The sequence below is a fragment of the Erinaceus europaeus genome, chromosome 2, assembly GCF_950295315.1.
Source record: "Erinaceus europaeus chromosome 2, mEriEur2.1, whole genome shotgun sequence".
NCBI classification, from domain to species: Eukaryota; Metazoa; Chordata; class Mammalia; order Eulipotyphla; family Erinaceidae; genus Erinaceus; species Erinaceus europaeus.
This window is the reverse complement of record NC_080163.1, coordinates 187,534,580-187,602,890: the sequence shown is the minus strand read 5'-3', so window position 1 is coordinate 187,602,890 and position 68,311 is coordinate 187,534,580. Positions and strand designations below refer to the sequence as shown.

General features: G+C 46.2%; 1 protein-coding gene across 6 annotated transcripts; it reads right to left on the bottom strand.

Moving 5' to 3' along the window:
- Positions 1-7,587: 7,587 nt before the first annotated feature.
- ACP7 (acid phosphatase 7, tartrate resistant (putative)) lies at positions 7,588-34,292 on the bottom strand. Of its 6 annotated transcripts, none has more exons than XM_060185890.1 (13): positions 33,944-34,292; positions 32,656-33,129; positions 22,236-22,436; positions 20,715-20,897; positions 19,048-19,171; positions 17,929-17,991; positions 17,722-17,836; positions 17,527-17,634; positions 17,350-17,407; positions 16,690-16,757; positions 16,485-16,556; positions 10,041-10,178; positions 7,588-8,279 (listed from the first exon to the last, which is right to left on the bottom strand). In XM_060185890.1, exons 2-13 carry the CDS (start codon positions 32,774-32,776, stop codon positions 8,214-8,216), a joined length of 1,317 nt encoding a protein of 438 aa, XP_060041873.1. In that variant the 5' UTR covers positions 32,777-33,129; positions 33,944-34,292; the 3' UTR covers positions 7,588-8,213. The 6 variants fall into 6 exon arrangements, with proteins under 6 accessions (XP_060041873.1, XP_060041874.1, XP_007524084.2 ...); XM_060185891.1 differs by having other exon boundaries at positions 32,656-32,952; XM_007524022.2 differs by having other exon boundaries at positions 32,656-32,944.
- Between the last annotated feature and the right edge of the window lie 34,019 nt (positions 34,293-68,311).

Here is a 68,311-nt window from a genome sequence, read left to right as displayed (position 1 = left end):
ACTTTAAAAAATTGCAGTTGTTGGGCCTGCAAAATAGCTCACCTGGGTAGCGCACCTGTTTTGCCATGTGCACAACCCAGGTTCAAGCATGGTCTCCACTACATTGGAGGAAACTTCTGTGCTGCAGTGTCTTTCACTCCCTGGTCTCTTTCTGGCTTTTTCTTTCTGCCTGAAAATGCCATTCCAGAGTGGTGACACCCAAGAATCACAAACATACAGAAACACACACACACACACACACCACTATACCCATAGCACACACCAAACATATACACAAAAACCTCACATTATACACACATCACATACCACCCCATACTACACACCACATAGCAAATAGCACACACCAAACTGCACACAGCACATACCATACAGCACACCGTATCAGACCAGATACACACCACACAACACATTTACATGATTGAGTGTGTTGCTAAGTAAAATGAAAATAATATTACCAAATTAATGGTGACCAGAAAGAAAGGAAAGAGGGTAGGGGAGGAGGGTGAAATGAAATGGATCAGTTATATCATGGATGACATCAAACTTTAAAAAAAAAGACTTTTTATTTATATTACTTATAAATCTTTATAAATTCACTTATAAAGATTATATAATGAGAGAGAATGAGAACCAGATCATCACTCTGGCACATGCCCTGCTGGGGATTGAACTCAGGACCTCATGTTTGAGAGTCTAACATGTTATCCACTGTGCCATCTCGGACCACTGAAATAGAACTTTTAGGGGTAAATTAAATGTAGGAAATACTGGCATCAATTTATGATGATGGAGACCTGAAAGTTAGATAATGTCATGACACACCAATACAAATATTTAAGAAATTTATCACTACAAAATAAAAATAAAATAACCACAGTTTGCTGAGGATTAAAAAAAGAGCTATGATCTGGAGGGAGGTCTTAAAAGGGGTAAAGAGGCAGAAAGAAGGGGCTGCTGCCCAGAGTGCGGGGACCCATATACAGTCATTGTTTAACAGTGTTTTGACTGGGGCCTGGCAGTGGTGCACGTTATAATGAGGAAAGACCTGGAATCAAGTTTCTGGTCCCCCCCTTCCACAGGGAGAGGGGAGAGCTTAACCTGAAGCAGTGCTGCAGGCGTCTCTTTCTCTTTTCCTTTCCTTTCTTTTTTCTTTTTCCTAGAGCACTGGTAAAAGAAAAAAAGAAAGAAAGAAGAAAGAAAGAAAGAAAGAAAGAAAGAAAGAAAGAAAGAAAGAAAGAGAAAGTATTATGGGGCTCAGGCGGTGGCACACCTGATTAAGTGCACACATTACAGTACACAAGGACCTGGGTTCAAGTTCCTGGTCCCCACCTGCAAGAGGAAAGCTTTTCAAGTGGTGCAGCAGGGTACAGTTATCTCTCTCCCTCTCCCTCTCTATCTCCACCTCCCCTCTCAATGTCTCTGTCTATATCCAATAATAAATAAAGAAAATATATTAAAATTAGTAATTTATAGAAAAAAAAAAAAGAGTGGTGGCAGGATTGGACCCGCGATTCTAATGTCTCAAGTATATTTTTTCTTTTTGCATGACCATTATGCTATCTCCCCCTCCTCTCTATGTCTCGATCTTCCCTGCTTAGGGCATCCTGTTTTATTGAGCAATCCTACTCACTCCACACCATCCAGGGTTTCAAGGATAATTCTCCAAAACACAAGTGCAGTCCTGCCTCTGGGTCTTTGCACCTGCTGGTCAGTTCTATATGGATCACTTTTCTGGGCCTTGGCTTTGTCTTTTTTTTTTTTTTTGTCTTTTTCTCTAGAGCACTATTCAGCTCTGGCTTAAGGTGGTGCAGGGAACTGAATCTGGGACCCTGGAGTCTCAAATATGATTTTTTTTTTTTCATAACCATTATACTTTCTCCCAGTCCTCTTTGACTTACCTTTTGGCGCAAATGTCAGCATTTTAGAGAGACTCTGGACACCGTAAATTACTTACACCCACTTGAAGTCCAGCATTTTTTTTTTTTTTTTTTTTGCCTCCAGGGTGATCACTGGGGCATGGTGCTCGCCCTATGAATCCACTGCTCCTGGTGGCTATTTTTCCCATTTTATTAGGACAGAGAGTAATTGAGAGGGGAGAGGGAGGTAAGAGAGGGAGAAAGACAGACACCTGCAGACCTGCTTCACTGCTCATGAAGCGGACCCACTGCAGGTGAGGAGCCGGGGCTTGAACCTGGGTCCTATGTACTATGTGCTCTCAACCAGGTGCACCACCTCCCAGCTCCTGCATATTTTCTTTTCAGAGAGGGGTTTAGGGTGGGGGAGAGGGAGAACCAGAACCAGAATATCACTCCAGCACATGCAGTGCTTTGGACTGAGCCTAGGCCTCACACGTGTAAATCTTGCACTCTACCCTCCACCCCAGCCACCCACATGTTTTCTTCATTGTGCTGCTCACCAGGTGGAATTTATCTGCAATGGGAGTTTGCTTTGCTTTCCATGGTTTCCATGGGTTTTCTGCCTTCCCGACACAGTCTAAGCTCCTTGAGGGCAGAACTGTCATTTTTGATTCTCATGGTTTCTCTAAGGCATGGATGATTAATGTAAACTTATCAAACTAAATGCTTAGGTGCAATCAGCAGAAACCATTTCTGGCCAATATGAGCACTGAAGGGCTTCAGTGTATACATGTGAGTTATGAAGGGGGAATCTGGCAGCTAGAAACTCCCCCTTTTCATCCCCAGGGGCCCACTAACCTATGGCTACACTCCCAACAACCTGTCAGCCTTAGTTTTGCCTGAATCCCAGAAGCTTCAGGGCATCTTATCTGGCAACCTGTCCCTTCCTGTGCAGGCCAGTGATCACAGGTGATGCAGCCTACCTTATCTGCCTGCCTCCCACACACGCAATAAGAGCCCCTAGGGCTGGGCCTTTATCTGATCCCCCTGAATTGTCCTTATTCCTTGCTGCTCGTAACCTGCTTCCTTGGTGCCGCCGGTTGTTGTGCTAAGCATTTAAAAAAAAAAAAAACATGATTTGTTTTATTTTAATGAGAGACAGACAGAGAGAAAGGCATACAGAAAGAGGCCAGAGCCCTCCTCAGCTCTGGCTTATGGTGGTGCAGGGGATTGAACCTAGGACCTCAGAGTCTCAAGCATGAAAGTCTTTTGCAGAACCATTATGCATTTTATTTAAATTTTTTATTATCTTTATTTTATAGAAATAGCAGAAATTGAGAGGAAGGGGGAGACAGAGAGGGAGAGAGACAGACACACCTGTAGTATTGCTTCACCACTCTTGAAGCTTTCTTCCTGCAGGTGGGGACTGGGACTAGAACCCCAGTCCTTGCACATTGTAACATACGTGCTCAGCCAGGTGCACCACCACCTGGCCTCTATTTTATTACTATTATTATTATTATTTCTTGCCAGTAGGGTTATTGTTGGGGCTTGAAGACATCACTGTTCCTGGTGGCCATCCCCCCCTTATTTCTATTTTTGTTTGATAGGACAGAAAGAAAGAGGGAAAGGGGAGATAGAGAGGGAGACAGAGAGATAGATACCTGCAGACCTGCTTCACCACGGAGGAAGCCCCCCAACAGGTGGGGAGCAAGGGCTTGAACCCAGGTCCTTGCATGTGGTAATATAAGCACTCAACTGGGTATGCCACTGCCCAAGCCCTTGCATTTTTATTTTTTAAATTTCTATATTATTATTATTAGCCTCCAGGATTATTGCTGGGGCTTGGTGCCTGCACCATGAATTCATTGCTCCTCCAGGCCACTTTTCCCATTTTTGTTGCCCTTGTCGTCACTATTGTTATTGTTGTCACTGCTCTTGTTGTTGCTGGATAGGACAGAGAGAAGTCAAGAGAGGAGGGGAAGAGAACAGGGGGGATAGAAAGATAGACACCTGTGGTCCAGGAGGTGGCGCAGTGGATAAAGCTTTGGACTCTCAAGCATGAGGTCCTGAGTTCAATCCCTGGCAGCACATGTACCAGAGTGATGTCTGGTTCTTTCTCTCTCGCCCTATGTTTCTCATTAATAAATAAAATTAAAAAAAAAAAAGAAAGATAGACACCTGCAGACTTGCTTCACCACTCATGAGGCGACACCCCCCCCTGCAGGTGGGGAGCTGGCACTTGAACGGTATCCTTACAATAGTCCTTGCGCTTTGCTGTCATGTGCACTTAACCCACTGTGCTACTGCCTGGCTTCCTATTATTATTATTATTATTATTGTTATTGTTATTATTATTATTATTAACCAGAGCACTGATCAGCTGTGGCTTATAGTGGTATGGGGCATTGAACCTGGGACTTCATAGCCTCAAGCATCAGAGAGTCTTGTATAACCAATATGCTATCTACCCCTGCATTTTAATTTATTTTTTAAAAACAAGACAGAAAGGCAGACTGAGAGTGAAAGAGGCTACTGCACACCAAAACTTCCTTCAATGCGGTGATGACCAGGCTTGAATCTGGGTCAAGCACATGGCAAAGCAACACATTATCCGAGTAAGCTGTTTTGCTTGCCTGGTGCTAAGTATTTTGCCTGAATGTCTCCTGCCTCCCTTTGGCCAATGTCTATTGAGCAAGAGCTATATTATGGATTCTGGGCTAGTAGGGCTGCAGGGCAATGGAGCCAGCAGATGCGTCCCAGGAGCTTGCTTGGCTGGTGATGGAGGAGATACAGGAGGAATGGTGAATCACGTTATCTGGATGGGTGGCAGGTCACGGAGTTGAAAGTGCTCTGGGGGAGAACAGAGCAGGGGAGGTGGTGGGGGGGCCATGGGAGCAGGGAGACAGATGCAGCTTGAAACAAGGTGGTTAGGGAAGGCCTCAGTGAAAAGGTCAAAAGTGAGTAGGAAGAGCAAGAAGTGGGGGTGGGGGGACGGGCCCTGTGAGAGCACAGGATGCCCATCCAAACAGGGTGTCCACACATGATTGTGGGGAGCAGTCTGGGGAAATCAGGCTGGAGATGGGCTAGAGTGGATAGGACCAGGGTCAGAGTCCTGGAAATGGAAGTAAGGGGCAACATCTAGATAGATACTTAAAAAAAAATTTATTTAAATTTATTTATTATTTGATGAATAGAGACACAAAGCACTCGAGGGTGAAGGGGGAGATAGAAAAGGAGGGGGGGGAAGACCCCTGCAGCCCTGCTTCACCACTACTGTAGCTTTCCCTGCACGTGGGGACACAGCCTTGAATCTTAGTCCTTGAAAATAGTAACAGTGCTGCAGGTGTCTCTCTGGATTCTCTCTCTCTCTCTCTCTCTCTCTCTCTCTCCCTCCCTCCCTCCCTCTTCTCTCCTAACCCCCTCTTTTCTTTTTGCCTCCAGGGTTATCACCAGGGCTTGGTGCCAGCACTACAAATCCACTGCTCCTGGTGGCCATTTTTCCCCCCATTTTATTGGATAGGACAGAGAGAAATTGAGAAAGGAGGGGAAGATAAAGAGGGAGAGAGAAAGATAATACACCTGCAGACCTGTTTCACCATTCACGAAGCACCCCCCTTGCAGGTGGGGAGTGGGGGCTCAAACCTAGATCCTTGCTCAGATCCTTGTGCTTAGTACTATGTACACTTTAACCTGGTGTGTCACCGCTCGCCCCCCTCCCTGCCTCTATCCAGTAAATAAAGAATAGTAATAATAATCCCCACAACACCTTGGCTTTCAGCCTCCTTTAATCCCAAGGTCAACCCACACAACATTATCACTCTGGTTACAGATGAAGATACAAGACGTTCAGAGTGCACCATTGACTCCACAGCCCACAGGAAGCACCCAGAGCTGCGTTCCACCCCAGAGGCTGCTTGGCTCCAGTCCAGGCTTTTGTTCTCTGAGGACACCACTTCCAGCACGGGATCACAACGTCCCCCACAGGCTGTCTGCCTAGGTCAACATGTGAGTATTAGCTCTCAGGGGCTTTTCTCTCTTCTCGCCTTTCTTTCTTTTTCTTTTATTTTTTAAAAAGATTTCATTTATTTATGAGAAAGAACCAGACATCACTCTGGCACATGCGCTGCCGGGGATCAAACTCAGGACCTCATTCTTGACAGTCCAAAGCTTTACCACTGTGCCACCTCCTGGACCACTCTTCTCTCCTTTCTCTACCTATGTGGGCCTCCCATCAAGATCTGAGTAGGGGCTTCTCTATCTGTCTCTCTCTGCCTAGTCACCATGTGAGTAAGCTGTTTCTAGGGCTCTCTCCTTTTCTCTCTCTCCATCAGGCTCTCAGCCCTAGGTGAACGCCCCATCAACAAGTGAGTAAGAGAGCTCTGAAGGGCTTCTCTCTCTGTGTGTCTTTATCCTCTCTCTGTGTTTCTCCCCTCTCTCTTGGCCTAAATGATCTTATTTTTCCTGAATAAAGTTAAAATTTCCTGAAAATCATGCTCTTTCCTTGATTCTTTGTTGAGATCATGTTGTAATGAACTTTTAAATCTTGGGGAAACGAGTGCCCATTCATCTCCCCTCTCCCCATCCCCCAATACAGTTCTGCCAAAAAAAAAAAAAAAAAAGAATTTTCAGGCCTGAGGCTCTGAGGTACTAGGTTCAAACCCCAGTGCTACCAGAAGCCAGAGTTGAGCAATGCTCTGGGTAGCGGGTGAGGGGAGACTGCTGAGTCAGATCTCTGATGCAAGTCATGCTATCCCCCAAAGCTAAAGATATACAGGAATTACAGTGTACCTCTAAAACTTATCTGGTCACCAGAAAGGTTGGGGGAAAAAAAACAACCTCTCCCACAGAACGCGCCCAGGTCTTTGGTGACTCCCCCGGTTGGTGACTTCAGGGTTCTGTGCGCCCGCCCCATCACGGCATTCCCCCAGGGCTCCTCAGCCAGGTTTCATAACTGGGACTCTGTGCCTCCCATAAAGCATGTCTCTGGGGCTGATTCATCGCTATCCCTGGCAGTATGGCAGCCCTCAGTGAGGTCACAAGTGTTTATTAGGCATCTACCCCATGCTGGCGATGCTGGGGCCAGCCCTAGGCCCCACCTTCTGGGGGCTTGACATGCAGTCAATGCACCAGACCCACACCCAGACAGTGAGGTCCCGGAATGGGTGGGGCTCCCCATCTTGAGGAGGAATCTGGGAGGACGTGCTGGAGCCTGGAATGATCAAGATGGCCTTGGTGTCTGGCCTCTCGGACCACTCCAGCCTGGGGGAGGGGATACAGACAGTGCCCACAGTTTGAGCATGTCAAATAAATCAACGTGAAAACTGCAGAAACTGAGAACTGGGACCTATAGGGTGGGATGGGGCATGACGTGGCTTCTGCCTCCAACTCGCGGAGTCAGCTCACAGCTGACATCTGCTTCCAGCCCCTTGGGGCCTCTATCTCACTCACTATGAAGGGAAAAAGCCCTGCCTTGCTCCCCTTTGTCTCCCTGCCTTCACCCACACCGCCCCCCCTGCCCTGTCTACTCGGGCCCCACTGGCCTCCCCACTGACGCCGCACTACCCTAGTGCCTTTGCCTGGAAGACCTTGCCCGTGTGGTTCTGCCTTCAGATGCCTTCAGGTTAGAGGTCACTCACTTAGTGTGCTTCACCTGCCTTTCTTCTTGTTCCCTGCTTGGTGTCTCCCAGTCCTCCTCCCCCTCCAGCAATGGTCACCATTTACCCTGTCACAGATTTCATTCTTTTATTTATTGGGTGTACAGTCTGATACCTACCCCTCCCCTCACCAGAGAGAACATCACCTCCATGAGGGCAGAGCTCTCTGACCCCTTCACAGTCTCCTCAGAGTGAAGAACATGAGGGCTGGATGAGTGAAGGAAGACCAAAGAGAGGAGGGTGGGGAGGGAGGAAGGCCTCAGGTCCATGAGTATCTCTGGCTGATCAGCCACCTCGTGGGACAAATCCATGTCAGTCTGGGAAACTGAGGCACCAAGGCACACTGTCAGGCTGTCTCAGCTACCCACCAGGAGAAGGACCCCGACACCTCCTGTTGGACAGTGGTGTGGTGATGCTCTTTTCCCTCCCCCAGGGCAGGAGGGGGGACATGCAGAGGCCTAGAAACCACAGCTCTAAGTCTCTTTATTCCAGAGGCCTGAGGATGCTATGCAGGTGACCCTGCCACCATGGGCCTGCCCTGTGTCTCTGGGTCCTCCACATCAGTCTTCAGAGATGCCCCAGTCCCCCATCATGGGGCCTAGGGAGGGCAGGGGGAGTCAGGGCCTGCCCTGGCTCCCCACCAGGGCTCTAGACAGTGTCTGGTCCCTCAGGTTGAAGCAGCAAGACCTGGTTCCCATTCCTAGAGGTACTTTGTCCTGTTGTGTGGGGGTCTAACCACCCAGATGTCGTCCACAATCTTCCCATCCTGCAAGGGACACAACCAGAGAAGTGAGCAATGCCTGAAAGCCCAGACTCAGGGACTAGGAGTTCATAACCCACCTCTGCCTCTGACTGGGCTGTGTGGCCTGGAGTAAGTTGCTAGACCTCTCTGAGCCTCCTTTAAACACCGAAGGGTAGAATAGCTGTATCTGCCTATCAGGTGTTGAGAGATACGTGGAAAGGGCTTAAAATGAAGACCAACATGCAGCAAAGACTCCGAGTGTAGGTTACTATTATTAGAGCGAGGGGTTAAGTAGTTGCTTGCCCAGTTCATGAAGTACATTACCATGTACAAGGACCCAGGTTCAAGCCTCCAGTCCCCACCTGCAGGGGGGAAGCTTCAGGAGAAGTGAAGCAGTGCTGTAGGTTGGGGTCGCTCTCTCTCTCAATTTCTCTCTGTCTTTCCCAATAAAAGAAAAAACCTATTTTGGAAGCAAATCCTCGAGACCGATAAATCTCACTTCATACCCCATTGTGGTTGCTTTCCACATGGCCTTAAGCACACATCCCCTGACTCAGCCCAACTTCCACATTCCGTGGAGCCAGGAGAACTGAACAAGAGACAGCATACACAATCACCAGCCCCAGGTGCATCATGTGGTAGTTGCTTGTCATTATAATCAATAATAATAGTAAACAGGGTCATCAGGGTCAAATTCCAGCTCTACCATCTCTTGGCTGTGCAACTATGGGGAAGTCACTTCCCTAATTCTGAACCTCAGCTCTCTCTCTCCTCTGTAAAATGACAGGAAAATCTACCTCTGCGGGCTTGTGGTGATGAAAGGGCTGCCACAGAGAATCTGGCTCTGCATTCCGGTACATGGCAGGCCCAACAAATCATAGCTATCATGATGATGCTGCTGGGATTACTATGGCAAAAATCAAGACAGGTGAGTTGTGAGTATTTGGGTCCAGGTAACCTCAAGCCAGCCTTAAGACAGACAGACAGACAGACAGACACACACACACACACACACACACACACACACACACACACGGGGGGGGAGAGAGAGAGAGAGAGAGGGAGTTTTCCTTTGATCTACCTCCAGTTACCTACTTCTTCTTGCCTGTTTCATCTAGGTAAATACCTAGAGAATATAAGCACTTCATGTACACTAAGGTACCCACTCTCCTCTGTCATCTTGTGGGGGAGGAGCTTACTGTCCTCACTTCTCACAGATATAACTGAGTTCAAAGAAGTTAGCTGGGGGGGGGGGGTGTGAGGTGGTGGTGCACCCAGTCAAGTACACACACTGCCATCCATACGGACCAGAGTTCAAGCCCCCAGTCCCTTCCTGCAGGGAAGAAGCTTCATGAGTGGTGAAGCAGTGCTGTAGGTGTCTCTCTTTCTCTCTCCTTCTCTATCTCTCCTTCCCCTCTCAATTTCTCTCTGGCCTATCAAAGAAAATAAATTAATACAGGGTCAGGTGGTGGCACATCTGATTGAATGCACATGTTACAATGTTCAAGGTTCAAGCCCCTGATCCCCACTTGCAGAAGGGAAACTCCATGAGCGATAAAGCAGTGTTGCAGGTCTCTCCCTCTATCTTCTTCCCTCCTCTTTCAATTTCTCTCTGTCTCTCCCCAATAAATAAATAAATAATACACATTTAAATGTTAAAAAAATAAATAAATAGCTAAGTAAATTGCCCAGTTGGTTAGTTGCAGAGGTAGGGTTTGAACCCAGGAATCCTAGCTCTGCCCAGCACCCACACGCTTAACCACCAGAACACCTGCCCCATCTGACCTGGTCGTCAGACACCTGCTGGATGTGGATGTGGGTGCCGTTGAGGATGTGCAGCCGCGTGTAGCCGTACTCCTTCACACGCAGGGCGCTCCAGGGCCGCGGGAAGAGGACGAAGGGGGTCAACTTCTCCTCACAGCCCTGCCAGAGAGAATCGCTCAGACCCGAGACCAGGACCTCCCAGTCCAGGGCTCTGCTGCCCCCCCCCTCCCCTGAAGACAAAATGGTGAAGACTTGGCCTTGGTGTGGCCCAGGAGGTGGTGCAGTGGATAAAGTGTTGGACTAGGAAGCATGAGGTCTCAAGTTCAATCCCTGGCATCAGTGTACCAGAGTGATACTCTGGTTCTATCTCATGTCCCCCTCCCATTAGTAAATAAATAAATATTTAATAATAATAATAGATCTGGTGGTCCAGAAGGTAGTGTAGTAGATAAGACACCAAACCTTTTTTTTTTAACTCTAGTTTTTTGTTTTGAATATTTTTTTAAATTTATTTTTTAGTTTATTGGGTAGAGACAGAAATTGAGAGGGAAAGAGGAAATAGAGAAGAGAGAAAGAGAGACACTGGTAGCACTACTTCAACACTCATGAAGTTTCCCCGCTGCAGGTGGGGATGGAGGCTTGAACCTAGGTCCTTGCATGTGGTGATGTGTGCATTCAACCAGTTGTGCCACTGCCCAGCCCCAAGGCATTAGACTTGAAAGTATGAGGCTCTAAGTTCAATCCCTGGCATCATGTGTGCCAGAGTGATGGTCTGGTTCTCTCTCCCTCTCTCATTAATATATATATATATATATATATATATATATATATATATATATATATATATATATATATATATGACCTAGCTCTCCTTAGTGCTCACAGCTGAGAGTTTTGACCCAGTCAAGAAGCTTCCTGTCTTGGACTCTTGAAAAAGTATATGGTATACTTGACAGTATACTATTGTTCACAGTAGAAGTTTCTATAAGAATCCTAGACTTGAAGTCATCCCCCCAAAAAACTTATCAGTGGTGGGGACAGTTAGATAAATTCTAGTGTAGCCATCACAAAACAGGGCCATAGAGGGAGATGGCCAAGGTGTATTGTTAAGTGGGAAAATGTAATTTGCAGAATAGAAGAAATGGAAGCAAGAATCAGCAGTGAACTGGGGCTCAAGCTCCTGGTCCCCACCTGCAGGGGGACGTTTGATGTGTGCTGAAGCATTGCTGCAGACCCCCCTCTTTTCAGGTGTCTCTCTATCTTCCTTATCTCCCTTTCCCTTTTCAATTTCTCTGTCCTATCAAACTAAAAAGATGGAGGAGAAAAAGGAGGGGGAGGAGGAAGAGAAGGAGGAGGAGGACAACGAAGATGAATCAGTAGTGGGGCAAGTTTAATGGTGAAAGGTTGAGAACTAACGGGATATTTGTCATCTCAAAGTATCTCTCCTCAAGGCATTGGTTTTTGTTGTTGTTGTTTTTTGCCTCCAGGGTTCTCGTTGGTTCTCAGTGCCTGCACTATGAATCCACTGCTCCTGGAGGCCACTTTTTTCCCTTTTTGTTGCCTCTCTTGTATTTATTGCTATTGTTGTCACTGCTGTTGTTGTCGTTGTTGGATAGGACAGAGAGAAATGGAGAGAGGAGGGGAAGACAGAGAAGGGGAGGAAAGATAGACACCTGCAGACCTGCTTCACTGCCTGTGAAGCAACACCCCCTGCAGGTGGGGAGCCGGGGGCTCCAACTGCAGGCCTTGTGCTTTGCGCCATGTGTGCTTAACCTGCTGTGCTACCCCTGGCCCCCTACACTTGCTCTTTTTAAAGGGGACACTAACAAGCATTTTGCTAATTACAAAGGAGGAAGAGTCCACCAGGTAGACGGGCAGAAGGTAGTCACTCTCTTTACCAATCCATCCAAGTGAGCTTCCTCAGTAATGAGACAGAACCACGTGCACAGAATTGGAAACCCAGGCTCACAGGAACACAAGAGCTACTACGTGACCTCAGAAGGACGCACCAAGAACACAGTATCACTCATGTGTATTCCTAACCCCAAATACTTAACTTCAGTCTATTCACGAGCACACACTAGAGCAACCCCAATTGAGGGATATTCTGCAAAACCTCACCATTTTACTCTTTAAGTGCTTCAAGGTCACAGGAAATGAAAGAGTGGGGAAATGTTTCTGATTAAAGGAAGCGAGAGAGACAAGACACTAAAATAGAACGTGATCTTAGGCTAGATCCTGAGCCAGGGGGAACATATTCTTTGCTTTGATTTAAAGGACAAGAATGGAGCCAGTGACTAGGTTTGAATGAGGTCTGTGGATTAGATGATAGTATATTATCAGTGTTAACCTCTTGACTTCCATGATTATAGTGTAGAGATGCAAGAGTGGCCTTCATTTTTAGGAAATACAGAGGGCGCAAAGGGGCCTCACCCTGCAACTTTACTCTACATTGGATCTGAAAGAAGAAACTGACTTCTGTGCCTGAGGCAGAGAAGTTCAAGTTCTGGTACCACCTTATGCCAGAACTGAACAGTGTGTTGGCCTCTCTCTCTCTCTCTCTCTCTCTTGCTCATGAAAATAAATAAATACTTTCTTCTTTTTTTTGCTTCCAGGACATTTTAAAAGGTCACCCAAGAGGCCTGACAACTGAGAATGAGACAAAGAAGATGGCCAGAATTCACTTCCTTCCCTCGACACCATTTGAATTTTTTTTTTTAATGTGGTGCCAAATTATTAAGGTAGGCTACACACAGGTACATCAGTGCCAAGCCACATCCTTGATGGAAAATTTGAATTTTCTACTTTTAGAATGAGACAGAGATAGATGAGGTAAAGAATGAGAGTGAGAGAGGGCAAAGTACTATCTGTGGAGTTACTGTTGTCCCCGTGTGGTGCCAAGGACTGAACCTATATTCCTGGGCATGCAAGGTGGATGCTTTTCCTCTGAGTCACTTCCCTGGCCATTAGTTTCAATTTTTTTTTTTTTTTTTAGTTTCAACTTTTATCAGAAGTGGCTCCTACTAATATGTAAAGTTCAGTTAAAAAAAAAAAAAGAGCTTGGGTGTGTAGATAGTATAGTGGTTATGCAAAGAGAATCCCTTGTCTGAAGCTCCAAAGTCCCATGTTCAATCCCCTGTACCAACATAAGCCAAAGCTGAGCAGTGTTCTGATTAAAAAAATAAAATAAAATAAAATAAAATAAGCCTTTAGGGGTTGGTAAAATAGCTCTCTTGGATAGTGTCCACTTTGTCATGAGTGATGCCCAGGTTTGAGCCTAGCCCCCATCACAGTGGAGGAAACTGTGGTGTCTTTCATGCTTCCTCTCTCTCACTTCCTCTCTCTGCTTCTCTGTCTCTGTCTCTATCTCTGTCTCACTCTATTGGAAAAAAAAGTCAGCTTGGAGCAGGGTGACCCAAGTGATGACAAAAAGAGAGAAAAGAGAGATAAATAAATTTAAAAAGAAGGGAAGGAAGGAAGAGAGGGAGGGAGAGAGAGAGAGAGGTTTCTCCCCTGGTGGAAGTGATAGATTCCACAGCCTTTTTTTTTTTTTTTTTTTTGCATCCAGTGTTATCCCTGGGGCTGGGTGCCTGCACTACAAATCCACAGCTCCTGGAGGTCATTTTTCCCATTCTGTTGTCCTTGTTGTTATTGTTGTTGTTACTGTTATTTTTGTTATTGCTATTGTTGTTGTTGGATAGGACTGAGAGAAATCAAGAGAGGAAGGGAAGACAGAGAAGGGGAGAGAAAGACAGACACTTGCAGACCTGCTTCACCGCCTGTGAAACGACTCCCTTGCAGGTGGGGAGATGGGATCCTTGAGTGGGTCCTTGTGCTTTGTGCCATGTGTGCTTAACCCGCTGCGCTACTGCCCCCCCCCCACATAGCCTTTTGTTTTTTGGTGGTGGTGGTGCCAAAAGCTAAGGAAGTGAGGGGACATAACATCATGGTTATGCAAAAATACTTCCATGTCCGAGGTTAGGAAATTCCAGGTTCAGTTCTCTGCACTGCTGTAAGCCAGAGCTGAGCAATGCTCTGACTAAAAAGAAAAAAAAGAAAAGAAAAGAAAAAAAAGAAGGGTAAGGAAGTGAGCACATCAGGACACAGGAGCTGACTTGAAAAACTCCCTGTGGCCCAAGTTATTTGAGTCATTTAAGCAGCGACATAAATAACAATAATAACAATAGCACTGGATGATAACCCACAGAATAAAATGAATTACCCATGAGCCCACACTGATACAAATCAATAACTAAATTACCAAAGAAACAAACAGGGCAGAGGGACACCTCTTCCTTACAGGAGGATTCTAGTGAGTAAATCTAGTGAGAAACAAAGGAAATAGAAAGAACCCACCAGAACAGTGCAGTAGTGACCGCTCAGGCAATGCCCCACTGATGAACTGGAATATTGAAAGACTAGTCTGAAGAGAAATAGGACAGTTACATGGTTGAAAAATATCTCTTTCTGTTATGTGTAGAAAGAAAAAGGACATAGATACACAGGAGACAGCTCACTTGGTAAAGCACACACTTTTTCTTGTTCAAGGAAATGGGTTCAAGCCCTCAGCCACCATATGGGAACAGCATACAAAGGGGAAGCTTCACAAGCAGGGGAGGAGTGCTGTGCTCTCTCTTCTTCTCTCTAACTTGCTGTCTCTGTCTCTCTCCATGTCTTTTTTAAAAAATTATCTTTATTTATTGGATAGAGATAGCCAGAAATTGAGAGGTCAGGGGGAGAGAGAGGGAGAGAGAGAGAGAGAGAGAGAGAGAGACACCTGCAGCCCTGCTTCACCACTTGTGAAGCTTTCCCCCTGCAGGTGTGGACCGGAGGCTTGAACCCGGGTCCTTGTGCACTGTAATGTGTGTGCTTAACCAGCTGTGCCATCACCCGGGCCTCCTCCCTCCATGTCTTTATCTAATACTGAAAGAAAAATAAGAGTCCACTGGGGAGCAGTGGAGTCATGCAGGGAAAAAAAAGAAAAGAAAGAAAAGGGAGGATAAATAGCATAATAGTTATGTGAAGACTCTCATGTCTGAGGCTCCCAAGTTTAGATTCAAACCCCACCACCACCACCCACCATAAGCTAGAGCAGTGCTATGGTAAAATAATAATAATAAAATAAAAGAGAATGTTAAAAAAAAAGTGGCCCGGGAGGTGGCACAGTGAATAAAGCATTGGACTCTCAAGCAAGAGGTCCTGTGTTTCTCCCCAGCATCACATGTATACAGTGATGCCCTGAGTTCCTCTCTCCCTCTCACTTGCTCATACATAAATAAATCTTTTTTTTTTTTTTTTTTATTTATGTCACAAGTAGCCAGGGAGGTGACTCAGCATTAGAACACTGATCATGTAAGCTTGAGGCCTCAGGTTTGATCCTCCCACATCTAACAGAGTGGCTCTCTGGCCTCTTTCTTTCCCTCCCTCCTTCTCCCCCTGCCCTTCTCCCTCTCCATCCTCCTCCCTCTCTTTCTTTCTCTCATGAATTAAACAAGACTTTTTTCTTTTAGAAGACATTGTCAGACAAACCCAGGCTAAGAGACGTTCTGAAAGCCCACTGTCTGGGAATCTTGCAAAGTAATTTTGTCTCTTTTCTTTCCTTCCTTCCTTCCTTCCTTCCTTCCTTCCTTCCTTCCTTCCTCTCTCTTTCATTGATTTAATAATGATTGACAAGATTGTAGGATAAGAGGGTTAAAATTTCATACAATTTCCACCACCAGAGTTCCATAGCCTATCACCTCCATTGGAAGCTTCCCTATTGTTTATCCCTCTAGGATGTGGAGCTAGGATTATTATGGGGACAACCCACTTTCATACCTGAGACATGGGGGGTCCCAGGTTTAACACCTGGCACCTCCATAAATCAGCTGAGTAAAGTTCTAGTCCAACAATATTAATACATTTTTAAAAATCTGATTTGAGAGCAAGGGAGATAACATAATGATTATGCAAAATGACTTGCATGCCTGAGGCACCAAAGGTCCCACCCAGGTTCAGTCCCCAGCCCCACCAGAAGCCAGAGCTGAGCAGCCCTCTGGCTCAACGAGAAAAGAAAATCGGATTTAGTTATACACTTGTTTGTTTTTGTGACTCTCGGGCCTCAGGTATGGACGACTTTACCACTTTTAGCCATTTTACAATCAGAGAGAGGAAGAGACAACACAATACCAGAGCTTCCCCTAGCACTGTGGCACTCCCATATGGCTCCAGGGTTTGAACCTGCCCTCGTGCCTGTGCCCTACCTGGTCAACTATTTCCCCGCCCCAGAACCTGTGACCCTGAACAAGTTGTTTTACAATCCAAGCCTCAGCTTCCACATCTGTACAATGGGCACATCACCACCAGGAGGTCCTGCTCTCCAGGTAAGTCAGGGGCTAGTGAAAAGGTCACTGCCCTCGCTGTAGTGACTCTGCCTTCAGAAAACAGCGAGAGGAGAGAAGCCAGAGACTCTTCTGGCCAGCTCACCGCAGATCCGGTGATGATGTGCACAGGGCCTCGGGGATTGGTGTAGGGCTTCTCCTGGCTGCCATTGAAAACCTGGGAAAGGGAAGGAGTCAGGCTAGAAGGGGTAGAGGTAGGAGGAGAGGTGGAAGGAGGGGAGGTGGAGGGGGGTGTGAGAGGAGGGGGCGGGGCTGACAGGGTTCTTCTGACTCCGCCTCCTCAGCTTCACCTTGTAGTTGTAGATTGGCCACAGTCGTTCATAGGAATGCTCGTGAGCCCACAGCTGCAGGTCGACCCCTGAGACAGAGCAAGGGGGCAGGGGAAGCTGAGGCCTCCGGAGTGGGGAGAGATTGGGGGGGGGGGCAGGGCTGTGTATCCAAGGCTCGCTCACTCACAGTGTTTTATTAATTTATTATTCTTCATTTTAGATAGAAACAGTGAGTAATTGAGATAGACGGAGGAGATAAAGACCTGCAGCATTGCTTCTCCAGTCGTGACGTTTTCCCCCTGCAGGTGGAGACTAGGGACTTGAACCTGGGTCCTTGTGCACTGTAATGTGTGCGCTCAACTGGGTGCACCACCACCTGGTCCTTACTTTGAATTTATTGCCACCAGAGTTATCACTGGGGCTCAGTGTCTGCATAACACATTGTCCACACTTTCTTTTTTTCTTTCTCTCTTTGCTTCTTTCTTTCTTTCTTTCTTTCTTTCAAGAGGACAGAGAGAAATTGAGAGAGGAGGGAAAAACAGAGAAGGAGAGAAAGAGGGAGAAAGAGAAACACCTGCAGCCCTACTTCACCACTTGTGAAACTTCTTTGTGGGGTCCAGGGGCTTGAACCTGGATCCTAGTGCATGGTACTGTGTTCATGCAGCTGGGTGCACCACTTACCATATTTGTAGAAAAGATCTTCCAGTCCGAAGAGCTTGCCTGGGAGACCTTTGCGAACCTGGGCGGGAGGAGCAAGCATGTGGGTGAGAGATGATTCGGCTGAGCCCGCCGCCCCCCAGTCCTCCCGTCACACACCTGGCTCTCAGTCCCCCGCTTCCAAGGAGGGGGCCCCCTCACCTTGCTTTCATGCCAGGTGCAGTCATCCAAATCCAGATTGGAGCAGTACATGGGCCGGTGGCCCATGGTGATGATCCAGGGCCGGGTGGCACGGTTCTTGTTGGCTTTCTAGAGAGAAGGTTCCAGATTGAGGGGGCAGTGGGCAGGGAGAGGTAGGGGGCCCAGGGGGCTAAAGTCAGCCTCCATCTGGGTTACCTGGAGGTCATTCTCCAGCCAGTGAAACTGTCTCTCTACCAGCTGGCGCCCATAGTGGAGGTAGAAGTAGACCTCGGTGGAGAAGGAGATTATGTGGGCTGGGCCCACATCCCAGCTGCGGAGGAAGGACAAGACAGGACTCAGGGAGAGGGTCTCCTATCCTTCAGGGCTTCCCAGGAAGCCAATGCCCCGGCTCCCAGGGGTTACCTGTACCACAGGCCCTCTGTGTCCCCTGGCATGTTGAAGCGGGCCTTGTAGTTGGAGAAGTTGCTGAGGAAAAGGAAATGAAAGGGTGTAGGTGGGAGCTCTGGGGCTGTTCCTGCCCCACTGCCCTCTGTTCACTCATTGTGTGGCTCCCAGCCCATCTCTTCTTTCCCCACATCTCCTACCTCTCCCCTTTTTCCTTATTGCTATTTGTTTATTTGCCACCACGGTTATTTTATTGTTGGGGCTCAGTGCTCACTTACCACTCCTGGTGGCTGTTTTTTCCCTTCTTGTTTTTAATTTGATAGGACAGAGAGAAATTGAGAGAGGAGGGAGAGTAGGAGAAAGAAAGCAATACTTGTAGACCTGCCTCACCGGCTGTGAAGCTTCCCCCTGCAGATGGGGGCCAGGGGCTTGAACACAGGTCCTTGAGCATGACAAGGTGTTCAGTTCAGCAGGTAAGCTACCTATCCCCTGCCGAATGATTTGGGATTGGCTGGATAAAGCAGGTCAACAAGACTCTCTCTCTCCCTCTCTCTCTCCCCTCTGGATTTCTGTTTCTATCCAGTAAATAAAATAAAATAAAATGAAAATTAAATGACCACACCAGTGGTTGTGCTGGCAGCAAGCCTCAATGATAACCCTGGTGGCAAAATAATAATAATAATAATAATAATAATGGATTCGGGAGCCAGGTGGTGGCGCAGAGGGTTAAACGCACAAGGTGCGAAGCACAAGAACCAGCATAAGGATCCTGGTTCGAGCCCCTGGCTCCCCACCTGCAGGGGAGTCGCTTCACAGGTGGTGAAGCAGGTCTGCAGGTGTCTTTCTCTCCCCTTCTCTGTCTCCCCTCCTCTCCTGATCTCTCTCTGATCTATCCGACAAGGACAACAACAATAACATCAACAATGATGATAAACAACAAGGGCAACAAAAGGGAAAAAATAAAAAATAAAATTATAAAAAATAATAATAATGGATTCAACTATGGTTTACCCACTCCCTTGCTCTCCCCTTCCTAACAAATGACAAGTAACCAAACACATAAAGGACACAGGTAGACACTAAGGACACAGTGTTTCCACTCATCCCAGTCACGCAAAGCCTGCTGCCTGCCCTTACTAGCGTTCTTCGTGATTCCCAGGACACGTCATGTATGGCAGGTTGGCAGCCACGGGTTCAATGAGCCGCATGAACTTGTCCCCAACACGTCCATTGTCTTGATCCATGTTGTAGGCAAAGTCTCCTTGGGGGTGGGGAGAGAGAGGACCCAGACTTGAGACGCCCAATGGTGTCTGAGAGGGTTGTGCAAACACCAGGTTCCTAACCATCAGCGTACTGCTACCTCTACCTCACACCCATGCACTTAGAGCTATTTCCAAGATGGCTGGTCCACGAAACCCTCCCTCTACACCACCTGCACCTCTGATCACACCAGCCCTTGGCTCTAACCTCCTGTGTTCCCCCATAACAACCCCATATCAAGACTGACATAGTCCAGCAGCCTGGGAGATGGCACAGCGGCTAGAACAATGCACTTGGAAGCATGAGGTCTTGAGCTCAGTCCCTGGCACTGCATGTGCCAGAGTGATGCTCCGGTTCTCTCCATTTATCTCTCTTTCAAAATGAACCTTTGGAGCTCAGACTCAGGTTCAAGCCCCCAGTCACCACATGGGAGCACGTGCACAGGGGAAGCTTCATGAGCAATAATGTATATATACTCTCTCTCATCCTCTGTCTTAAGGAAAAAAAGTCCATCTTGTAGACACAAAGTCCAGTGAAAACCCTGAAGACACATAGCTATATCTATATAGACACAGATATATTTGTATATCTACCTATCTCTCTAGATCTAGACATCTGTCCATATCTATCTATATATCAATCTATCTATCTATCTATCTATCTACCTATCTTCTTTAAAAAAGGAAGACCAGGGCTGGAGAGATAGCATAATGGTGATTATGCTGTCAAAGGAGACTTTCATGCTGGAGGCACCAGAGGTCCCAAGTTCAATTCCAAGCACCACCATAAGCCAGAGCTGAGCAATGCTCTGGTGAAAATAAAATAAAACAAGTAATAAATAGAAGACCAGCCTACTAGCACAGTCTAAGGCCAGGAAGGCTCAGTGGTCCATCTATGCTCCCTGAGTGATGCTCTGGGTTTGATCCTTGGCACCACTTAAGAAGAGTGAGATTGGGCATATAGCATTCCACGGATGATACAGCATAGCAGTGTTTGCTCTTGCTCTCTCATTCTCCAAGAGGAAAAAAAAAATTTTTTTTTCGATTTGAGCCCCTGACTCCCCACCTGCAGGGGAATCACTTCACAAGTGATGAAGCAGGTCTGCAGGTGTCTATCTTTCCCCCTTTCTGTTTTCCCCTCCCCTCTCCATTTCTCTCTGTCCAATCCAACAATGACAACATCAATAACAACAACAATACTAACTACAACAATAGAAAAACAACAAGGGCAACAAAAGGGAATAAATAAATATTTTTTAAAAATACTTTTTTTTTTTTAATGGGCCTGGCTTAGTCCTAATGGTGAAGCCTGAGTTCACTGCCAAGCAGTGTCAAGGGATTTAGTCAGGGTGTGGTCCTGTGGCTCCTGGATTAGTCTCAGTGCCCAGGGGGAAGAGCACAGAGGAGAAACCCAGTGCACAGGGCTCCAGAGTGGAAGCTGGGAGGTGAGCCTCGCTGGTGTGGTTAAGTCCCATTTTTACCTCCCACTCCCAGTCCTGGCAGCCCAGCCCCCGACCTCCAGGTGCACCCGCGACCAGAGCTCACCCACATGGAGAACAGCGTCGTACATGCCCTGCTGGGTGTCTCTGCGCAGCCTCGGGAGGGCCTTAGGGTTATCGGCCCCCAGGTCCCCAAACACCACCAGACGGGGGCTCCAGTGGGGTCCACTCTTCAGGGCCCTAAAGCGGAAACGGCGGCTCCAGCCCTGACGACTGCCACAGCGGTAAACTAAGGGGGAGAGTAGAGTCACCGTGAGGACTGAGGAGACAGATACAAGAAGACCCGGGGCAGGTGGTGGAGCACCTGGTTAAGTGCACAAAGACCCGGGTTCAAGCTCCTGGACCCCACCTGCAGGGGGAAAGCTTCACAAGTGGTGAACCAGGGCTGCAGGTGTCTCTGTCTCTCTCCCCTCTCAGTTTCTCTCTGTCTCTATCCAAAAACAAACAAACCACAAAACTCTCCTGCCTGAGACTCAGAGGTCTCAGATTCAAGATTACTAAGCGGTGGTCTGGCCTCTCTTTCTTGTGTATCTATAGTTCATTAAAAATAAAGAAATAAAATAAGGCAGGCGGTGGCACACTCGGTTGAGTGCACATGCTATAATGTGCAAGGACCTGGGTTCAAGCCCCCCATTCCCCATCTGCAGAGGGGGAGGCGTCAAGAGAGGTGAAACAATGCTGTAGGCGTTTCTCTCTATTTCTCCCTTCCATTTTCCCTCTTCCCTTTTGATTATCTATGTCTCTATCCAATAAATAAATCAATTAATTAAAAATAAGAATAAATGAATACAATATTAAAGATTACTGTGAGTTGGGGAGGCTGCAAATGGAAGGAAGGAAGGGAGGGCGGGAGGAAAGAAGGGAGGAATGGAGGAAGGGAGGGAAGACCAAGTAGTGGTGCACCTAGTTGAGTGCACTCATTACAGTGTGCAAGGATCAGGGTTCAAGCCCCCAGTCTCTACCTGCATGGAGGAAGCTTAAAGAGAAGTGAAACAGTGCTGCAGGTGTCTCTTTGTCTCATTAAAAAAATTAATATTTATTTATTTTCCCTTTTGTTGCCCTTGTTTTTTATTGTTGTTGTAGTTATTATTGTTGTTGTTATTGATGTCGTTGTTGCATAGGGAAGAGAGAAATGGAAAGAGGAGGGGAAGACAGAGAGGGGGAGAGAAAGACACCTGAAGATCTGCTTCACTGCTTGTGAAGCGACTCCCCTGCAGGTAGGGAGCCGGGGGTTCCAACCGGGATCCTTACTCCAGTCCTTACACTTCACGCCATGTGCGCTTAACCCGCTGTGTTCCTTGTCTCTCGCTCACTTTTTAATTCCCTCCCTTTCTCTCTTCCCCTTCCTTATCCATATCTGTCTCTATCCTAAATAAGTCAATAAAATTGAAAGAGAGAAAAAGAAAAGAAGGAAGAGAGAGATATGGAGATTTTCCTGAGCTGGAAAGACCCCTGGAGGCCTCCCTCACTCCACCCCCCTTCAGAAGGTGAGCCGTGTGGCCATGCCCCTCTGTCTGCCAGGCCCCCTCACCTCCCACCTCCCACCATTCCCCTGTGACAAACTCACCATACTGGGCCCCGGGCAGTAGCCCCCTCAGTGTAACCCGGTGCATGTAGAGCTTCCGCTGCAGAACGCCCCCATCCACAAAGGTGCTGGTGGGGCCCAGGGCCCGGAAGGGCAGGGGCCCCGAAGGGTGCAGCCCGAACTGCACTTCTGAGAGGGCGGGGACCCATGTGGTCCAGGTGACAGTCATGGAACCAGGTTCATCTGCGTTCAGGAAAATGAACAGAAGGAAGCTAGGTGGTGGGGGTTGGAGGGGGAGGGGGAGCGAGGGGCAGTAGCTACAAAGCAGTGGAGGTGTTGAGCACTTAGCAAAGGAAGTAGGTGCTGGAGTTGCCCAGATTCAGTCCCATCTCAGCTGTTTCCAAGCTGTGCCTTCCTGGGGTGAGTCACTTCACCTCCCTGAGCCTTAATGCGCTCTCTTCTTTCTGTTTCTTTCTAAAATGTTTTTATTTTTATCTTTATTCATTGGGTAGAGACAGCCAGGTATTGATAGGAAGGGGGAATTAGAGAGGGAGATCGACAGAGAGATACCTGCAGCACTGCTTCACCACTTGCAAAGCTTTCCCCCTGCAGGTGGGGACTGGGACCTCAAACTGGCTCTTTGTGCCTCATAACATACATGCTCACCCAGGTGCACCACTACTTGGCCCCTCTGTTTCTTTTTAAAATTTTTTTATTTTATTTTAATGAGAGAGATTAGAGCACTGCTCAGCTGTGGCTGATGGTGGTTCTGGGAATTGAACTTGGGACCTTTGGTGCCTCAGGCATGAAAATCTTTTTGCAGAACCATTATGCTATCTCCTCAGCCCTCCTTCCTTCCATTCCCTTCCCTGCTCCTTCCTTCCTTCTTCCCTCCCTTTCTCCCATCCTTCCTCCCTCCATTCCTTCCTCTTTCTTATTACTTACATGTAAGAGGCCGGAGCACCACTTCTCCATTTATGATATTTCGTTTGTGTTTGTCTTTCTTGTCCTTATGCAGAGTTAGGAATTGAACTCAAAGCATGTGCTCTTCTGTAGAGTCACTTCCCATGAACTTACATTCCTTTTTTTTTTTTTTTTTTTTTTTCTGACAGGGCTTTGCCGGGGCTCTACCTGCATGATCCCACCACTTCCAGCAGACTTTCTCTTTTTTCCCCAAACAGAAGGTGAGAGACAGTAAGGAAGAAAGAGTCAAAGAAAGGAAAGAAAGAAAAAAATAAAAAACCCAACACAGTAGCGCCTCGCCCCTCTCAACGCTTCCCTTCTGCATGGTACTCACACATGGTGGCTGAGGGTTTGAATCCAGATCCTCGCACATGGCAGATTATGTTCTCTACTGGGTGAGCTAGCCCCTGGCCAGAACCTCAATTTTTAAAATCTTGGAAATGGCATGATAATACTATCTGCCTTCTAGTGATATTTGAAAGTTTAGCTGAATCAATATAAGGAAAGTTGGGGGCTGGGAGATGGCCCACCCGGTAGAGTACATACTTTATCAAGATGGAGGACCTGGACTTGAGTCTCTGGCCACAACATGGAAGCACCATTCAAAAGGCAGATTTTGAGGGTGGGGGTAATGCAGTGATGTCTCTTCCTCTCTACCCCCACCCCTCCAAAAAAAAAAAAAAAGAAAGAAAAAGAAGAAAAGGTCTATCAGGAAGAACAGTATGATGCAAGCATGAACCACTGGCTTGAAAAATAAATAAATGCATAAGTAAATAAATAAATATTAAAAATAAGGGACATAGTCCATGAAAGAGTACCTAGTGCAGTTCTGCATCACTTAATGACCTTTCAGTCATTAGCAGACCAAGGACAGTAGGTCCCAGAGCCTGGACGTGCAGTAAGGACACCATAGAAGCCACGATGGTGTGTGTACAAGCACGACAGACACATTTCTCAGAAGTGTGTCCCCATCATTAGGCAATGCCCGACTGGAGAGTTGGGGTTCTAGGACTGAATGGGTACTCTTGCTATTATGCTGTTTTTGTCGTCTCCAGAGCTTCACCAGTCCAGGCTAACTTTTTCAGGCAGAAAGAGAGAGAGATGGAGAAAAAGGCAGAGGTAGAGACAGACAGCAGAGCACTGAAGTTTCCTCCAGTGTGGTGGAGGCTGGGCTCTGACTTGAGTCACACACGGCAAAGCCGGCACACTATCCAAGTGAGCTATTTTGCTGGCCTGGGTACTGCTATAGTAGTATTATCATATAACAAGTATTATATAACAATAATATCACTGTTGTTGTTATTATTAGACAGAGACAGAGAGGTAGGGAGGCAGAAAGCCAGAGAAAGAGTGGAAGAGAACATGACACCCAAGTTTCCTCCAGTGTGGTGAGGGCTGGGCTTGAACCTGGGTCACACACATGGCTAAACAGTTACACTAGCCAAGTGAGCTATTTTACTGGCCCAGGTACTGTTCTTCTCCCCCCTTCCCCCCCTACCCCCAGCACTGCTCAACTCTGCCTTATAGTGTTGGTGGGGATTGAACTTGGGACTTTGGCGCTTCAGGCAAGAAAGGCTTTTTGCATAACCATTATGCTATCCCCTCAGCACTCCCCTACCCACAGGTACTGTTATAACAACAATAATAATTGCTATTATTACTAGAGACAAAGCGCATGAGAAGCAGAGGGGCAGAGAGAGACACCACAGTACCAAAGTTTCCTTCAACATGGTGAGGTCCAGGCTCACACCTCGGTGCTAGGCATGACAAAGCAGACTCACTCGCCAAGTAAGCTCTTCTGCCGGCCCAGGGAACTATTAGTAATACCAGTCTTCCCTTGTGAGCAGGCTTCATGCCAGACACTTTAATACATGATGTTGTTTAAGGGTTGTAAACTCAGATGTCTCCAGGCCAGCGAGGATGTGTAAACAGGGACAAGTGCCAGCAGCCCGGAGGAAGGAAGGCGATGACAGGGAACTGGGGGGTGCATGGGAAACTGCAGACTCCAAGCCACCTGAGAGGTCTTCATCCCTGTGTACACACACACACACACACACACACACACACACACACACTCTCCCCCCCACAACCCCCCCCCCCCCCAGGCTCTGGTGACAGCTGCCAAGCAAGAAACAGGCCCGGTGCTACCACATCTGTCGACTTCTAGAATCATTCTTGAAGCAGTAGCTTTTCTCTCCTGGGAGCATATACATATAGAGCGATGGATCCAGACTTCTGAGTGATAATTCCAAATCTTTAAATGTTAGCAACCAAATGGAGGCTTTTTAAAAATATCCCATGGTGTGGTGTGATGCTGAGAGCCAGGAAGGCTCTTCCTCTAGCAGTGGGGAAAAAAAAAAAAAAATCTGTGACCAAGTCACAGGACTGGTTGTGATGGCAGCAAAGGACCCCAGTGGAGTGGCTTTATAAACCACCTGACCCACAGACAAGGGGCCAGTGTGCGGCTGGTCCAGAGTTAGAGAGGACGGGCCCCAGGAGCTGACATGAAATGACACTCAGGACATACTGTTTACAAAGGTCGAGCACACGGAAGTCTCTGCAGTCAGCTGCTATGCACTTAAGAGGGTGCAAGAGAATGCATGGGTCTAGCTTTTTTGGTACAAAAGGATCACAGGATGGGCGGCTCACCTGGGAGACCTTGACCTGAGGCTTAACCCCAGGCCCTTGCACATGACAACATGTACACTCAACTGGGTGCGTCACCACCCAGCCCCCTTCAAGGTGTTTACTATATATACAGATACAGAAATACAATGCGTGGGGCCAGGAAGCTAGTCAGCATTGATTCATTGAGCTTTCAGGCCTGAGCTCCCACAGGTCACAGGTTGAATCCCCTATCCCCTACCCCCTACTCTACCTCCTCTAAAGCTGAGCTACTCTCTAGTCAGGGACTCTCTCTCTCTCTCTCTCTCTCTCTCTCTCTCTCTCTCTCTCTCACACACACACACACACACACACTAAAAGACTGGTCTTTAAATATAGATGTCTGTATATCAACACACACGCATCACCTACCTCTGTTTGCAAGAGAGTTTAGAAGCAATCACACCTCAGTAAGAGATGGGCAAAGCTGGTGCTCAGATCTTAGTTACTAAATAATGATTCTCCCATGAGAAAAACCAGGGCTCCTTGGAGATCTGAGCTAACCAGAGATGAAAATGGGATGAGTCATGGCCAGAAGTAAGGAAGTGCTCAAAAATGATGTGGGTTTGGGCTGAGGAATAGTTCATTGTGTTAGAGCACAGAATATATATATCTGAGGCCCCAAAAGTCCCAGGTTCAATCCCCAGCATCATAATGAGCACTTGAACAGTGCTTTCATGTCTCTTCTCTCGAAGAAGGAGGAGGAAGAGAAGGAGAAATAGACTGGAGAAGAGACACTATTCTAGCACAACAAACTTTCATGCCTGAGGTACTGAAGGCCCCAGGCTTGGTCTCTGACACCACCAAAAGCCAGAGCTGAGCAGTGCTCTGGTGAAAGAAAGAAAGAAAGAGAGAGAGAGAGAGAGAGAGAGAGAGAGAAAGAAAGAAAGAAAGAAAGAAAGAAAGAAAGAAAGAAAAATAAAGAAAAGAAAATCCATTAAAACCAAGTCCAGAAGCTGGGGATATAGCATAATATTTATGCAAAAAGACTTTCATGCTGAAGTAGCAAGGGTCCCAAGTTCAATCCTCAATACCACCATAAGTCAGAGCTGAGTAGTGCTCTGTTAAGAAAAAAAATGAATAAGCAAACAAAACAAACCAACAAAAAAGGCCAAATCCACAGCAATCTAAATCACACAACAGATAATGGTAGCATTGAATTTTTTAAGCCATAGCATAAAACAAGTATCTGTTGAGTCATGCCCATATGCATAAATAGTTGTATAAATAAATGGGAGAGGGCAGCTCTTCCTAATAGTAAAATTTTCACTTAAATGAAAGAGAGAATTAGAAACTTTAAAAACCTCAGTAAGGCGACAGCTGCACTAATTTTCGCAGGCAAGATCCAGCTGCAGACGTTAAAATTAGTGGGTGAAAGTTTCAGGGGAAACATGTTTTGCATAGCTTCAGGGAATCACTCTAGACACATTTACTAACTACAAAGGGAAGAATAAAAACTTCAGTCAGAGAGACCTGGGAGATGTAGCTCAGAGGTTAACATGTTGGATTCATAAGCATGAGGCCCCAAGTTTGATTCCTGGCATCACATGTGCCAGAGTGATACTCTGGTTCTTTTTTCATTAATAAACAAACAGATTTTTAGAAAAGAATTAAAAAAATTAAAAACCTATGGCAGGGGAGCTGGGTAAAGGCACACCTGGTTGAGTGCACACATAATAGTGCTCAAGGACCTGGGTTCAAGCCCCCTGTCCCCACCTGCAGGAGTGGTTAAACAGTGCTGCAGCTGTCTTCTCTTTCTCTCTCTTTCTCACTCCTCCCTCTCTTTCTAACTCTATCATAATTTAAAAAATAAACTAATTTAAAAAAAACTTATGATGGAAAAACCCAGTTGGTACTAAGTTAACCCAATAGTGAGGGTCGCCACCACCAATGAGAGCATGAAGGACCTCTGATCCCAGGTACTGAGAAGGGCACATCATATCTGCTTAATTACAGTCATGAGGTAATGTTAGACAAACCCAAAAGGTGGAATTAACCCTTCAGTACTCCAAAATGTCAGCATGAAAGACATGGTATTATGGTAATGCAAAAGATTTTCACGCCTGAAGCACCAAAGGTCTCCGGTTCAACTCTCTGCACCACCATAAGCCAGAGTTAAGCAGAGCTCAAGTGAAAAAGAAGGAGAAGCAGAGGGAGAAGAGGAGGGGAGAGGAGCAAAGGTGAGAACCAGGCAGTGGTGCACAAGAACTGCACGAGTGGTGAAGTAGTGCTGCAGGGGTCTTTCTTACTTCTTCTCTATTTATCTTTCTCAATTTCTCTGTCTCTATCCAGTAAAATAAAAATAAGTGTTTTAAAAGAAATATGCATTTTTTAAAAGTAAGAAAAGAAAAAGGTAAGACAAGGGAAGGGCGGATTTGGGGGCAGGGTAGCATAATGGTTATGCAAAAAGATTCTCATACCTGAGGTTCCAATAAATATCCCACGTTCAGTCCCCTGCACCACCATAAGTCAGAATTGAGCAGCGCTCTGGTGGGGAGAAAGAAAGGAGGAAAAAAAGAAAGAGAGAAAGGGAGGAAGGAAGGAAGGATAGAAGGAAGAAAGGAAAAGGCAGACCAGGCAGTGGCACACCTGGTTAAGCACACACACTACAATGTGCAAGGACCCCCAGGTTCAAGCCCCTGGTCCCCATCTGTAAGGGGAAAGCTGCACGAGTGGTGAAATAGAGCTGCAGGCATCTCCATGTCTCTCTCCCTCTCTACTTCCCCCTCACCTCTCAATTTCTCTGTCTCTACCCAATAATAAATAAAAATTTAAAAACAGAGAAAGAAAGAAAAAAGAAACAGAAAGACAATGGAAAACTGAGAATCTGACAGACTGAAGGAGACTAAGGAACACAACACTGAAAGGTCCTGCAATGGATTCCAGACAGAAAAAGTACATTAGTGGGAAAACTGGTGAAATTGAACTAAAGTCCACAGTTCAGTTGCTAGAGAGGCAGCAGTGTTAATGTCCTGGCTTTCATCACTGCAACATGGTTAGTGCAAGATGTTGACACTAGAAGAAACTAGGTAAGGATGACATAGGAGTTCTGGTATATTTATTTTTCCCTTAATGTTCAGCTAAATCGAAAACCAGTACTGGGCTAGGGATATAGTTGAGTGACAGGGTACAAGCTTCACATGTAAGGGGCCCTGGGTTCAATCCCCAGGAGCAGATAAAATACAAATAAATTAGTAAGAAATTTTAAGTTTTAGGACCAAAATATCAGAAGGCTGTGGAGATAGCTTAATGTTTTATATACCCAAGGCCCCAGAGCAGCAAGTTTGAATCCTGGCACCATCATATGCCACAACTGAATGGTGTTCTCATCTCTCTCATAAATAAACAATTTTTTTCTGTTCTCACTGGGGAGTTATTGTTCCAGGATAGAAAGATAAAGGCTAGGGAGACAGCTTAAAGGTTATGGAAAAGACTTTCATGCCTGAGGCTCTAAGGTCTCAGGTTCATTCCCTAGCACTGCCATAAACCAGAGCTGAACAGTGCTCAGGTTTTTCTCTTTATCTCTCTCTCCCCATATATATGAAATATGGAAAGATAAAGAGACCTAGAAAGACAGATAAATACCATAACACTGAAGTTTCCCTCCATTTGGTAGGGATTGGGCTCAAATCTGGGTTATGCCCATGACAAAGCAGTACACACACACACACACACACACACACACACACACACACACACACACACACACACTCACACCATATATATGTGTATGTTCTGGGCTCCCATCCTAATTCCAGATAACATGACCAGGGCTTAGACCGTTCATCTCTCGGAACCTCAGGTTACTCTTATGAAATGGGAATGACAATAGTATCTATGGTCCAACAGGCAGTCAGCTGAATTAACCAGGTAAAGTAATCAATAATAATAAGAAAGAAATTATTTATTTTGATTATTGCATGGGTCAAACAAAGGCCAACAGTGAGTTCCACTAGATCTGAAGTAGGTCTATTGTCATTTCATTTTACAAATGCCTCCAGGCCGAGTGTCTTGGCTAAGTGAACTTAACCAGCAAATGACAAAAGCCAGCTCACTTATGCAGGTTCAGATTCCTCCATATAGCTAACCCTGAAGAAATGGTCTTTACAAGTGCCAAGGACCCAAACAGCAAGAAAAGACTAAGGAACCAGAAAGGAAGGGAGAAGGCAATGCAGTGCAATGTGGGACTGTGTGTGGAGGCAGGGAAGGTGGGGGGATGGCTTCCTGGAATAGAATCAAAACATTGGTAGCTTAACACATGCAGTCCGTATCATGTCCATTCCACTTAGTACTCTGCCTCCAAGGCTAACTTCTCAGCTTTGACCAGGGGACCTTGGATACATAACAGGCTAACAGTAGGGGAAGCTCAAGGGTAACTAGGAATGCTGTACACCAGTCTTTGCCACTCTTCAATAACTTTTACATTATTTCCAAATAAAAAAAGCTAGGACGGGGAGACAGCACAAGTGACAACACACCAAACATGCATGTCTGAGGCCCTGAGGTCCCAGGTTCAACCTCAGCACCACCATCAGCCTGAGGTGAGTAGTGCTCCGCTCACTCTTTCTCCTTGGTTGAAAAGCAAATAAACCAAGGTGGGGAAATCACTGTTTTGCCATGTGTGTGATCCAGGTTCGAGCATTGTCCCCTATCATATTGAAGGAAGCGTCAGTACTGTGGCCTCTCTCTCTCTCTCCCCTTCACAAACATATATGCATTTGTGTAAATATATAAACAAGACTCTAAGTTAAAAAAATAATTAGTGAGAGGGAAGGAAGAGGAGGAAGAAACAGAGAGAAGAAAAAGAGGAAGAAAAAGAAAGAAACAACTGTTCTGTGTTTAGATAACAAAAAAACAATAGTCCCAATGAATGGGCTTTCAGAAAAGTCATGGCGTATTTTTCTCTGTCGATGCAAAAAAAAGTGTCATGTCTTTTCTGACAGCCTAATATTTGAAACATTCTAAAATCCTCCCTCCTGTTTCAAGCAAATCCAGTCCGTTCTCCATATACAACACCTAAAGCAAATACATCAAAGCAGACTGCACCAGATTAGAGGAGCCTACCTGTCTCCTTGCCACTAAGTCAGACATTAAAAACATAAACCAGGAGCCAGGCTGTGGCACATCTGGTTAAGCACACACATTGTAGTGAGCAAGGACCCAGGTTCAAGCCCCTGGTCCCCACCTGCAGGGGGAAAGCTTCACGAGTGGTGACACAGGGCTACAGTTATCTCTCCCCTCACCCCTCTCAATTTCTGTCTCTATCCAATAATAAATAAATATAATACTTAAAAAGGCATAGACCATCAGAAGAGAAAACACAAGTAGAACCTGAACTGGAATTGGCATAGTGCACCAAAGTAAAAGACTCTGAGGTGAGTGGGGGGGGGGGGGGGAGAAAACAGATCCAAGAAGGATGACAGAGGACCTAGTGGGGGTTGTATTGTTATATGGAAAACTGAGAAATATTTTGCATATACAAACTATTCTATTTACTGTCGAATGTAAAACATTAATTCCCAATAAAGAAATTTTAAAAAAAGAGAGAGAGAAAAAAAGACATAAACCAATGGTACTCTTCCTACTAAGCTGCTTTGCTTTTGTAAAACATAGTTGTTTTTTTCTCTGTGAGACAAGTCATTTTCCCTAATACGAAATGGGTTTTGTCATTGTTAACTTTATATGGTGACACGTATTTTTAAAGCCTCCACTTTTTCATTTCTAGTAGGGCCAATATGAATGGCCAGGACTTTGATGAACACTCTTGGAGATTCTCAATAATTTTCAGTGGGGCAAAAGAGTCTGGGGACCAAAACAAATAATTTAAAATAAACGAGTGACACAACTGCATGTCAAATTCCACGTTCCCCCTTTCTGGGTCGCATCTCCAAGAAGTTAGGTTAATCTTACTTATCCCACTTTTCAGAAGAAGAGGCCAAAACCATAGAAGTTAAATCTGGGTGCAATAGAGCCCAAGGTCTAAACACACCAGGGCCCTGCCCCCTGCAGATCAAAGCTCTGAATGCAGCCTGGTGGGGAGGAAACCACAGTTCCGTCATCACACCTTCAGGGTTTCTTCCATGACTGATGTAGAGCTTAGTGTGTACTAAGGTCAGGTCCTGGGGACATGCCTTCCAGTATCACCTGAACAAGGACCTTAGCAGACCCCTTTGGAAAGCTCTGGGCTCCTCACAGTCACACTTCCCCACTACCTATAACCCCATTTCCCAGAGGCAGCTCCACTGAGACTCAGAAAGCACACCTGTGGGGCTGAATGATGGTGCATCCATTAGCACATACACATTGCAAATGTGCAAGGACCCAGGTTCAAGCCCCAGGTCCCCACCTAGAGGGGAGAAAACTTCACTTGTGGTGAAGCAGGGCTGCAGGTGTCTTACTTCCTCTTCCTCTTCCTCTCCCTCCCCTCCCTCTCTCTTTCCCTGTGTTCCCCTTCCCTGTCAAGTTCTCTCTGTCTCTATGCAAAATTAATAAATAAAATAAAAAGAAATAGGAAACGGGTGATGGCATACATGTCAAAATGTGCAAGGACCTGGGTTCAAGCCTCTGGCTCCTACCTCTGGGGGAAAGCTTTGTGAGTGGTGAAGCAGGGCTCCAGGTGTCTCTCTGTCTCTGTCTCTCTCTCTGTCTCCCCCTACCCTCTCAATTTCTGACTGTCTCTATCCAATAATAATAATAATAAAAATCACCTCAGCATGGTGGCATTTCCAAAGCCCTTCCATGGAAGCCTTGGCTGGAAATACTAGGGGAGGGAAGGGGAGGAGAAGAGAGAGGAGGGAAAAAGAGGGGAGGGGAGTGTGGGGTCACAGACACTTACCTGGGTAGGACAGGTGGATTTGTTCTGGATCAGCCTTGGGAGCCTCTGGGGCCCCCTGAATTTCCAGGGAGCAAAAGAAGAGCAGACAGCAGGCAGACCAGCAGGGATGAAAGGGGTGCATGGTAGCGGGGGAGTGTGGGGGGATGGAAGGGGAGAGGTCTGGAACCGGTGCGATCCCTTTCCTCAAATGGGCAGCAGGAAGGCAAGGACTGGGAGGACAGTCCTTTCCTCCCTAGAGAGATGGGGGTTGGTCACACAGTGTCCAGGAAGGGAGGTCTTCGGAGGAGGGCTGGTTGACTGGAGAGCAAATAGGAGTAATGAACAGCGAGGCAGACAGCCCATGGAGTCAGTCACAGCATTCCTGCTCGCCTCATCGCCCCATTGCACAGACTCAGCCTGTCTGCTGAGTCAGCCGCAGGGTTAGGCGGTGAGAAGGGCACCAGAAGCTGGAACACCATGCGCCTCAGCCCTCACCTGGAGGGTGGGGGTCATGCTAGTGATTTTGGGTGGAGTGGGGGTGAGAGTGCCTTGACAACGCCACCCCTCCCCAGACTTCCACCCAGACTGGGACAACCCCATTTTATTTTACCTTATTCCCTAAATCTCTACCATCCCTCCTTGTCCTTGGGGATCTCTGTCTCTCTGTCTCTCCCCTCCATCCTCAAACATCCACATCCAAAAAGCTGTGTGAATCTTATCCCACTCTTCAGAAGAAGAGGCTGAGACCAGAGAGGTTAAGTCACTTGCTGGGGGACACAGAGCAGGGAAGGAGCAAAGCTGGGGATTCAAACCCCAGGGTAGGGAGGGTGTCTGGGTGCAGTGGGTGGAGAGCCCAAGGTCTTGACACACCAGGGCCCCACCTCCTGCTCTAGGCTCTGAAGGCAGCCTGAGATTGGGGCAACCCCAGTTTCTTCTACCTGATTCCCTCCATCTCTACCACCCCTCTCTGCTGTCAGGGGTCTCTCTCTCTCTTTCTCTCTCTCTCTCTCTCCTTCATCCCCAACCCCAATCCCCCACTTCTTCCTCAGAAGCTCCAGAATTCTCTCCAACCTGGAACTTCCGGGCACCCCCTTCTCCAACATTCTCTTCTACTTTTACTGACACCCCCCCATATCCCAGTCCCATCCCTACCTGGCTCACTGCTGTGTCCCCTGACTTTGCACCTGCTTCCTCCATCCTCTCCCATCCCAATTCCATTTGGGTTCCAGAACCCAAAGCCCTGCTGGGACACATCAGGGTGAGAGCTGGGATGGGTACCCCTGGCCCCGGCATGACCCCTCCAGCTTACCCTCGGGGACGCCAGCTGCCGCACGCGTTTCGGCCTGGCACAGTGGTGGCGGTATTTATGAGTTTGCAGGAGCCCAGGCCTCCTCGCCGCCCACGGCTGTCCCAGTCCCGGATGAGCAGGCCTCTTGGAGGTGACGGGCTCCCCAGACAGCCAGGGCCCCGGGTCCCACAGGTCCGGCCGGTCCTGGGAGCCCCACACCCACCCGTCCACCCCCCAGGGGCGGAGCATGGGAAGGGGGACCAGCAGCAGTCACCACCTCCAAGCAGGCCTCCAAGTGTGCGTGCTGGGGCAGGTAGGCTGGGCTGCACTGGGTCCCGGAGATCCCCAAACCGCACCTGCTACCGGTTCCCACCTCAGATCCAGCTGGATCCACACGTGCCTGGCCCAGTGCCAGAGACCCAGGGGATTCCCCCAGCCCTTCTGTGCTCCGCCTTTTCCAAATTCTGCCCAGGGTTCCTCCTGACACCTCCACGCTCCAGCCAACCCTCCACGCCCACCCATCTTCCCTGCCTCAGGATGCAAACTAAATCCACAGATGGCAGTGCCTCTTCTGGCTTCTGTCTGTCTTGTGTGTCCTCTTGCATAATGGAGGAGGTAGCAGCACCAACACCTGGGCTGTGAGAGCATTAGAAGAACTGGCTCCTAATTCCCAGCACCATCATAAAACAGCCGTGCAAGTGTTCTGGCCTTAAAAAAAAAAAAAAAAAAAGTTGGCTCCAGTTTGTTCCCCCCCATATACTTAAAAAAACAAACATTTATTTATTTTTCTTTCTTTCTAACAGAGACAGAGAAATAGAAGGGAGAACAAAGAGAAAAACAAGAGTGAGGGAGACACCTGTAGCATTGCTCCACTGCTCCTGAAGCCCCCCCTACCCCTATGGGTGGGTACTAGGGGCTTGAACCTGGGTCCTCACACATGGTGATATGTGTGATCTACCAGATGTGCCATAGCCTGGCTCCTACTTTTTCTTTTTCTTTTTCTTTTTTTTTCTTTTATTTATTTATTCCCTTTTGTTGCCCTTGTTGTTTTATTGTTGTAGTTATTACTGTTGTTGTCATCATTGTTGGATAGGACAGAGAGAAACGGAGAGAGGAGGGGAAGACAGAGAGGAGGAGAGAAAGATAGACACCTGCAGACCTGCTTCACCGCCTGTGAAGCGACTCCCCTGCAGGTGGGGAGCTGGGGTTCGAACCGGGATCCTTATGCCGGTCCTTGTGCTTTGCGCCACCTGCGCTTAACCCGCTGTGCTACAGCCCGACTCCCGGCTCCTACTTTTTCTTTAAGATTTACTTTATTTCCTAAGGGAGAGAGGAGAGAGAGAGAGACATCAGGGAAGCACTCTGGCACATGCGATGCTGAGAAATGAACTTAGGACTTCATGCTTCCCAAGTCCAGCCCTCTACCCACTGTGCCTCTTCCTAGATATGGCATTGTTATTTATTTATAAGAAAGAGAACTGTTCTCTGACATGTGGTGCTGGAGAGAGAGCCTGGACCTTACACATGCAAATTCCATGTTCTACTGCTGTGCTGTCTCCCTGGCCTGATGCCTAAAATTTCATTCTGAGAACTCAGCCTGGTCCAAAGAAAAGGTTCAGTAAGACTCAATTGTTTTTAAACTAATTATTATTATTACCTCCAGGGTTATTGCTGGGGCTTGGTGCCGGCACTACGAATCCACTGCTCCTGGTGGCCATTTTTTCCCCATTTTATTGGATAGGACAGAGAGAAATTGAGAGGGGAGAGGAAGACAGAGAGGAAGAAAGACAGACACTTGAAGACCTACTTCACCACTTGTGAAGTCCCCCCCCCCCCGCAGGTGGGGAGCTGGGGGCTCGAACCGGGATCCTTGCTTGTGTCCTTTTGCTTTGCACCATGTATGCTTAACCTGGTGTGCCATCCCTGGACCCCCTACTTTTATTTTTTACTGACATGCAAGATCTCTAGAGACTTTCCTAGGGTCTAGATGGCAGCTAGGAAGAATTTTCCCTGCAAACATTTATTTAACTCTTTGAAAGTTTGGAGTAATTGCCCAAGAAGGAGTACAATGAATAAAGTGTTGGATTTCAAAGTGTGAGGTCCTGAGTTCAATCCCTGGCATCACATTGCCAAAGTGATGCTCTGGTTCTCTCTCGCGCCACTGTTTTTCAAGTAAATAAATAAATATATTTTTTAAATTAAAAGAAGAGAAAACTGGGAATGATTTACCACAATATATGCTTGGGGTTAGAGTGAGAAGCTTCTTGAATGGCAGAAATATCTTGGGGTTCAGGTTATCAGTTGTTTCCCCTTCTTCTCTACAGAAATCCACAAAGATCTACCCTTGTGAATTCGAAGTAAAGCAGGTGTTCGAAGGAAGGGGTAGGGCAAGATAGATCTACTGCACTGTTTGGATTCCTCCTCCCCAGTCTTTAAAGTCTCTGTTATGGTTTAAAAATCTATTTTTAAAAAATATTTATTTTTTTGTTCCCTTTTGTTGCCCTTGTTTTTTTTTATTGTTGTAGTTATTATTGTTGTTGTTGTTGTTGATGTCGTCATTGTTGGATAGGACAGAGAGAAATGGAGAGAGGAGGGGAGACAGAGAGGGGAAAAGAAAGATAGACACCTGCAGACCTGCTTCACTGCTTGTGAAGCGATTTCCCTGCAGGTGGGGAGCCAGGAGCTCAATGGGATCTTTATGTGCTTAACCTGCTGCGCTACCGCCCAACTCCCCTTAAAAATCTATTGAAAAGTACTTCTCTGGGGGCTGGGCAGTAGCATAAGGATGGTGGTGCCAGGGCCTGAACCTGGGACCTGAGTCTTAGGTATGAGAGTTTTGTGTAAACCACTATGCAATCTCCCTCCCCCGGGGCTGTGATTTCTCTTTAAAATTTTATTTATTTATTTATTTTATCATTTTTTATTTTTTCTTGTTTTATTTGGAGGTTAATGGTTTATAGCACAGTTCTCTACACATGGGCTCTAGAGCATTCCCCAGCTCCACATCATGGGTGTCTGCAAAATATTCTCATCTCCAATACAGGACCCCAACACCCCAAGTCCCCTTAGCAGAGTACTGCTCAGCTCTGGCTTATGATGATGTGGGAAATGAACTTAGGGATTTGGGTTCATGCCTGGGAGCTTCAGGCATGGAAGTCTTTATGTATAACTAATGTGCTATTTCCCCCACCCACTGCTTCACCACTTGTGAATCTTCCCCTCGCAGGTGAGGACCAGGAGCTTGAACCTGGGCCCTTGTGTATTTGTACGCTCAACCAGATGTGCCACCGCCTGGCCCCTGAAGCTGCAATTCTTAAACCTTCCTGCTAAACCTTTCTCAGGCTGGTGAAGCCTTTCTGAGGAGCATGTTCTTGCACGCACAAAATAAATATGCAAACTTATGAAGGGAAAGGATGTTTAGCAGATTACAAATGTTTTTGAAACCAATATGTATGCTTCTTTATTAATACATTAAACTTCAAGATCTAGTAGCAGGCCCAGAAATTACAGTAATTTAGAAGTTTTGATGAGTATACAAGAACTGTCTGAGAGTCCTATAACAACTGCAGTGGGATTTGAAACAGCTGTGATTACTTTTCACAACAAAGCCAGAAGTCTGCTGATAGTCCAGTAGCCCCATGCCTTCCCATCACCCAATGAAAAAAGGACATATAGCAACTAGATCTTGGGATTGTCGAGCATGAGGTCCCAAGTTCAAATCCTGGGACTGTATATGCCAGTGTGATGCTCTGATTCTCTCTGTCTCTCTCTCTTTCTCTTTCATTAATAAATAAATTCTAGGGGCCTGGAAATGGTGCCTCTGTTTGACACATTACAATGTGCATGGACCTGGGTTCAAGCTTCCAGTCCCCCCTGCAGGGAGCAAGCTTCACAAGTGGTGAAGCAGTGCTGCAGGTGTCTCTCTCTCTCTCTTACTATCTTCCCCTTCCCTCTCAATTTCTCTCTGTCCTATCAAATAAATAAACAATTTTTTAAAATCTTTGAAAAGTGAATAAAGTTCAGTTGCAGCAACAGCTCTTAAAATTTACTGTTTTTTAATATTGCATTTTTGTTTATTCATTTGCTTTTGGATAGAAACAGAGAAATTGAGATGGGAAAGGAGAGAGAGAGAAAGATCCTGCAGAACTATTTCACTGTTCCTGAATCTTCCACCTCTACCCACCCTGCACCCTCCTGTAGGTGAGAACTAGGAGCTTGAACCTGGGTCCTTGTGCATGGTAATGTGTGCACTCTACCAGTTGTGCCACCAACATGCTCCTTACTGTTTGTGTATTGGGTAGAGACAAAGAGAAATAAAGAGGGAAGTAGGAGATAGAGAGAAAAAGAGAGACACCTACAGCACTGTTTCACGGTTTGTAAAGTGTCCTCCCTGCAGGTGGGGACCAGGAACTCATATGAAATAAATGAGATAAGTTTTTAAAAAATATTTATTTATTTATTCCCTTTTGTTGCCCTTGTTGTTTTATTGTTGTAGTTATTATTGTTGTCGTCGTTGTTGGATAGGACAGAGAGAAATGGAGAGAGGAGGGGAAGACAGAGAGGGGGAGAGAAAGACAGACACCTGCAGACCTGCTTCATGGCTTGTGAAGAGATTCCCCTGCAGGTGGGAGCCAGGGGGCTCGAACTGGGATCCTTCCACAGGTCCTTGTGCTTTGCACCACTTGCGCTTAACCGGCTGCACTACCACCTGACTCCCGTGAAATAAGTTTTTAAAAAAAATTTTATTTATTCCCTTTTGTTGCCCTTGTTGTTTTGGAGTAAGTTTTTAAACAAGGACTGAAGACCCCAAAGAACTTGGTCCTTGTCTGTACATATTACAGATATGGGAAATATCTTCCAATATTACCATGCAAGATAATAAAGTTGAACATCTGGGAAAAGAGCTCATCTGTTAGACCATTGGACTTGAATGCCAGAGGTTCCCTGTTTGATCCCTGGCACTGTATGTACTAGTGTGATGTTGCTTCAGCATATTTCCATCTCTCTGTGTGTATGTGTGTGTGTTTCACATGCCTCAGGTAAAACTCTCTCTCATATGTAATTAAAACTAAGTATCAAAAGAAAAGAAATAGTGGCCTGGGAGTTGGCACAGTAGGTTCAAGGCCTGGTGCTGCATGTTCCAGATTCTGCTCTCTGGCTCTCTCTCTCTCTCTCTTTCTCATTAATAAATCTTTTATTTAAAAAGAGTTTTTTTAAAACAATGACATTCATATATTCCATTGGTCATCAGTCACTGACATCATTGAAGGATGGTGAACATGATAGATCTCAGTAGTATTATTACTGTTGGTGTAGCTTTTATTGTTACTTTAATTTTTTAAATTATCTTTATTTATTTATTGGATAGAGACAGCCAGAAATCGAGAGGGGAGAGGATAATAGAGAGGGAGAGAGACAGACATCTGCAGCCCTGCTTCACTACTCGCAAAGTTTTCCCACTGCAGATAGAGACTGGGGGCTTGAACCTGGGTCCTTGTGATGATGATGATGATTCTTCTTCTAGCGTTTGCCCTTCTTCCGTAGCCAGTCAACAGCGTCAGGTTGAGCCTGATGTAAAGTTTCGAGACCTCCTTTGAATCTGGAGAGGTGGCAGTCGTTGACTATGTGGGTCATAGTCTGTCTGTAGCCGCAGGGGCAGTTCGGGTCATCTCTGGCTCCCCAGCGATGGAACATAGCGGCGCACCGGCCATGGCCTGTTCGATAGCGATTGAGGAGGGCCCAATCATAACGTGCTAGGTCAAAGCCGGGTTGACACTTGCAGGGGTCTGTGATGAGGTGTTTGTTCTTTACCTCAGCTGACTGCCAACTCTGTTTCCAAGAGACTGCAACAGAGAAGTTCAGTGTAGGCGTAGGGGACCAGATTGGGTGACGAGACGTCAAGCGTTGGACAGGGTGGGCGAAGATATCCGCGTATATTGGCAGCTCCAGTCGAGCATAGACGTGGGAAATGAACTTAGATGATGCCGCATCCCGACGAATATCTGGCGGGGCGATGTTGCTAAGAACTGGCAGCCATGGAACCGGGGTGGAACAGATGGTTCCAGAAATGATCCTCATGGAGGAATATAATTTGGAATCGACCAAGTGGACATGGGGGCTACAGAACCATACTGGGGCACAGTATTCTGCAGTGGAATAGCATAATGCCAGAGATGATGATCGTAGTGTGGAAGCGCTCGCACCCCATGAGGAGCTGGCCAGTCTTGCAATGATGTTATTCCTCGCGCCCACCTTTGCTGCAGTTTTTATGAGATGTTTGTGAAATGACAGAGTGCGATCGAGAGTAACGCCAAGATAGACTGGCTGGGCTTCATGCCGGATTCTCGTATCGCCAAGCTGCACATTAAGCTCACGTGAGGCTGAGGAATGGTGTAGATGGAAAACAGATGATACCGTTTTTGCAGTGCTAGGGATTAGTCGCCATTTTTTACAGTAATCAGATATCAGAGACATGTCTTTCGTGTTTCCTCAAGGATGTCGAACTTGGATGCGTGAGTTGCACAGCAGATGTCATCGGCGTAGATGAACTAACTTCCTTGAAGAAGTTTCTGGGAGGTCATTGATGTAAATATTAAATAGCGTAGGAGCCAGAACAGAGCCCTGGGGGAGGCCATGATGATGATGATGATGATTATAATTGGGTAGAGACAGCCAGAAATCAAGAGGGAAGGAGACGATCGAGGGGGAGAGAGTCAGAGACACCTGTACCACTGCTTTGACACTCGCAAAGCTTTCCCCCTGCACGTGGGGACCAGAGACTCGAACCCAGGTCCTTGCGTAATGTAACGTGTGTTACCACCCAGCTCTTGTTGGTATAGTTCTGACCTCCATAACCTTCTGGAAATGGCTGTGGGGAGACTAAGGGATCCTCAGATCGTATCTTGAGAAGTGTCAAGTTAAAGGACTATAAAGACAAAGAAGTTCCTCAGTCTTGTCTTGCTTTGGTGGAACTTTCAAAGACCATTTGTTCAAGGCTCTCTGGGTGGTGGAATTGGTACCCACACGAATGAGTGGGTTTTGGTATCTACTGACCAAGTGACCTTGGCCACGGCACCAGAGGCCTCTGTGAAATGGAACAACAACCCAGCTCATGGTGCTGCTATGGCAATCCAGTGGGCTTAAGCGTGTAGTTTCCTATCTTATGAAATAAAGTTTAAAAAAACTTTGGGGGGTCGGGGGACAGACCATGACCTTGGGAGTAAGGCAGTGGCTAGAGTAATGGATTTGCAAGAATGAGGTTCCTAGTTAAATCCCTAGCACCTTATATGCCAGAGTATGATTTAGTGTTTTTTTTTCTTTCTCTCTCTCTCTTTCAATTAATTGCCACCTGGCTTATCGCTGGGGCTTCAGATGGGCTCACCTCTTCCCTTTTCTTTGATAAAGCGTGAAAGAGGACAGGAGAGAGACGCAGGCCAGTAGGAAGGAGATGTAGTGCAACACTACTCCACTACATTCATGAAGCTCTGCCCCTGCAGGTGGGGACTGGGGTCTTGAACCTGGGCCCCTGGGTTTGGTAATGTGTGAAATCTACCAAGTTTGCCGCCACTCAGTCCCAAGAAATAAATATTTAAGCACCTGGAGACATTGTTCAACTGATGGACCACTGAATTTGCATTCTTGATGTTTGCAATTCGATCCCCAGCACCACATATGCCAGAGTGAAGCTCTGACTCTCTCGCCTTCTCTCCCATGTGAAACTCTCTCAAGTGTAATTAATAAAATAAATATTTTTAAAATCTCTAATTTTTTAATATTAATATTCACATTTTGAGATGTTCACTTCCATATTATATTCCTTAGTGAGAAGACTCTTGTGGTGGTAACACAGCATTTTCTCAGGAACCAGGTAGCCTGAGCCTAGATCTGGTTTGAGTACTCTCTTCAGAAAATTATTAAGCCTCACTGTGCCTGTTTCCCTATGTGTTTAGTGGGTATAATAATACAATCATGAAAATAATAATGATACAATCATGAATGGCTTAACAATGAGGTTGCAGGGCTACATTCTGAAAAAAATGCATCATTGGGCAACTTCATTGATGTGTGAACATCATTCACACAGCCATGCTGCACGCCAGAGCCCATCGGAACCACATGACAGCTGCAACCTGTCACTGACTCAGACACTGTCAAGTAGCACATGACTGGCTGTAGGCACCATCTCACTGGGTTGTTGTGAGGATTAAATAAGCTCATAGATACAACATGCACCTGTCGATGGCTCACCTAGTAGAGCACACACAATGACCCTGGTTCAAGTCCCTGCTTCCCACAAGCAGTGGATCAGTACTGCCGGTGTTTCTCCATGTTTCTCTCTCCCCTAATCTTCTCCTATCTGTAACTCTCTTGTCTCTCACCCTCAATCAAAAAGAAAAACAGAAAAAAGAAAAAAAAAGATGGCCGCCGAAAGCGGTGCAGCACCAAACCCCACATGGAATGTAGCCTTAAGGAAGCCCGGTTTTTTTTTCTTAAATTTTTTTTTTTTACTTTCCCTTTTGTTGCCCTTGTTGTTCTTTATTGTTGTAGTTGTTGTTATTGATGTCGTTCTCAGATAGGACAGAGAGAAATGGAGAGAAGAAGGGAAGACAGAGAGGGGGATGGAAAGATAGACACCTGCAGACCAGCTTCACCGCCTGTGAAGCGACTCCCCTGTGGGTGGGGAGCCGGGGGCTCGAACCCGAATCCTTACACCCGCCCTTGTGATTCGCGCCACGTGCGCTTAACCCGCTGCACTACCACCGGACTCCCAGGAAGCCCGTTTTACAGATGAGTGAACAGGGGCTCCACAAGGTGAAGTACCTCACTGTGTGACCTTCTGTTCAGACTTGGGTAGGGGGAAGGCAGAAGAGGAATGTGGAAGCCAGAGGAGGTGAGAGTTGGAAGTTCTCCATCCCCTACCCCCATCCCCACCGACAGTAGTTATTGCTAGGTGTTTTTTGTTTTTTTTTTTTTTGTTTTGTTATACAGGAAAACTCTGGCTTCTGGTGGTGCTAATGACTGGACCTGGGACCTTTGGTGCCTCGGGCATGAAAAGTCTTTCTACATTATCTCCCCAGTCTCCAGATGTTTTCTTTTTCACCCATTCTGTTGAATGTGTAGTGGAAGCTCGTTGTTGTTTCAGTTGGTATTTTGCACAAAGTAATAAAACAGAAAGTCTTTGCATCTGTATATTACTCTTTCTTCTCCCCCACCCTCGCAGGCTATTGCTGGGACTGCGCTTACATGATTCCTCCCCATCCGGCGGACTCGTCTCTTTTTCTTATTTAATATAGAGAGAGAGGGAGACATACGGGGGACTGGAGAGACACTACAGTACTACTGGACAAACTGCACTCTGCAGATGTGTTTCCACATGGTGGATGGGGACACAAACCTGGGCCCAAGTGTGGGCTCTGCTGGGTGAATCATCTCCCAGGTCCTACATATTCCTCTTTAAAAATGTTTTTGTTTGTTTGTTTGCTTTTTATTTTATTTTTCTTATATTTGGCAAGACTGAGAGATATTGAGAGGGGAGGCAGAGGGAAAAAAAGCAGATACCTACAGCACTGACTGCTTCACTGCTCATGAAGCTTCCCCCTTGAGGTGGGAACTGGAGACTTAAACCCAGGTACTTGCACAATGTACTGTGTGCGCTCAACCAAGTGTGCCACTGCCAGGCCCTTTCTTTTTCTTTTAAGACTTAATGTATTTATGAATGAGACAGATAGGAGAGAGAAAAAAAGAACCAGAGGTGGTCCGGGAGGTGGCACAGTGGATAAAGGACTCTCAAGTGTGAGGCAGAGTTCAGTCCCCAACAGCACATGTACAGAGTGATGTCTGGCTCTTTCTCTCTGTTTCTCTCCTCCTCTATTCTTCACAAATAAATAAATAAAATTTTTATATATGTAAAGAAAAGAGAATCCAGAGCATCACTCTGGTACATGTGTTGCCAGGGATTGAACTCAGGACCTCATGCTTGAAAATCCAGTGCTTTGTTCGCTGCACCACCTCCTACACTACCCATATTACTCATTAAAAAAAAAAATTCATTAAGTATTTCACGTTCATTCACCTATATAGCTAATGGGAAGGAGAGAACCAGAGCATCAATCTGACCGCAGTAGTGCCAGAGGTTGGACGTGTCACCTTACTAGCAGATCCTGTGCTCCGTCACTGAGTCACCACCCATCACAGCAGACACGCATCTGCGTGGCCTTTCCCTGGTGTTTTTCGAGAGCATCACCCCATTCTTTACCAGTTTGTCCATTTATCAGGTAAGTTTGTTCCTTACACAGTCTGGACACTAGCCATGTGTTAATTGTAGAAGCTATAAATATCCTCTCCTTGGTGACCTGCCTTTTCACTCTCAATGGTATATATATATTTTTTAATGAACAGAAGGTGCTAATCTCAACAGCCCAATTTCTCCCTTTTTTAAAAAGCTTGCGGATAATTCTTTTTATGTTGCATTTGAGAAATATTTCTAAATCTCCAAGACATGTTAGTGTCTTCTTAGGTGATGTTCTAAAAGCCTAATCATCAGCCGTTGCCTTTCAGTGGGCAAGCCATCTAACCCTGTAAGGCGTGAAGTAGGGATTTTAATTTTATTAGAGTAGTACGCACAGCTAATAAAGTTCGTGAATCACTTGTCTTTTCAGATGTATTTCACTATCTAAATCATACAAGAAAAAGCACCAGGAATGAGAGTGGGTGGGGGAGAGAAGAAGAGACAGAGACAGAGTCAGAGAAAGACAGAGAAACCTGAATTTTATGGTTCAGTGAGATGGCAAGCCTGGATTTGGGTCCCGGATCTGCTAGTTCTTGACTGGACAGCCCTAGGTGAGTCCTGCTCCTTTCTCAGCCTCCCTATCCTAATCTCTAAAGTGGGTACCCAGCAGTACCTCCCTATAAGGGCTTGGAGTGACACAACACATAAAGTCTGTCATACAGGGCAAGGCACAAAGAAAGAGCTTATTTAACAGCAGCTGCAATTATTCATAAAGGACTTCATTCAGTCACTTATTGTTCATTTACCTCTGAGCCATTTTTGGTAGCAGTCAGTGTTCCTCCTCCTTGGAATTTTTTTTTTTTTTCCCGTAGAAACAGGATCTGGGTTGAATCATGACCATACCATAGCCCAGTATTATTTTTACTGGACTGTTCTAAGTGTTTTTTTTTTTTTTTTTATGCAGGCTGCATGCTATTCCATGGTAGGACACACTTCACCCCTTCCCAGGAGAGAAAGCAGCAAACAATTTTGCCACCTCCATTTTCTCTAAAGTTTTATTTAATTTTTATTATGAGAGAGAGAGTAAGAGGATAGAGAAAGTCTAGAGCACTGCTTGTCTCTAGCATAGTAAGGTACCAGTGACTGAACCTACAACCTCTGGAGCTTCACACATACAAGATGGTGCTCAGACTGAGCTATGGCCCCAGATCTCCTTGACTTTATATCATCTCAGTCCTTTCACTCCCAAACCAAGACCCCTAAATCAGCATTCTTCAAACTTATTTTTTTCTAATTTATTCTTTATTTATTGAATGGAGACAGCCAGAAATCAAGAGGGAAGGAGTGATAGAGGGAGAGAGACAGACAGACACCCGCAGCCCTACTTCACACTCACAAAGCTTTCCCCCTGCAGGTGGGGACTGGGGGCTTGAGTCTGGGTCCTTGCTCACCATAAGGTGTGCTCAACCAGGTGAACCACCACCTGGCCCCACTTCATCAAAAATATTTACATAAACAGTAAAAATTTTAATCTGTGTCTTAGTCAATACTTAAAAGGCCCATAAATTCTTTAATTTGATTGTAGATCTGCAAACTTCTTATGTGTAAGGCATGTGATCTCTGTCACAGCTGCATAACTGTGGAGCTATGGCACAAAAATGGAGACAATCTAATGGGCTGGATTATGTTCCCATAAAACTTCAATTACGGGTAGACAAAATAGCTCATTTGAACAGTGCACTGCTGTGCCATGTATGTAGCCCAGATTCTAGCCTGGCCCCTACCACATTGGAGGAAGCCTCAGTGCTGAGCTCTCTTTCACTCTCTGCCTCTTTACAAAAAACAACTTTAGGGAGTCAGGCGGTAGCGCAGTGGGTTAAGCACACGTGGTGCAAAGCATGTGGACCGGCATAAGGATCCCGGTTGGAGCCCCCGGCTCCCCACCTGCAGGGGAGTCGCTTCACAAGCAGTGAAGCAGGTCTGCAGGTGTCTATCTTTCTCTCCCCCTCTCTGTCTTCCCCTCCTCTCTCCATTTCTCTCTGTCCTATCCAACAACAATGACATCAGTAACAACAACAATAGTAACTACAACAATAAAACAAGGGCAACAAAAGGGAATAAGTATTTTAAATTAAAAAAATATATTTTAAAACAATTTCAATTTTAGTTATTAGCATGGAAATTAAAAAATACATGTTTTCCTCCTTGCCAAATTTGAGCCTGGTCCCCACTGCACTGAAGAAAACTTTGATGCTATGTTGTCTTTCTTCTCTCCCTCAATCTCTCTGTCTCTCTCCTCTCTCTCCTCTCTCTCCTTCTATCTGGAAAAAATTTGGCCTGGAGTAGTTGAAGTCCTGGCTTTTTTTTTTTTTTTTTTTTTTTAATCTTCAGAGCATTGTCAGCTCTGGCTTATGCTGGTGCTGGGGATAGAACCTGGGACCTCGGAACCTCAAGTATGAAATTCTGTTGCATAACTGTGGAATATCCCCCTGGCTGCTCCTCTCCCACTTAAAAAAATAATCTTGAGCTAACATTTGTTTAAAATTATAAGATTTCATGGGTACAGTTTCACACCTATGTGTGTGTGTACAGCTCACTGCACCCACGGGCAAACTTTCTGTCTCTCCCATCCCCATCCCATTATGTAACCACTGTAGTTTTCACAAAATCTAAGAGTCAGTTTGGTTACTATTTAAAATCATTCTCAGGGGGGTGAGTGGTGGCACACCTGGTTGAGCACACATGTTATAGTGTGCAAGGACCTGGGTTCGAGCCCCCAGTCCCTACCTGCAGGGGGAAAGCTTTGCAAGTGTTGAAGCAGGGCTCCGGTTCTTGCTCTCTTTCTCTGTCCTCTCTATCTTCTCCCTCCCCTCTCGATTTATGGCTGTCTTTATCCAATAAATAAAGGTAATATAAAGATTGTTTTTAAATCATTCTTAGAAGGTTGGGAGATAGCATAATTGTTATGTAAAATATATTTATTTATCTATTAACTGCAAAGGATTTTCATGGCTGAGACTCTGAGGTCCCAAGTTCAATCCCCAACACCACTATAATCCAGAACTGAATAGTGCTCTGGTTAAAATAATAATACTAATAGTATAATAATAATCCTTAACTTGGGAACTGTATTAATAGGCTGGATATGATCTGTGGGCTATAGTTTATCAACCTCTGTCCAATATTCTTCTTATTGAAGTTTTATTTAATTTGTGTATTTTTTGGAAAGACAGAGAGAAACCCAAAAGGGAGAGGGAGATAGAGAAGGAGTAGGGGAGAGAGACCCACCTCCATCATTGCTTCACAACTTGTGAAAATTCTCCCATGCAGGTGGGGACCAGGGAACTTGAAATCGGACCTTGACACATTGTTATATGTTCACTCACTGAGTGTGACAGTGTCCAACCCCCTAATATTATTTTTTAAATTTAATTTTGATGAGAGAGTTCCATAATGAGAAAGATACTCAGCCCTGGCTTAAGACGGTGCTGAGGCTTGAACCTGGGGCCTCAGAGCCTCAGGCATGAAAGTCTTTTGCAGAACCGTCCTACTATCTCCCCAATCCCTTCTGCCCAATATTCTCATGTGCCATGCATCACCCAACAGATGATGACATTCATCTCTGAAACTTGTTTATGGTCTAATTCCCCCCCACTAGATTGTCAGCTTCAGGAAGGTGGGGATTTAGTCTGCTGACACAGGGCAGGAGCACAAGAAAAGTTGGTTAAATGCTCAAATGGGAATGAATCGTAATGACAACTAGAAACCCACCTTCCAACTACCTTTTCTTCACTAGCCCTTAGGCCCAAATCTCTGGCTAAGTACTGGACTCCAGGACCTGAGACTGGGAGGAATAGGCCAAGAGGGAAATAATTCCTTTCAGCCCTTTGGGTTCTGTGATCTCACCCTGACTGTGATGTTACATGTCAGGGGGCCTATGAGCCACCGGAAATGATGAACATGCCCAGGCACAGCTCACTTCCTAGGAGATGCCACCCTCTCTGGCCTCACAGCAGGAAGGAAAGGTGACTCACCTGGACATGAAGGCTTCCTGTGATAAGCCTGGGGCAGCCCCACTTGTGGGAAGGGGAAGCAGAGGCTCAGAAGAGTCCTCATGGTGCCTGGGCAGGGGTGCATCCATTAGAGCACACATGTTACCATGCTGAAGGACCTGGGTTCAAGTTCCAGGTGCCCACCTGCAGGGAGGAAGCTTCACAAGTGGTGATATAGGGCTGCAGGTGTCTCTTTATCTCCTTTGCCTCTCTATCTCTCTCTCTCCTCAACTTTTTTCTGTCTCTCTAGTAATAAGTTAAAAAAAAAAGTGAAACATTGCATGGTCTTCACATCAAAGATTATTTGGAGACATCCCATGGGTATGGGAAATGAAAACATAAGTAAATAAATAGGACTCCATCAAACTAAAAAGCATCTACACATTGAAAGCAAACTACAGAAGAATAATGAGGCAACCCAGCAAATAGGAGAAGATATTTGTTCATCACACATTTGACAGGTGACTGATATCAAACACCTATAAGCAACTGGCACAGTTCAACAAAAGAAAAATATCCAATTAAAAACTGGGCAGAAGAACTAACACAACTGGGGATCAGGCGGTGAAACCCAGGGTTAAGCACACGTAATATGTATCACAAGGACCTGCACAAAGATCCTGGTTCTAGCTCCTGGTTCGAGCCCCCAGCTCCCCACCTGCAGGGAAGTCGCTTTACAATAGGTGAAGCAAGTCTGCTGGTGTCTGTCTTACTCTCCCCCTATCTATCTTCCCATCCCCTGTCAATTTTTCTCTGTTCTATTTAATAAAATGGAAAAAATGGCCTCCAGGAGCAGTGGATTCATAATGCAGGCACCGAGCCCCAGCTATAACCCTGGAGGCAACAATAACACCCCCCAAAAAAAGTACTAATACAGTTTTCTAGGGAAAAAAAAAGACACACATGGCTCACAGACAAATGAAGAAATGCTCCAATTCCTTAATCACTAGAGAAATGCAAATCAAAATTCAAAACTAGACTGAAATTCCACCTCATACCTGTGAGAATAGTCTACACCAACAAAACAGGTATTGCAAGAGTGGAGGAGAAAGAACTCTGCTCCATTGCTGCTGGGAATGCAAACTGCTGCAGCCCCTTGGGAAACTTTATGGAGAGTCCTTAAACAAAAAAGGAATTTCTTATGATTCAGTGACACCACTCTCAAGCATTTGTTGAAAGGATGCTCAAACACTAATGTGAAGGCAGATATGCACACCTATATTCATAGCTGCACTATTCACTATAGCCAAAAAGTGGAAGCAGCCTAGATGCCCATCAACAGATGACTGGCTAAAGAAGTGATGGAATATATATATTCCACGGAGTACTACTCTGAAATAAAAAAAGATGATCTTGTGTCCTTTGGGATAAAATGGATGGAAGTGGAAGTGGTGATGCTTAGTGAAATAAGTAAGGAAATGAAAGAAAACTACCAGCCAGTTTCACTCATATGTGGAATCTAGACATCTTATTGTGGTGGTTATCTTTGTGAGGTGGGAGGGTTAGGGGATACAGAACTTTGGTGGTGGGTAAGGTGCTATCTTACACTCTTTTTTTAAAAAAATATTTTTTACTTATTTATTTATATTCCCTTTTGTTGTCCTTGTTGCTTTATTATTGTAGTTATTATTGTTGTCGTCGTTGTTGGGTAGGACAGAGAGAAATGGAGAGAGGAGGGGAAGACAGAGAGGAGGAGAGAAAGATAGACACCTGCAGACCTGCTTCACTGCTTGTGAAGCGACTCCCCTGCAGATGGGGAGGTGAGGGCTCAAACTGGGATCCTTACGCCAGTCCTTGCGCTTTGCGCCACGTGCGCTTAACCCACTGCACTACCGCCCAACTCCCGCTGAGCAGTGTTCTAACAGAATAAACAAAGAAACTTATGAAAGACTGTACACAATTCTCACCAGAACTCTGTATCCCATTCACTCCCTTGATAGCTTTCATGTTCTGTTTATTTATTTATTTTCCCATTTGTTGCCCTTGTTGTTTTATTGTTGTAGTTATTATTGTTGTAGTTATTATTGTTGTAGTTATTGATGTCATCATTGTTGGATAGGACAGAGAGAAATGGAGAGGAGGGGAAGACAGAGAGGGGGAGAGAAAGATAGACACCTGCAGACCTGCTTCACTGCTTGTGAAGCGACTCCCCTGCAGATGGGGAGGTGAGGTCTCGAACTGGGATCCTTACGCCAGTCCTTGCCCTTTGCGCTACGTGCATTTAACCCACTACGCTATCGCCCGACTCCCTAAAATATTTTTCTTAAAAGTTATTATTTCCCTTTTAGAAACAGCTTGCTCATATTATTTTTTTATATTTTATTGTCTTTATTTATTTATTGGATAGTCAGAAATCGAGAGGGAAAGGGGAGATAGAGATGAGAGACAGAGCGAGACCCACAACACTGCTTCATCACTTGTACTATGTGCGCTTAACCCAGGGTGCCACCACCTGGCTCCCTACCACTTGTAAAACTTTCCCTCCTGCAGGTGGGGACTTGGGACTCGAACCCGGGTCCTTGAGCATTGTAGTATGTGCGCTCAACCAGGTGCACCACCACCCAGCCCTAGCTTGTTCGTATTCTTCATGCACATTGCTTAATAGAATCGCTCCCTTTTTATTAATTTTTGAGATATGTATAGGTATTACAAAAGAAAATTAGCCTTTGATATAATATGATTGTGAGATTTGGGGGGGGGGGCTTGTCAGCAGTGTTACTGCTGGGTCTCAATGCCTGCAGAACTCCACTGCAAGTGACCAAAGACTTTATTTATTTATTTCTATTTAGCTAAAGGGTGCAAGATGGAGAGAGGGAGAGAGAAGAAGAGGGTGAGATACAGAGCAACACCAAAGCACCAATCCACCATTCGTGATGCTTCCTCTTATAGGCATTTCCATATGGTAGTCTGGGGCTTAAACCTGGGTCCTTGCACATTAGGCCACCTCCCACCCCCATGATTTGTCTTTTGCCCATTTTGTTTGTATTACTTCCAAGCGGATCTAATTTAGATTTTTTTTTAGAAGATTTATTCACTTACAAAAGAGAGAGAAAGAGGGAGGGAGGGAGGGCGGGAAGGAGGGAGAGAGAGAGAACCACAGCATCACTCCACACATGCTGTGTTGGGGATTGAACCCTGATCCTCACACAGGCATGTCCTACGCTCCACCCCAGAGCCACATACTGGGCTGCTCAAATGTATGTATTGATATTATCTATTAAGAACATCTCCCTTTAAAAGATAATGATTTGGAATTCCTGCACACTCACCCTTTTCCTCCCTTCTGTGTATTTTCTATTATGAGGAGGAACCTGAGTGTGTTAATTTGTCTAATCCTCTTGCAAACAAACATAAGCTCCTGTCTTGCAGGCTTACCTGGGTAAGACCAGGAGGCTACAGTCACGTCTATTAACACTACTGGAAATAATCATAAGAAACCACAGAGAAAAAGCTGTGAGAGGCAGAACCATACCCACCCACCATCAGTAAAGCCTTTGCCCTTAAGCCGGTAATACGCTGGGAGGTGGGCAATAGCTGACTTCTTTGTTGGAGTCTGTTTAAAAAATATACTCTGACTACCATTCAGAATAAAATATGCATTCACATCACATCCCAGCATGCACACAGATCACACAGCTCCCGTGTGATTGGCAGCTCTGTCTAACCTGTGGGAGGCTCACAGCTTGCGCAGAGCTGCTGAGGTGTGCCCATGTCTCATGCTATTCTTCCTTCCTTCCTTCCTTCCTTCCTTCCTTCCTTCCTTCCTTCCTTCCTTCCTTTTTTTCCACCAGAGTTATCATTAACGCTCTATGCCAACAGGATGAATCCACCACTCTAAACAGCCATTTTCCATTTTTCCCCCTTTCTTTGATAGAAAAAAAATTGAGAGGGGGAGAAAGAGAGACAGAGAGACACCTGCAGCCCTGTTTCACCACTTGTGAAGCTTCCCCCCTGCAGGTGGGGACTGGGGACTTAAGCCCAGGTCCTTGGGCACTATAATGTGTGCCACTGCCGCCTCCACCACACACACACACACACACACACACACACACACACACACACACACACACACACACACTTCTGTTTCTAAATGTCTGTCCAGAAGATCCATGGACTCAATTTCAAGACCTTAGCAGATCCAACGCCTCCTTTCTCTGACAAATACATATTTTCATCTTGCCGACACAGATATTTTTACATTTAGGTTTCATTCCACCCAAGTGCGGTCGGATTTGTGTTCTGACTACAATGGAAGGCGCCCACTTTGTGAAGTGAGGCGTTTGACGCGTTTTGACAATGGCATGCCACCCCAACCAAAGGAGGGAACATTCCCATCACTCCAGAGTGTTCCTTTGTGCCCTTTTCAGTCAATTCTCTCACCGCCCACCACCCACCTGCTTGGGCTACCTGCTGTGCTGATTTTTATCACCGCAGATTAGTGTTTTAATAAATATTTGATAAGTTCCTTTACTCTCCTGAAATGAAATTTATGGAGAATATAACCTACCCACATACAAGATTTAAAAAAAAAAAATCAAGGTAATATTTTCATTGTAATGGAAAAGGCAGAGTAAGAGGAAAGCAACTTGGAACACAGTCATGAAAAGCTGGGGCCTGATTAAGCTGCAAGATGTAATGATGGGGTTCCGGGGCCTCTGTACTGTCAGTACTGTTCCAGGGGAGACAGACATAGGGACCCTGCTTTCATGAGTCAGAGAATAGACTAGCAAACAATGAAGATACACCCTCATGTTACCCAGTAGTCAAATTCCTGGAGGAATATATATATTGCATTGTTGATGAGAAAAAAAACAGAGCTCAGTGGCTTGGGCTCAGGTCATCATCATAAATGCATTCTTTCCCTCGGTCAACGTGAGGATATGGCATGGGCTGCCCCACCCAGTGTAGGACATTTGCGTTCTGGTCCCCTGCCTAGGAGGTACCAGTGACTGCCCCAATCACTGTACAGCAAAAAATTTCCTACAACTTCCCAGATACGGTGGGCATTTGTGTGTGTCCATAGTCACTCCAGGAAGGAGTCTACTTTCCAGAGCTTTGCTTTGTGTTTATGTGCCAACACTATGAATCCACCACTCCCAGTGGCCATTTTTCCCTTTTTAAAAAAATATTTATTTATTTATTCCCTTTAGTTGCCCTTGTTTTTTTTTTATTGTTGTAGTTATTATTGTTGTTGGATAGGACAGAGAGAAATGGAGAGAGGAGGGGAAGACAGAGAGGGGGAAGAGAAAGATAGACACCTGCAGACCTGCTTTACCACTTGTGAAGCGACTCCCTTGCAGGTGGGGAGCTGGGGACTTGAACAGGGATCCATACAGTTTGCGCCACCTGCGCTTAACCTGCTGTGATTCCACCTGACTCCCTCCTTTTTTTTTTTTTTCTATTTTTATTTGATAGGACTGAGAGAAATGGGCGGGGGGGGGGGGAGATAGGTACCTTTAAACCTACTTCACCACTTATGAAGCTTGCCCCCTGCAGGAGGGGAAGCAGGGGCTTAAACCCCAGTCCTTGTGCATGGTAATGTGTGCACTCAACCAGGTGCACCACCATTTTTTCCCTCTAACCTCACTGACTTCAAGCACATTTCTTAAGTCCTCTGGTCCTCTATTTCATGAAAGAACGAAAAAAAATGAAGATGAAGCTCTACTCTCTCTGTCACTCATTAATTAATATTTTTCTGCCAGAGTTTCACTGGGGCTTCGTAGCCTGAGTAAATTCGTGTTCCTAGAAATGCCTTTTTTCTTTTTTCTTTTCCTTTCCCAGGAAGAGGGCTAAAGACTGGAAGGGAAAGAGAAGCCGAGGGAGGAGAGACACCACAGCACTGTTCCATGCTCATAATGCATCCCTATGTGCTCCTATGTGGTGGCTACGAGCTCAAACCTAGAACTTCACGCATGATGAAGTGTGAGTTCTACCAGGTGAGTCATCTCCTGGTCTCAGAAATAAATGTTTTCTTTTTCAAGAAAGAAAAATGGGGGGACAGGCGGTGGCGCAGCGGGTTAAGCGCATGTGGCGCCAAGCGCAAGGACCCACATAAGGATCCCAGTTTGAGCACCCAGCTCCCCACCTGCAGGGGAGTCGCTTCACAGGCGGTGAAGCAGGTCTGCAGGTGTCTATCTTTCTCTCCCCCTCTGTCTTCCCCTCCTCTCTCCATTTCTCTCTGTCCTGTCTAACAACGACAACATCAATAATAACAACAACAATAATGACTACAACAATGGAACAAGGGCAACCAAAGGGAAAAAATGGCCTCCAGGAGCAGTGGATTTGTAGTGCAGGCACCGAGCCCCAGCAATAACCCTGGAAGAAAAAAAGAAAAAAGGAAGAAAGAAAGAAAGAAAGAAAGAAAGAAAGAAAGAAAGGAAGAAAGGAAGAAAGAAAAATGGGAGTGGGCTGGTAGATAGCACAGTGGTTTGTTCACACAGTAGGCTTCATGCCTGAGGCTCCAAAGTCCCAGACTTAATCCCCAGCACCACCATAAACCAGTGCAGAGTGGTAATCTGGGAAAGAAAATAAAGAGAGGGAGAAAAAGAATGCACGCCTGGGTGGTGGCTCAGATGATTGAGTGCATATGTTATCATTCACCAGGACCTAAGTTCAAGACCCTTATTGAGAGGGGGAGATAGAGAGAGAGAGACACACAGAGAAACACCTGCAGACCTGCTTCACCACTTGTGAAGTGTCCCAGCCACAGGTGGGGAAAGGGGGGCTCAAACCTGGGTCCTTATGCTGGTCTTTATGTATAGCACTATGTGAGCTTAACCAGGTGCACCACCACCTGGCTCCCATTAATTTTTCCTTCTTACCAGAGCACTGCTCAGCTCAGCTTTGATTTATACTGGTGCTGGGGATTGAACCTGAGGCATTGGAGCCTCAGGCATGAGAGTATGAGAGTTTCTTTGCAATAATTCACTCAATCTCTCTCTCTCTCTCTCTCTCTCTCTCTCTCTCTCTCTCTCTCTCTCAGCAGTTTTGCTTCCTTAAGTAGCCCAGGCAGGTGGAATCACCTGTTATTTGTCTTCCTCCTGATCTGCTTTACTTATTTCCAGCTCTCTCCCCCCACCTCCCAAGCCTTCCAGATCCACCAGTCCCCGCAGCTGGTGCATGTTTCACAGGAGATCAGTCTCCTCAACAACGGCACCTGATCTTCTAGGGGGAACAACAGGCTGCTCAGAGTGAGCTTGTGCAAGGCCTCTGCCCATGGAGGAGGTGGCAGACAGTGCAGGCCTTCCCCAGCCCCAGCCCTACAGAACCTCTCCCTTGTACCCCATGCCAGGCCTCCTCCTTCCCCTGGGGCCAGGGCTCCTCCTTGCTCAGCCTCCTGTGGCCCTTGTGTGTCGCCTGCCCTCCCCCGCAAAGGCCTCTGGGTGATGCTCTACCTTTTTTTTTTTTTTTTTTTTACCAGAGCACTGCTCAGCTCTGGCTTATGGTGGTACAAGAGATTGAACCTGGGACTTTGGAGCCTCAAGCATGACAGTCTCTTTGCATAACCACTATGTTATCTACCTCTACCCCCCAAGTGGCAATCTTGTGCCCAGGAAGTGGGGGGACAGCCTCCACAGATGACTGTGACCTGTGCCCCTGGGCTGAGCCTGGTGGCTCCCTCCTGCCAGCCAGCTGAGCAAGGGCTTCACCTTTCACTATCTCACACCCACAGTCAGCCTCTCAACAAACCAGACCTCAGAACCCCCTCCCTTCTCTCCTCCTGTGGTGGCTGCCACCTTTGTCCTGCCACCTTCCTCTCCTGTCTGGATGAGGGAGCAGCAGTCTTCCTGTCTCCCTGCCTCCCCTTTCTGTGGCCACCTCAAGTATATTCCATCGCAGGGCCTTTGCACGGGCTGTTCCCTCCCTGTGAAAGAGCTTTCCCTGGGAAACTTACGGTTTCCTTAATTTCATTTAATCATTCATTCCATCATTTATTTATTTATTTATTTATTTATTTATTTATTTTATATTTTATTTGCTTACTAATGAGAAAGATAGGGGGTGAGTGGGAAAGAACCAGACATCACTCTGGTACATATGCTGCCGGGGATTGAACTCAACACCTCATGCTTGAGAGTCCAGTGCTTTATCTACTATGCCATCTCCCAGACCACCATTCACTTACTTTTTAAGTACATTTTTTTCATTAATTGGTTTTTACCAGAGCACTGCTCAACTCTGGCTTATTATGATGGTGGGGGGAATTGAACCTGAGACTATGGAACCTCTGGCATGAGAGTTTTTGAATGACCATTATGCTACCCCCTCATCTTTTTTAAAAAACTATTTTTTAATTCTTTCATTTATTATTGGATAGAGATAGAGAACTTGAGAGGAGAAGGAGAGATAGAGAGGGAGAGAGACAGAGAGACACCTGTAGCCCTGCTTCACCACTCATGAAGCTTTCCCCCTGCAAGTGGGGACCAGGGGCTTGAACCTGGGTCCTTGTGCACTATAGTATGAGCACTTAACCACTTTTTTTTTAGTTGTAATTAATAGTGGTTTATAAGATTGTAAAATGACAGAGTGCAGTTCTACACTGCACCCATCACCAGATTTCTGTGCCCCTACCCTTCCAGCAATAGTCACCATAGTCTCACAAAGTCATAAAGATAGTTTGTTTACTTCTGATTACATACCCCTTATGCCATCTCCCCAACGTTTCATACATACATACACACATATATATATATATTATTAATGAGAAATATAGCATCAAACCCAGGACCTCATGCTTGCAACTCTAATGCTTAATCCACTGCACCACCTCCCAGACCACTCCCCCAACCTTTCTTTAAAATTAAGTATAAAAAAGGAAAGAAAGGGAAAAATGATTACTTAGTAGTCTGAGAGGTAATGTATTCTCTCTCTCTCTCTCCCTTCTGTTAGTAAATAAAATAAAATGATTATTTAATTAATAGAGAGAGAAAGAGAGAGAGGTACCAGAGTCTCACTCTGGCACACACCGTGCCTGGTAGTAGAGTAAGGAACCCATATGCAGGTTCCTGACTCTGCTATGAAGCCACCTCCCCAGACTTGTAATGCATTAGTTTTTTAAAAAAGTGTATTTATATATTTATTTATTGTATAGGACAGAGAGAGATTGAGAAGGGATACAGAGATAGAGTGTGAGAGAAAGAGAGATACCTGCTTATGAAGCTTTGTGTGTGGTAACATGTATGCTACTGGGGACCCTACAGCCCAACCCCTAACCCTTTCTTCCTCCCTCCCTCCCTCCCTCCCTCCCTCTCTCCCATCTATCCTTCCATCTTTTCTTGCCACCAGGATTGTCTCTGGGGCTCAGTGCCAACAAAATGAATCCACTATTCCAGGTAGCCATTCCTCTTTCTTTCTTTCTTTCTTTCTTTCTTTCTTTCTTTCTTTCTTTCTTTCTTTCTTTCTAATTTGGTAAGACATAGAACAATTGAGAGAAGAGGGAGAGACAGAAAGTGAGAGAGAAAGAGAGACCCCTGCAGTAACACTTCATGAAGTTTCCCCCTTGCAGGTGAGGAACAGCAGAGGAGGGAGACTTGAACCAGGATCCTTGTGCATGGTAATGTGTGCACTCAACCAGGTACACGGCCGCGAAGCTCGTAACACATCATTCTTACTAGTCTTAATCAAATCTTGCCTATAGGTAGGCTCCAAATACAAAATAACTAACCTGGGGCCTCACACATCCTCGATGTGGTTCTGCACCCCATCTCCCACCCTCCACTGTACCCCACTTCCAGATCTGTCCTGAAGCTAGCTGCCTCAAGGCCCTGCCTCCTTCAAGAATCCTTTAGACCAGTGAGCCTCCACCTCTCCTGCCCCGACAGATTCTGCCCACGTCCAGCAGAGGGCGCGTGTGAGCATCTGAGTCAGGTCACTTCCCTGCTCAGAGCCCTTCTAGAGAAAAATCAATGCCCAGCACCGTCCAAACACAGGCCAGTCATTCTCCTCTTAGCTCTCATTTCTCCAGCTCCATGGGCCTTCTTGCTCTCTGCTTCTGCCACAGGCCCTTTGCACTGAATGTTCCCCCTCCCAAGAGTCCTTCTCCTAGATATTGATACCTTCTAATCCTATCTCAGCTCAGCTCAAGTGTTAACTTCTCAGTGACCCATTCCTGAATACTTTCTGTGCCCCTTGCTTGGTGTATTCTTTTGTTTCCAGTGTATTCTTCTCACCGCCCTCCTTTTTTTTTTTTTTTTTTTTGCCTCCAGGGTTATCGTTGAGGCTCAGTGCTGGTCCTACAAATCCAATGCTCCTGAGGCCATTTTTTTTTCTATTTAAAATATATATATATATATATTGGATGGAACAGAGAAATTGAGAGTCCCCCTTCCCATTTTCTACTTAGTCCTGCCTTTCCTCATCTTTTCTCTAATGTATAGCTCCAGGAAGTAGGTTGTCAGTTTGGCCTATCACACTGACTGCTGTGCCCCCAATATGTGGCCTGGGGCCTGGGCTTGGCCTCTAAATGCCTGTGGCACCTTTAAGTGCTTGGTGACATGTCCTGACAGGTCAGTCCTGTTAGGAAATCGTCTTTGGACAATGATTTTTGGAGGGCCTGAAAGACAGATTGTCCAAACAGGGAATGAAAGGGACTACTCATGATTAACTCAGGAAAAACTTGAGCTTCTGAGGAAGACAAGTGACCTGCCCAGCTCAGGAAGGGAAGGGAAGGGGTGTATGGTGTGTCTGGCCCTGGGCTACACGGCCACAGTGGAAAAGCAAGTTTTGTTTTGTTTTCTGCTACAGATCTTGAGATCCTTAGCCCCTTTCTTATTTCTTTTTTTTTAATTTTTATATTAATTTTCTCTTTTGTTGCCCTTGTTTTTTTATTGTTGTAGTTATTATTGCTGTTGTCATCGTTGTTGGATAGGACAGAGAGAAGTGGAGAGAGGAAGGGAAGACAGAGAGGGGGAGAGAAAGATAGACACCTGCAGACCTGCTTTACCACTTGTGAAGTGACTCCCCTGCAGGTGGGGAGCCAGGGGCTTGAACTGGGATCCTTATGCTGGTCCTTGCGCTTCGAGCCATGTGCGCTTAACCCACTGCACTACCGTCCGACTCCCCCCTTTCTTATTTCTTTCCTTCTCTCTCTCTCTCTCTTCCTTCCTTCCTTTCTCTTTTTGTTTCTTTCTTTCTCTTTTCCTCTTTTTTTTTTTCCACCAGAGTGATTTCTTTGGCTCAAGTGCCTACACAATAAATTCAGTGCTCTCAGTGGCATTTTTATTTTTCTTGTTCTTTCATTTTAGACAGGGGCAGAGAGAAATTAGGAATGGAGCGTCGGGCTGAGCTTCACTGCAGAGAGAAATTAGGAATGGAGTGTCGGGCTGAGCTTCACTGACGGGAGACAGACGACCCGGGACTCATGGTTGAGCTGTACGCGTATCTCTTTATTCATGCAGGATGCAGCACAATCTATGCAGAGCTAAGCTAAAACTAAAACTAAAACAAACAATGTTGTCTTTATATATACTTCCCAAGTAGGGTGTGAACAGGATGTGACATAGAGAGGGTGGAGAGAAAAGTGACTGGTGGAAGATCAGGGTGTGACAAGGAGAGGGGGCGGAGCAGGTGAGAATTCTACCACTCAACCACCAATGCCCTGGAGGGAAGGTGGTGCTTTATGTAAATGTAAAAGTGATTTATGTAAATAGACCGCAGCTTTGAGTGGGATCAAACCAATCCCTTATACAGGCATACTGGTGCTTGGTTAAGCAGAAGCCAGGGGGAGCTGGCATACTACCCAACAATGGAGGGTGTGATGGAGAGAGATGAGAGTCCAGCAGCACTGCTTCACTATTCTTGAAGCTCCCCTCTGCTGATGGAGGCTGGGGGGCTCAAACCTGTGTCCTCACACATGGCAACTTGTGCAGTGTATTGGCTGTGCCGCCACTCAGCAGCCTAGGACTCTCTTTTTTCAATATAGGGAAAGAGACACAGGGAGAGAGAGACATAGAGAGAAAGAGAGGGGCCAGTGCTGGCACACCTGGTTGAGTGCACATGTCACAATGCACAAGAACCCAGGTTTCGAGTCCCCGGTCCCCACCTGCAGTGGGGGAAAACTTTGTGAGGGGTGAAGCAGTGCTGCAGGTGTCTCCATCTCTCTCCTTCTATATCTCCTACCTTCTCGATTTCTGGCTGTCTCTATCCAATAAACAGATAGTAAAAAATTAAAGAGAAATGTTGTTTTAACTGAGCTGGCTTCACGGGCGGGTAACAGAGACGACCAGAGACACGCGGCTGGACCGGGAAACTGTATTTCTTTATTCACGAACAACGATTCGTAAACGAACCCAAACTAATCACCAAACAGAACTCTCCTGCATCCTTCTCACATGGCGGCGCCAAGCAGTCTCCAACTCTGTCCGGGTTCTTTTGGGGCGGGGACAAGCGGCCCGCCAAACTACCAGGACTAAACCAATTTTCCTGGCAGGGGGAGAGCTAGACCAAACCAATGTAAAGCATACAACAGAGAAAGAGAGAGGCAGAAGGTGGTGCACCCAGTTAAGCACACATATTAACTAGCGCGAGGACCCCAGTTCAAGCCCGCACTCCCCACCTGCAGGGGAGACGCTTCATGAGTGGTGAAGAAGGTCTGCAGGTGTCTTTCTCTCCTTCTAGCTCCCTTTCCTTCTCAGTTTCTCTGTCATATCCAGTTAATAGAGGAGAAAGAGAGCGAGAGACAGAGAGAGAAGGGGAGATACCACAGAACGACTGCACGAGGTGGAGTAATGTCTCCCTGTGGTACCCAGGGGCTCAAACCGGAGTCCTCGCGTGTGAGGGAGTATGTGCTCTACCGGGTGAGCCATCTGCTAGCCACTACTTTTTTATTTTGTCATTTTAAATACGTATTTACCTACCAGATAGAGACAGAAACTGAGGTGGAAGGAGGAGAGAAAGAGAGACATCTGCAGCACTGCTTCATCGCTTGTGAAGCTTCCTCCCTCTAGGTGGAGACTGGGGATTTGAACCCAGGTCCATGCATTTGGTAACATGTGTGCTCAGCCAGGTATGCCACCATCCAGCTCCTTTTTTTTTTTAATCTTTGAAAAATATTTATTTGAAAAGAAAAGGAAAAAAAAATATTTGTTCCATACGACATAGGGTTTCAGACGAGGAGACAGACAGACAGACAGACAGAAAGAGAGAAAGGTGCCCCTTTAGAACTTGGCAGGAGTTGGGATTGAACTGGGAATGTCAGACGTGCAGTCCTGACACTCTCCTAGTCGAGCTATTTCCCCAGCTGTTGTTGCAGTGGTCTGGTGTCGGGCTGCACCGCGGAGAAGAGAGCGGACGTCCAGAGCAAAGGGGTACACAAATCTTTATTATAGGATGGGGGGAGGTTTGGTTCAGACCACGTGGAGCCAGCCAGCAATGGCCGACCACGGGGGGAGAGCAGGGAGCGAGACCTCAGAGAGGGAGAGCCGAGAGCCCAGAGAGAGCGAGGGGAGGGGTGAGGGGGCTTTTTATTGGGTGACAACCAGGGGTGACGTGTAGGGCCAGGATTGGTTGAAAGGGGGCACTCTAGGATTTAGCGGGGCATAGAAAAACCTGGGGGCGGAGCCAGGATTGGTTGAAAGGGGGCACTCTAGGATTGAGCGGGGCATAGAAAAACCTGGGGGCGGAGACTGCATCAGAATAACTCCTCTGCAACATCTCCTCCTATCCCTTTATATCTAAATGGACACAGTAAAGAAAAATGGAATGGAGCAGGCTTAAATGTTTTAGAGGAATGCCATGCTCAGGTGGGAAGATGTAAGACTTTCTGTGGAGGAGGGAAGGCTTAAATGGCTGCCAACCTTGTGAGATTTATGCGTCCTCCTGTGCTCAACCCCTCTTTAGAGAGAGAGACTTACCTGGAGAGACTCATCTCATAGGTTTAAGCGCAGCCTGCTCAACCATCTCTTCACAATATCTCTACATCTTTTCTATCTTTCTATCTAATAATTGCATAAGATGTACAAAGTCTATAAAAAACTCTCATGGGGCAGAAACTTTTTGGGCATAAGCCTAAACAAAATAGGAAGGGACAAGTAGGGGAAAAGTAAAAGCCAGTGTGGTGTGAAGGGAAGGATTGGTGTGTAAAGGAGCATTCCCTGTTTGGGTGGGGAAAGGGGCAAGGGTACATAATGAGGGGGAGGCGGGAGGCATGACCCACCAAACAGAGGGGCTATTTGGCATTGTATAGTCCTCAAGGCAACAGTCTGTAAAGTCTATGAATTACTCAGGATCAGTCTATGAAAAACCAGCAGCGTGAAGGGAAATAAGCTGCTTCAAAATTGTGTAAAATGTATATAGGGTATGTCAGAAAGTCCGATACAAGTCTCAGTCCGAAGTAGATGGCTAGGGGAAGAATTGGCAGGGGATGCAACACTGCATGAGGGAGGTCAGCCGCTGGAATGTTGCTCTTTTGTAGATAGCTAGCTGGAACTGCCAACACGTAACAAGCAGGTCAGAAGCAGGAACGGTAACCAGGCATGAAGAAAGTTCTGTCCTTGGAGTTTGTGTATCAGGTTCTTCAGATCGCGTTGAGTGACATCTAGGGTTTCGGGGGGTGTGCCACGGCAGTCGTGCCATCTAGTGAGTGACATCAGGGTGTGCAGGGGTTCAGATGGTTTTTCCGGGATTCCTGTGAAAGAAACACAAACAATCTGCTTCTCGTGGTTAATTTGAACTTGTAACAAGTTATAGGTTTATTATAGTTGATACCTCGATGATTATAATTGGTTTAGAATCTTTTTATGATTTTATTTAAAGGTCATCTAATGTGACCTCCTGTAGCAGCCTCTACCGCAGGATCTTGAGACCAATTTTAGCTAAAATATGTATTTTAAACAAACTCAAATTGCTTAGAGAGTTAACGCATATTCGTGACAATGATTTTAACGTTTACAGTGCCAAATTGATGCCAGATCTGTTGTGGATTAATTTCCACAAGATAGTTTACAGGGCACCTTTGGGGGCCCTTCAAAGGTGTTCTGTATATAAAATTTATATAGTTTAGTTTTGGGAATGAATAGTCACGTTGAACATTTAGACTTTTACCTAAATAGTAAGTTACCTTAACAATTAATTTTTACCTTGTCTGGTAAAAGTGTAGCTGTAGGGTTACACTTCTGACCGTTAAGTTAGTGTTACCAAACTTGAGACATACCCATAAACATTTAGTTATAACAAACTGGAGGAAAAAGAACTTTTGTTATAAAAACACATTATTTAAAAACAAATTTAAATCTGTCATTAGTCACACAGTTTAAGACTAAACACTTACATATATACCAAAACTATATATAAAATTCAAAAGAGGGAGAAAGAAAAAAAATTTGGAATGTTTCTGGACGTCTCCAGAAACTTTGGCTGCGTCCAGCATTTTTATATAAAGCCAATTACCTTTTAGAGTACTCCAAGCAGATGGGTCATGCAAAAAAAATTTTTTTTTGTCATTTAACACACTCACTCACAAAAACAACTGGCCAGTTATAACATAAGACATACAGGGAAAGGGTAGGAGAGAGGTCTCTGTGAGCCAGATTTTGCAGGAAGAGAGTTCCTGAGTTCGAGAGTAAGAGAGAGAGTGCTTGTGCCGCCGCAAAGAGACAGCAGAGTTCTGTTTGGTGATTAGTTTGTCTTATGAATCATTGTTCCTGAATAAAGAAATACAGCTTCCCTGCCCAGCCGTTGTCTCCGCGTCTCTGTTACCCGCCCGTGAAGTTAAACCGGCCGGCAAGAGCCCGAAAAATTTTAACAACAAATGGCGCCCACGTGGACCTGACCTGCGCATCTCTCAGATAAGTAAAGACAATTTGGCTACCTATGCACTATGGCCTTCTCTTCTGCTTGTGAAGAGATCTCCAAAGGCCTCTGCTCTTTCTTCACGAGACTGTTTTGCTGTTTCTGGAACATTTATCTCTGGACCACTCTGTGGTTTCCACTCGCTCGGGCGAACTCAGAACAGCCAGCGGGAAGAGCCAGCGGGCGGGAGGCGAGGCACGGAGCTGCTGTTTCCACCTGGTTAAACAGCCAGCCAGCCGGCTGTGCCCAGACAACCCCGCGCACCGCACCCGCAGCCCCGCAGCCCGCAGGAGGCCGACGCCAGCACACAAGAGCCCCTGGAGCCCAAAGCCAACACGCAAGAGCCCGAGGCCAGCCCACAGGAGCCGGCTTTCCACCGCATGGCGCAGGGCACTGGACGCGTGATCCCTCCACGCTGCTCGGCCACTGCGAGCAGGGCAGCAGACATGGCAGGGCCATGGGGCAGGGCCGCGGTGGCCTATCATGGCCGCCACCCCTGGGCACCTAGGCCCATGCCTTCTACAAAGATGGCCTGCCTGCCCTCTTTCTATGAATTCTGGAACCATCCCGGGCCTCCCGGACCCCCGGGCTCCCTGCCGAAACTGGGCACACGAGATCTCCAGCCGCCGGTCCGGTCTGAAGGCAGACAAGCTGGAGTACGCAGAGATTTGTGCAGAGATCGCAACCTGCAATTCCTAGAAGTGGAGCTGCGCGGGAAGCCACCTCCGGATGGTGAACCCCCCCCCAACAACTAAGACAGTACAGATTTAAATTCGTGTTTAAAATGACATGTCTTCGTAACAAAGGTTTCTCTCCTTGTGTATTAATGAACATGTTTATGTGTGTGTTTAAAGTTTGGTAAACAGTAGCTTTAAGGCTAAATTCTTACTAGTCAAAGTTAAATGAAAAAGGTTTTCAACGTAATTCTCATAAAGATAAAATTAACTTACATTTAAAGTCTGAGGTAAAAATTAGTTAACAATCAATATATTTTAACTAAGTTAGGCTAAACAAAAGGTTAAATAGACTTGTTGATATGTAAATCTCTCCACTACCTTCTCTATTAGAAATGGTAGATCGCACAATGGCTATGCTAATTATTCTCATGCCTGAGGTTTCCTCTCCGGCCCACACCTAGGGTGTGTCTCCATCTTGAATGGGTGTAACAAAAGGTTAAAAGACGTTGTTGATATGTAAAAGTCTCAAATTCCTTCTCTATTAAAAACGTTGGATCGTGCAGTAGATATGCTAATAACAAGTTTTGTTTCATAGTAAGTAAGTTGCAGCCAGCTGCCTGTGGGACTCTAGGCCATTCCCCACCCCCATGCAATTGCCCTTGAGACAAGTAGCCCCCCAGAGGCAAGAAATGTTTTTTTTTCAGATATGGCCCCCTCAGGCCTTCCCTTGGCAACATGCTGGGTTTTGTTATATATGTTTCTGTTCACCCCACACCCTTGATACTATAGTCATTTAGTTAAAAAGAAAAGGGGGAATTGTCGTATGCTTTACATTGGTTTGTTCTAGCCCTCCCCCGCCAAGAGAATTGGATCAGTCCTATTAATTTCGTGGGCCTGCTTGGCCCCGCCCCAAGGAACCCCGGGAGAGGGTTCCTGAGTTGGAGAGTGCCAGAGTTCCTGAGTTCCTGAGTTCGAGAGTTTCAGGGTTACAGAGTAAGAGAGAGTTCCAGTGGGCCAGAGTTTCAGAGGGCTCTCAAGTACGAGAGTTCCAGAGTGCCAGAGTTGGAGAGTTCCTGAGTTATAGAGTGCGAGAGTTTTTCAGAGGGTTCCCCAGTACGAGAGTTCCAGAGTTCCAGAGTTGAAGAGTTGGAGCGTTCGAGAGAAAAGAGGGTTCCTGAGTTCGAGAGTAAGAGAGAGAGTGCTTGCGCCGCCGCAAAGAGACAGCAGAGTTCTGTTTGGTGATTAGTTTGTCTTAGTTTATGAATTGTTGTTCCTGAATAAAGAAATACAGCTTCCCTGCCCAGCCGTTGTCTCCGCGTCTCTGTTACCCGCCCGTGAAGCTAAACTGGCCGGCAAGAGACCGAAAAATTTTAACAACACCCAGCCATAAAGATTTTGCTCGTTTGTTTCATTTTTACCAGGGCACTGTTCAACTCTAGCTTATGATAGTGCTGGGGTTTGAACCTGGGAGCTCTGAGTCTCAGGAAAGTCTGTTGTGCTACCAATGGTACTATCTCCCTGGCCCTATTGTTAGGGTCTCAGTGAGGAAGAAGGCCTGGGGGTGAGGGCGGGAAGTTAGCATAGTGATCATGCAAAAAAAAAAAAAAAAAAAGATTTTCATGCCAGAGACTCCAAAGTCCCAGCTACAATCCCCTGCATTGCCATAAGCTAGAGCTGAGCAGTGCTCTGGTCTCTCTCTGTATCTTTCTAGATCTCTCTCTCTCTCTCATTAAAATAAAACAAATAAAATATGTTAAAAGAAGAAGGCCTGGAGGTTTGAAGGACCAGGTGGCTGACTGAACAGCAGAATGCAGATGTGGGTGGTTCATTCTGGGAAACTTGATAAACCAGGACTTTCCAGAGCAACAATAGCAGGTCAAGGGACAGTCAAGAAATGAGAGCTTTCAGCTGCTACTGGCTATCTTATTTGGAGGCCAGCCCACGACAACTTTTAAAATGTAACAAAGCCTTTCTGTCCTTCTAGTGGGCCCACAGGTGTCTGTGCATGTGTATCTTCCCCTAATATATGATTTTTTTTTTTTTTGCCTCCAGGATTATCACTGGGGCCCAGTGCCTGCACTATGAATCCACTGCTCCTAGAGGCTATATTTTCCCTTTTTGTTGGCTTTGTGGTTGCACTTGTTGTAGTCATTATTGTTGTCATAGCTGCTGTTGTTGTTGGATAGGACAGAGAGAAATGGAGAGAGGAGGGAAGACAGAGTGGGGAAGAGAAAGATAAACACCTGCAGACCTGCTTCATCACTTATGAAGCGACCCCCTGCAGGTGGGGAGCTGGGGGCTTAAACCTGGATCCTTAAGGCAGCCCTTGTGCTTTGCGCCATGTGCACTTAACCCACTGAGCTGTCACCCAGCCCCCAATAAATGTTTTTTTTTGCTAGGGACCAGGTGCTGGTGCTCCTAGTTGAGCCCACACATTGTGGTGCACAAGGACCAGGGTTCAAGCCCCTGGTCTCCACCTCCTGGGGGAGAGGTGGAGGAAGCTTCATGAGTGGTGAAGCAGGGCAGCAGGTGTTTCTCTGTTCTCTCCCTATGTCCCCTTCCCTCTCAATTTCTCTCTGTCTCTATCCAAAATGAATAAATATGCATTAAAAAAAAAACATTGGGTGCCAGGTGGTGGTGCACCTGGTTGAGCACACATGTTACTTCTTTTAGCGTTTGCCCTTCTTCCGTAGCCAGTCAACAGCGTCAGGTTGAGCCTGATGTAAAGTTTCGAGACCTCCTTTGAATCTGGAGAGGTGGAAGTCGTTGACTATGTGGGTCATAGTCTGTCTGGAGCCACAGGGGCAGTTCGGGTCATCTCTGGCTCCCCAGCGATGGAACATAGCGGCGCACCGGCCATGGCCTGTTCGATAGCGATTGAGGAGGGCCCGATCATAACGTGCTAGGTCAAAGCCGGGTTGACGCTTGAGGGGTCTGTGATGAGGTGTTTGTTCTTTACCTCAGCTGACTGTCAACTCTGTTTCCAAGAGACTGGAACAGAGAAGTTCAGTGTAGGCGTAGGGGACCAGATTGGGTGACGAGACGTCAAGCGTTGGACAGGGTGGGCAAAGATATCTGCGTATATTGGCAGGTCCGGTCGAGCATAGACACGGGAAATGAACTTAGATGATGCCGCATCCCGACGAATATCTGGCAGGGCGATGTTGCTAAGAACTGGCAGCCATGGAACCGGGGTGGAACGGATGGTTCCAGAAATGATCCTCATGGAGGAATATAATTTGGAATCGACCAAGTGGACATGGGGGCTACGGAACCATACTGGGGCACAGTATTCTGCAGTGGAATAGCATGATGCCAGAGATGATGATCATAGTGTGGAAGCGCTCGCGCCCCATGAGGAGCTGGCCAGTCTTGCAATGATGTGATTCCTCGCGCCCACCTTTGCTGCAGTTTTTATGAGATGTTTCCTCTCTGTCTTTGACTTACTCTTTAAAGAATTAAAGAATTTGTGTTGAATAGCACAGCCCTCCTAGATCCCCCACTTATCTAGCATGCCTGCCTCAGTAGTACCATAGTTCCACTCACATGAGCTAGTGTGAGAATCCCAACAAATTATTCACATTCTTCCTAACAATACATTTGTAATTTGTTTGGGTTTGCTGTTTGTTTTCAGCCATTCTGT

What these genes read in the sequence shown, in the direction of transcription:
- ACP7 (XM_060185890.1), bottom strand. Translation starts at nt 32,776, where the DNA reads ATGCACCCCTTTCATCCCTGCTGGTCTGCCTGCTGTCTGCTCTTCTTT. An exon ending in ACAGAGGGCCTGTGGTACAG is followed by an intron (nt 17,837 to 17,928) that starts GTAACCCCTGGG and finishes CTTCCTCCGCAG; the next exon opens with CTGGGATGTGGGCCCAGCCC. An exon ending in ACATCATCACCGGATCTGCG is followed by an intron (nt 10,179 to 16,484) that starts GTGAGCTGGCCA and finishes TCTCTCTGGCAG; the next exon opens with GGCTGTGAGGAGAAGTTGAC.